Consider the following 64,097-nt stretch of genomic DNA (forward strand, 5'->3'; position numbering starts at 1 on the left):
ACAATATTCACATACAACAATTTGCATATTATACATTTGACTTAGCACAAGTGTTGTGCGACCTCATGTGGTCGTTCCGGGTAATGCGCCTGTCGGGACCATATTCGTGAGCGTGCTTAACCAGGTAGATTAGGGTAATGCATATATTTTTAACCCCTTCACTCCCAATGCGAGTTGGGGTTAATCAGTCGGCTAGAATAACTTTATTAATGGCCTGATTAACCCCTCTGTCGCCACACCCTCATCTCTCCTGTCTTGACTACTGTAACCTCCTTCTGTCTGGCCTTCCTGCCTCTCACCTGTCTCCCCTTCAATCTATCCTAAACGCTGCTGCCAGAATCACTCTACTCTTTCCTAAATCTGTCTCAGCGCCTCCCCTGCCGAAATCCCTCTCCTGGCTTCCTATCAAATCCAGCATCTCACACTCCATTCTTCTCCTCACTTTTAAAGCTTTACACTCTTCTGCCCCTCCTTACATCTCAGCCCTAATTTCTCGCTATACATCATACCAACTCTTGCGTTCTGCTAATGGATGTCTTCTCTCTATCCCCTTTGTATCTAAAGCCCTCTCCCACCTTAAACCTTTCTCACTGACTGCCCTACACCTCTGGAATGCCCTTCCCATCATCTATCCACCTTTAAGACCCACCTAAAAACACACGTGCTTAAGGAAGCTTATGAGTAGCTCTGTGGCTGATAATTTACACCTCATACATTAACCTTGGCCCCCTGCAGACATAATTACCAGAACGCCCTCCTACTGTCTCTGTACATTATTCCTACCAACAAATTAGATTGTAAGCTCCTCGGGGCAGGGACTCCTTTTCCTAAATGTTACTTTTATGTCTGAAGCACTTCTCCTCTTTATGTGTTATATATATTATTTATTATTTATATTATTGTCACGTATGTTACTGCTGTGAAGCGATATGTACATTGATGGTGCTATGTAAATAAAGACATACTGTACATACATACATACACACACACTTTTTTTACCCGTATCCTATTGATCATTTAGCAACCAATGTGGTACGTGTGCTAAGTAGTCATAATAACATCAGATGTACTAATCCAGATCAATAATGCACATATGCGCCGGTGCACTGCCCCATTAAATTCTGGTTATGGCGACAGTACCTGAGAATAAATAGTGTGGGCTATGGAGAATGTGCCCCTAGTGCATCTTCAGAGTAGTCTGGTGGAGTTGGGTACCACAGACACACGTTATGCTGATGTATATGTAGGAATGTGCTGCTATACACATCCTTGAAATGCAGGAGTGACGAGTGACCATAATTGAAAGACGAAAGAACAAAGCCCTTGTTTAACCCTATAGGAGCCAGTGTCTCTAGTTTCTAGATCCAGCCTGATTCCTTGCAGAGGAGGAAGACCTGATCCCAATTACCTCTCCTGACCCGGGAGAAACCTGATCAATGTCCATAAACCGTAGAACATCCGGATTGCCATCGTGGCAATGGGTCACATGTCGGGCCACTGGGGTGTCCGTTACTCCGCTAACACAAGATTTCTCTTTTTATATCCCATCACCACGACGGATAGATTACCACTTATGTAGAAATATCACTAGAGCAGATATTGTGCCCTCGGCGTGGACTGGTCACTCCACAATCATTTCCTCACTGGGGCATTTTAATAAGGGGAAAACATTCAGCCCATGGACGCCAAATGAATATTTATTATTATTGAACGATGATACAACGGCTGAAGTCTTAGAGGAGTTGATGCGATATTTCAACATTAACTCCACTCCTGACGTTCCCCATTCCACTGTATGGGAAGCTCATAAAGCTGTAATCAGCGGAAATTAAAGCTTTGTCCTCCTGGAAAAGAAAACAGGAAAACAAAATTAAATTGATGCCCTAACTAACAAACTAGAACACTTAGAAAAGCTTCATAAAAGCACTCCAATAAAACAGATTAATAGCCAAATTATACAAACGAGGTGAATTAAACCAATTCTTAGCCGCGAGAGCAGAGAAGGCCATTCGCTGGACAAAACAACAGTTTTATGATAAAAGTGATAAAGCAAACAAAATGTTGGCAAATAAACTAAAAGCAAAGCAATGCCTATCTAGAACGCTCAGTATTCGCACGCAGAAGGGGGCATAACCTATGGTCCTGAACGTATCTGCTCCGAGTTCAGAGATTTTTATACAGCTCTTTACAACTTACCGAGAGACGAAGGGAGATCTCGGAACTTCAATTATCAACAGACATTGATTCGTTCTTATCCAAATGCTATCTTGCAAAACTTTCAGGTGAAGATATTTTACCGCTAGAATCTCCAATTTCACCACTAGAGATATCTGATGAGATTAAATCCCTTAAAGGGGAGAAAGGCTCCTGGTCAGGATGGATTTTCTAATCTCTATTATAAAAACTTTGCAATGATCATTATCTCCCAGCTCACCAAATTATTTAACATCTTTCAAACAGGGCAAGCCCCTCCTAAAACAGTGCTGCAGATGGTAATACTGTAGTGATTATTCCCAGAGGTAAAGACCACCTAAATTGCTCCAATTACAGACTCATATCCCTACTAAATACCGATGTTAAATTAAATGCCCAAATTATTGAAAATAGACTTAATCCACTGTTGCCTAAATTGATTCATCTGGACCAAGTAGGATTTATAAAAGGGAGACAGGCTCTGGATAACACCAGACGTCTGGTCAACCTTACTCATATAGTCCCCAATCCAAATACCCGGCCTTCCTATTATCACTAGATGCCGAAAAGGCTTTAACCTCCTAAACTGGCAGTTCCTGTTCACCACCCTAAAAACCAAGGGATTCAGCGAAAAATGTATAGATAGTATCAAAATTCTATATAGCTCTCCTTCGGCCACAGTCAAAACTAATGCAGCCTACTCCTTCTCATTTCCCATAAATAACGGAACTCGTCAGGGATGTCGCCTATCCCCTCTCTTATTCGCAATATCTATTGAACCATTGGAAGCCTTTATTAGAAACATCCCCAATATCTCAGGAATTCAAGTTAAAAATCAGGAATATAAGATAACTCTATTTGCCATCAATATAATACTGTCCCTCACAAAAAATGTAATCTCACTCCCTGGCGTATTTGAAAATTTGGATTCCTTTGGTAAGCTGTCAGGCTATAAAATTAATAATACAAAATCTGCAGCACTAAACTTAAATTTACCCAGCCACACAGTCAAACTGATCCAGACCGATTTTGACTTCAAATGGGATCCTCAAAAAAATTAAATACCTATGTATTCATCTCACAAAAGATTACAACACAATGTATACATTTAGCTATGCCCCTCTTTTTAAACAAGTCTATAAAGATCTGTCGGATTGGGACCCCTACCAGATATCCTGGTTTGGTAGGATCACATTGATAAAGATGAACATCCTGCTTAAGATGATATATTTTTGAAGTGAAACTTCATTGCGCGCACCTTCCACGCGAGATCATTTCCCTGGCAGTAAATGGACTTCTTGGTGGCAGAAGTGACGTCACTGATGGCAGACGAGTTCCTCAGCGACGTCAGTGTTGCCAGCTTGGAACAGCATAAGCACCGGAGAGGAGGGCTGCATTCTGCACAGGCGTCCCGCAGATGCGCAGAGGCCCCGGTGCGCATGTTGAGCATGTGCAGAGGCCCCCAGTACGCACGGTGAGCATGCGCACAGGAGCAGCAGCATAGGGACACACACAGACACAGAGACACACACAGAGAAAGACACACACACACACACAAACACACACAGATACACACACACGCACAGAGAGACACACACACAGACACACACACAAAGACACACAGGTACACACACACGCACAGAGAGAAGCACACAGAGACACACACGCACACAAATACACACACACACGCACAGAGAGACACACACATAGACGCACACACACACAGACACGCACACAGAGACGCACACAGAGACACACACAGGTACACACACACGCACAGAGAGAAGCACACAGAGACACACACACACAAAGAGACACGCACACAGAGACAACTGTGCCAGACCTGGTGGAGCCTGCGCAGCAGGTGGCAATGGGTTGCCTGGGGGACGCCGCTGCTCGTAGGCACAATTCCCATTGGCTAATTCGTATTTTATGCTCGTCCGTCTTTCTGAGCTGGCTCGAAACCCCCCTCCTCTGACATCAGCAGCCAGACGAGACCCCATTCTGATTGGCTGGCTGATTTACGATCCGGTCTCTGATTGGTTGCCAGCCCCTTCTCCATGCTATACATAGAACACTTAGGTCTATGTAAGGGGACTGGCCGATCAGAGAACCAGACCATCTTGTGAGTCGGTGAGGCGCTTGCGGGCTTTTCAATGTTGCGAATAGCAGAGCAACCGGCTTCAGTTTTGGAGCTGGAAAAGCCCACCTAGCTGAGACTAAGTCAGACGCGAGGACCAAGTTCTGAGAATAGAACTGAGCGGTCGCGGTTATGCGGTCTCCCCGAAAAGAGAACCGCGTATCCCGGGTCGATGTCCTGGTCAGGGTAAGCCTTCCGAAGCAGGCGCCCTTCACCAATTTGAGGCTAGTTGCACCCCCAGTAAGTGTGTATTATTTTTGTATTTTGTGTATTCATTGTGTGTCCGCGGTTTTCACCTGAATAAACCTCATTTTATTCCACTACCTTGTTTTGCCGCGTGAATGATCCCAGAAGGTATATAAGCTGTAAAAAGTGCTGGTCTCCCGTGCCAGTGATCACATAGACATAGACATAGACATGCCCTGCCCCTGTCAGCCTCACCTCCCACCCTCTGCACACGTAGCTCAGCTCCTAAGGCACCTGTAGGGCTGTGTAACGGGAAATGTAGATACATCTGGAGCTGTTTTTATATTACTCTTAAAGGGGTAGTCCCACGTTGTACCCTCCCAAAAATCTAAATTTCTTTAGGACCAATTAGGCTACTAGAACTACAAGTACCTTTAGGTGCCAGATTAGTTTGTTTTTAAAGCCTCCAGAGTTTACACCTTTCCTGCACCTGTAATGAATCTTTTGTTCTTACAAGTATAGTTTATATTCCCCAACACTTACACTTGCCACTTGATACCACAAGTTTGGTTTCCTCTGACACTTTCCGCTTGATGTCCGTCCATGTCCCATCAGGATCCTGGATCCATTCAGACGCCCGGCAGGAGATCTGACCCTGGTCTGATGTCTGGAGAGCCTGGATGGACAGACGGTAGACTTTGTTCCCGAGCTTCTCCAGCCATACACCCCCCGAGGAAAAGCGCTCAGTGTAAGAAGGACCTGGGAGAAGCACAAAATCCCGGGACAGGGATATTATCTGTGTCTCACTCTCAGAGGTTAAGAGCAACGTGACAGAGAGTTGGGTGTGCTGGGAGGAAGCCGTTGATACATAGCAGAACAGGTGCAGGGGGTCCCCTTTTCTCTTCCTCAGGGCTTGAGGAGACATTCTGACCTCCAGCGTGTCTGGGATCACTGGGGGGAAGAGGAGCAGCGTCAGGTCAACACAGGACAAATCCACCTTTATATTGTCATTGTCAAATTAAGATAGAGCTTGCAGACAGAGAAGGAATCATGTTAACCAATCAGAGTCCTTACTGCCCTTCCTCTGCCCTCTGTAGATGAAGTCATCTTCATTGTTGGATCTAGGATGAGGCTGATCGCTGGTTTTCTGCTCAGCAGATTCCTTGTATTATTTGGTAAGCTGCACAGAAGGTGCTGAATGCATCGGGGTGCAGTGCATGAATTTCAGAAATTAAAGTGACAGCTTCTTGCTGTGGTGCAAACTCCCCAATACATGAAGATACTACATGAAAAGGACCTATGCCTCATGGTTACTTACCGTTCAGATTCACCCTGTCGCTGTAAGTCCCATAATACGGTGTATCGGTCCCGGGCGTGTAACACACATACTGCCCGGCGTCCATCTCCTGCAGCTGACGGATGTGTAGGAGAGTGTGGTCGCCCGCCAGGCGCTCCACGTAGATGTCACCGCTGTCCACACGATCGGAGAAGATAGCGTAGGTATAGTCAGATCTCGCTGTGCTCACAATCGGACTCTTACTCTCGGGGGAGGACCAAAGGTATACGGACCAGAGGAATTCCTGCCGGGAGGGGCCCTGGTAACCACTCACCCGGCACCAGATACTGATGTGGGTGCCCACAGTGCGGTACAGGGGTCCCGGCTGAAGCGTCACCTCCCGCTGGGTCCAGGACATGCCTGTGAGAAGGGGACACATGAGCTTATGTTATATGGCACAATATGAGGAGTTATAGAGAGGCGTTATATGGCTCAATATGAGGAGTTATAGAGAGCGTTATATGGCACAACATGAGGAGTTATAGAGAGACGTTATATGGCACAATATTGTATTGTATTGTATGTCTTTATTTATATAGCGCCATTAATGTACATAGCGCTTCACAGCAGTAATACACGTGGTAATCAAATAAATAACAGATAATATAAATAACAGGTCATGGGGAGAAGTGCTTTAGACATAAAAGTAACATTAAGGAAGAGGAGTCCCTGCCCCGAGGAGCTTACAATCTAATATGAGGCGTTATATAGAGCCGATATATGGCTCAATATGAGGAGTTATAGAGAGCCGTTATATATGCAGCAATGGGAGTATTTATGAGGTGGGGTTACAGAGAAGTTGGAAGCGTAACAGAGAATTATTATATAGAGCCAAAGTAGGAGCTAGAGGGAATGTTATATAGGGCAATAGGAGGAGTTATAGGGAGAGGTTATATGGGGTAATATGAGGAGTTATAGGGAGCGGTTTTATGGAGCAATCGGATGAGTTATAGGGTGTGGTTATATGGGGTAATAGGAGGAGTTATAGGGAGAGGTTATATGGGGTAACTTGAGGAGTTATAGGGAGAGGTTATATGGAGCAATAGCTGTAGTAATATCCCCAGTACATATACACTGGCGACACACTTTATTCGAGCTCGGCTAGTCCCACGAATTCAGGTATACTCGGGTGTATTGAGGTTTGTGACTGTTTTCTGCCCGAGTGCATTGAGGTATTTTCAAGGCAGGGATTGAAGCATTTTATTCCCGCTGGCTGCAATACTGCACAGTATATATATGTATACTGCATTACAATTCATGAATTTATGCCATCTGGTAGACACGCGAAGCATTGCAGCCTATTAAATCCTAATCATTATCATTTAACAGATCAGCCGCCCGTCAGCCAGGCATGAACCCAGGCTGGGAAGGCAAACGCAACGGGGCTTGTCAGAGGTGAGGAGCGGCGCATTCCAGGTATCTGCCAGGTACATACTGGGTATTTGCTCGAATAAAGTGTGTCGGTGCAGTAAGGGAGAGAAGAAAAAAACAAACCACAAAAAACAGTGGTAAGAAATGGATGTATGCAGACAAATCCCATATAATATTAAAAGTAGCTATAAAACAAACACACATGAGCTAAATCCCACTTCCCATTCCTCAGTGATGAAGCTTAAGGCGAAACGCATTTGATGAATTGTGGACACTACAGGCCACCGTAGTTGAAGGAGTAAGCTTTCCACCTAGACAACCCTAACCAGCAACAGAAGCCACCAGCCCCTTGCGTGCAAGCACCAAACCGAGTCCCAAGGGAAGGACAAGTTTTGGGAGGAGCAACCAGGGCTGTGCCCAAGTTAAGGGAGAACCCGCATGATGCAGAAAGGAATTAGTAATCGGGAACTGGGACAGACGTCACGCTGATACCCCACGGACAAGGGAGAGACGTGTAAAGTCCGAACTGGAAAACTAATCCACAAGCCACTGTGTTTTGGCTGTTTGTGAGCGGGCCGTTCTATTTGTACTATATCTGCTGCTAATAAATGGTAATACACTATATCCTTCTCCTTTCCACTTGAGAAACACCCGCAGGGTCAGAGTGGAGGAATATCCTTTCAGGTGGGACTTAGCTCCTGTGAGTGTTTAATTTATAGCTACTTTTAATATTATATGGGATTTGTCTGCATACATCCATTTCTTACCACTGATTTTTGTGGTTTGTTTTTTTCTTCTCTCCCTTATATGTACGGGGGGTGATCACCTAAACCACGCGCGGGAGGACTATTTCCTTTTAATTTGGAATTTGTGGAGGAACTTTTATCACCTCCTTGGACTCTGGCTGTGGGTCTCTGAGTATACTGTATACTTTACATTGCTTTTTAGAACTATTTATCCATTTTATCTACAGTATTTATCCCTTGTACGTTATTTATTTATTTATAAAATGTTTTACCAGGAAGTAACACATTGAGGGTCTTATTCAAAAAGCCTCGATAAGGCCCTTATTGACCAAAATGGCTACTCGTATTCAGATAGCCTCTATAAGTGCTCGATAACGGCCTGTATCGACGCAAAATTTTATCACCATCCGACATTCGCCAACTGAGCGGCGATCAGCTGCTTATCGACCATTTTCAGAGGGATGATAAACTTGCGTGATTCAGAGACCCGCGAGTCGGCTGTCGCGGCCTATCGCAGCCCTAAAAGGCGTTCTTCTCCCCAAATCCAATACACCACAAAATTTTGGTAAATTGGTGGGGAGTTGACCTCGATGAGCTGCGACGTGTCGGGACTTAGAAAAAATCAGGCCCCTTTCCTGCCTCGGATTGATGCCGGTGGTCTCCGGAGCTGATAGCCATTAATAGCAGCTCCTGACCCCCCGGCATGCAGCCCCCTGTAAACAGCACAGGCTATACCCATCTCCTTCCTACTGTGGTAAGTCCTGTTAAATGCAGGCACCAGTAGTGATCATGGGTTTCCCCTGCTTCAAGCCCTGGTTTGATTAATGGAGGTAGGCCCCCTGACTCTGTGTGCAGGCAGAGACACAGGGGAGGGGCCTGCTGACATCATGATGGGCGGGGCTGTCTCTATTTAGTGGGCTGCTCCTGTGAGTCTGAGTTTAGTAAGTTAGTGCTGGAGTGCGGGAATGTTGGAGTGCTGAAGTGCGGAAGCAGAGTCAGGAGAGTGCTGAAGCAGAGTCTGAGCTTGGAGCATGCCAGAGAGAGTTGAGTAGAGCTGATAGCACAATAGTTCAGGTGGACCAATGCCCCTCACCCCGATGCTGGGGTGATGGGGAGAATTCATCCCCACCCAGAGGATACCCTTGAGGTGGGCCGTGGGGTATTGACGCCCCAGCCAGTCCATCCTGACGGTGGGTACACTTGGAGGGAAGGAGAGGAGGAAAGACCTGTACAGAGTGGATAGTCGAGTAATAAGCGGGACATTGCTGTTGTTGTTGTAGCTGCTTGTCGTCACTTCTGCCGGGTGCTGCGGAGATCAATAAAGAGAGACATTACCAACTTTATCAAAGACTGTTGTGTGATTCTGGAGCATTCACCCTGGGACCAGGGTTCAATCTTCTATACAGGTCCTACCCCATACCCTGGGAAGGTATAGAGGATGGAGGCGCTGCACCACTGAAAGCATGGAGGCTATTACCCCAGAAGCCTGTTCCTGTGATCCCCCACACCACCACGGGAGACTCAGGCCCTCCTGTTTCACACAGATACGCACAACTAAGTACATGTAATCCGCCCTCACACACCCTAGACATGTCAGATGAGTCTAGGGGGGGAAGAAGGGTTACATTTGGAGGCGATGCTGAGATAAACAGGTCAGGCTTATCGCGAGGCAGAACAGAAAGAGTGATGTGCACTCTCCGGTCCAGTGCTGAGGAACGTAGGGCGCAATTGCACACTGGGGGTAGTCAGGGGAGCGTGGATCGCCGCTTCTGCATAGTGCGCCCTGGGCGCCCTAAGCGGATGGCGTAGAGGGGGTGCATAGCTATCGCTGTCCTAGTCCCTTGAGGCAGGTAGTGTGAGGCAACTGGGGGGGTCAGCCTGCTAACTAGTCCAGGGACCATGGCCCAGTGCCCGCACTTTGAGTGGCCAATAGAGGGACACCCGTACCTAGGGAGATGCCCGGTACTCAAGCTAGCACCACCGAACGCACCACAGAGCACTGGCCGGAAAGAACATCGAGCACAGTACACACACAGAAGGAGTTCTGCTAAGCCTGGGGTATGCCACCTCATATTAGTGGGTACCAGAGTCATGCAGAAAGAAGTAGAGAGTGCCGAGGAGATTAGTCAGTGTCTAGGAGTAACATACACCTTAGACATTGAGGAGAGTACACAATTACATGTGGTGGGCGCATCGAAAATGGTGGCCGTCTCTACATGTGCTCCGCGGAGCAAAGAACCCTCCAAAATGGTGACCAAGGCGCCCTCAGCGGCTTAGCAGATAGCAGCCGAGCTAAAATGGCGGTTCCCGCCAATCCTGGAGCGCGCACGTGGGTCGTGCACCAGAATTGTATGAGAAATGTGACTGGAAATATGCAGGGGTTTGGCGCCAAACCCAGATCCCCTGCAAAAGGAGCGGAGCAGCGCAAAAGCCGAAAGCCCACCCACCTGTGCTGGGACTGGTCAACAAACCAGGTCACGTCACACTGAAAGAAGGAGAGCCCCGCCTCTGGGTTCCACCAGAGGGAGGGAGCACAGGATAGCCAATCAGGAGCATCCTCAGCAAAGGGAGGGACAGGAAGAGAGAGCGAAGAGCTTCACTTCTGTCTGGCATTCGAGGAGCAAGGAGCTGAAACACTGAACTGTTCCACCACTGAGCTAACCATGTCCGAGATGAGTACTACTATATACCAACTACCAGGAGGCTTGCTGGTAGTGGAGGTAGCTGAGCACGAATACCTCTGGTGTTTGTGTGTTCACTGTGGGATACAGGGCGCGGTACCAAGCACCGTACGATGCCCTCAGTGTGGCACGTTTTACCTGTGGCCGAACGAGCCGTGGCCGTTGATCGAGACGCCGCGGGGTGCCTCTCCGGGAACATTAACGGAGGTGGCGGAAGGTAAAGACAAGACTGCCCTGGTTCCCCGTTGCAACCAAGCGGGAGGAACCAAGGCCCAGCCAGCTGCAGAACCAAGCGAGCTGTCAACGGAGAAGAGCGCGACCGCAGTGGAGGTACCGGAGCGAGACTGCTTTGTACCAATACCCACTGGTTGTATCGCAGTAGAACCTGGTGACTCCCTAGCGGAGGAACCGATCCTGATATCTTCGGAGGAAGAGGTTGGTGTGACATCGGTGGCGATGCACTTACCGGCGAACCACCCCAGCGGTACCAAGAAGGAGCAGACGAGCCCGGAAACCTTCCGACGGCGAGCGCTGGTGCGGCTGGAGGCCCATTAAAGTCCCACAGCCGTGGTGACTCCCAGTGCGGCAGAAACGGTGGCCGAGACGACTTCGAAGGACCCCGAGATCCACAAACTGCAGTGGAGCGATAAGGAGACACCACCACCCCCTTACGCCCGCCAGGCGAAAGCAGCAACCCAGGAGGACAAGAAGGAGAGGCTTGAGGCCTACTTGTCCGTCCGTGAACCAGATGCTCCGCCAACGCCCATGCCGGTCCTTGACGCACTTCCGGTGCGTGACCACGGAGCGGAGGGAGATTCTAAGGGCACAGCTGATGATGTCATTTCTGGTTCCACCGGAAAACGAGGCCCGGAATCGCTGTTCTCCTCACTGAGAATATCCATGGCCGCTGCAATGGCCAACCTGAAGAGCCAAGGTCCATCAAGAGGGGAGCGGTATCACCCGCTTTCTGGACAATGACATGAACGTTGCCCCTGCCCCAACCCATAGTTCCACCGCCCCGGCCACTGCCCCTGCCCCGTCACGAGTGTTGCCATCGGGACCTAGCGGGGATAAATTAAGCAAATACCCTAAGTACTCCAAGGACTTGCGGGATTGGGAGTTGAGCGATAAGGGGTCGGATGGGGAGATACCTTACTCTAGTGTGATACCTGTGTCTAACCCTGTACCGTTTTCTCCTAGCACTAGAGGGAGAGCCCGAGAGTCCCATGCTCCAGCGGAGGCTGGGCCGGCTCAGGAGGTGGTTCACAAGATGAACCCTACCAGGTACATCAATGCCAAGGGGAGGAGAGATTGCTCGCGCTCTACGGAGGCGGGGATGTCCGGTGTCTCAGCGCAGGCCGAATCTGAGGTAGAGCACACTAGTAAGTCCACAGAATACGAGCAACGTGACAAATGATGGGCGCCCCTGTTTACTGGGTACCATGAAGGGATGGACCGTACACGGTTCCTGCTCATTAAGAGCAACATTGTAGACCATTGGTGGGCAACAGGTGCCTTTACTCCTCAGGAGGTGGAGGATGAGATAGATCATAGGTTCCGAGAGATCGAGCAGAAACTCATTAAACCCAAGGGCCCCAGTATCCTATATGACGAAATTGCTCCGGAAGAGCCAGAGTTTTGGGTACTGCCAAGCAGGGCGGGGCACCGCAAACTCACTAAATTGAGCTGTGACGACAGAGCCATAGTGGCTAGATATAGGCAGTCCCATAGATATGAGTACCCTTATGTGCCTGAGCCCATCATGAGGGAACTAGAAGAGAATCGGGATAGATGGCTCAGGGAGGCTGTGCAGGAATATCTTCGGACCAAGTTTGGTCAGGGAGGTTATCATAACAAGGATAAAATAAGCGAGTTAGTTAGGATCTGGAGCATAGGAAGGTGCATATACATGCACAGCGTGATGTATCGACCGGAGCATGGGTCGGTGCAATCTTTCTATGTGACCATCACTGATCATAATGGCAGGAGAAAAAGGAAGCCAGATCCAAACCATTATTTGTAAGGTTCTCCACGTTGGGAGTAACTGGGTTTGTATTATTACACTACCTCATAAGCCAATGTATGATAACAATGCCGTATATGTGCTGTTTCCCAGGTTGTTCGCTGCAGGATGGTGCTGCTAGACCTAGGTCCAAGTGGGGACCATTGGATTCCACCAGAGGGAGAGTGTAGCCCCCTGTATACAGCACAGGCTATACCTATCTCCTTCCTACTGTGGTAAGTCCTGTTAAAGGCAGGCACCAGTAGTGATCATGGGTTTCCCCCAATTCAAGCCCTGGTTTGATTAATGGAGGTAGGCCCCCTGACTCTGTGTGCAGGCAGAGACACAGGGGAGGGGCCTGCTGAAATCATGATGGGCGGGGCTGTCTCTATTTAGTGGGCTGCTCCTGTGAGTCTGAGTTTAGTAAGTTAGTGCTGGAGTGCTGGTGTGCCTAAGTGCTGAAGCAGAGTCAGGAGAGTGCTGAAGCAGAGTCTGAGCTTGGAGCATGCCAGAGAGAGTTGAGTAGAGCATATAGCACAATAGTTCAGGTGGACCAATGCCCCTCACCCCGATGCTGGGGTGATGGGGAGAATTCATCCCCCACCCAGAGGATACCTTCTTAGGTGGGCCATGGGGTATTGACGCCCCAGCCAGTCCATCCTGACGGTGGGTACACTTGGAGGGAAGGAGAGGAGGAAAGACCTGTACAGAGTGGAGGGTCGATTGATAAGCGGGACATTGCTGTTGTTGTTGTAGCTGCTTGTCGTCACTTCTGCCGGCGCTCGGAGATCAATATAGAGAGACATTACCAACTTTATCAAAGACTGTTGTGTGATTCTGGAGCATCCACCTTGGGACCAGGGTTCACTCTTCTATACAGGTCCTACCCCATACCCTGGGAAGGTATAGAGGATGGAGGCTATTACCCCAGAAGCCTGTTCCTGTGATCCCCCACACCACTGCGGGAGACTCAGGCCCTCCTGTTTCACACAGGTACGCACAACTAAGTACATGTAATCCGCCCTCACACACCCTAGACATGTCAGATGAGTCTAGGGGGGGGAAGAAGGGTTACATTTGGAGGGGCTGCTGAGATAAACAGGTCAGGCTTATCGCGAGGCAGAACAGAAAGAGTGATGTGCACTGTCCGGTTCAGTGTTGAGGAACGTAGGGCACAATTGCACACTGGGGGTAGTCAGGGGAGCGTGGATTGCCGCTTCCGCATAGTCTGCCCTGGGCGCCCTAAGCGGGTGGCGTAGAGGGGGTGCATAGCTATCGCTGTCCTAGTCCCTTGAGGCAGGTAGTGTGAGGCAACTGGGGGGGGAGGTCAGCCTGCTAACTAGTCCAGGGACCATGGCCCAGGGCCCGTACTTTGAGTGGCCAATAGAGGGACGCCCGTACCTAGGGAGATGCCCGGTACTCAAGCTAGCACCACCGAACGCACCACAGAGCACTGGCCGGAAAGAACATCGAGCACAGTACACACACAGAAGGAGTTCTGCTAAGCCTGGGGTATGCCACCTCATATTAGTGGGTACCAGAGTCATGCAGAAAGAAGTAGAGAGTGCCGAGGAGATTAGTCAGTGTCTAGGAGTAACATACACCTTAGACATTGAGGAGAGTACACAATTACATGTGGTGGGCGCATCGAAAATGGCGGCCATCTCTACATGTGCTCCGCGGAGCAAAGAACCCTCCAAAATGGCGACCAAGGCGCCCTCAGCGGCTCAGCAGATAGCAGCCGAACTAAAATGGCGGTTCCCGCCAATCCTGGAGCGCGCACGTGAGTCGTGCACCAGAACTGTTCGAGAAATGTGGCGGGAAATGTGCAGGGGTTTGGCGACAAACCCAGATTCCCTGCAAAAGGAGCGGAGCAGCGCAAAAGCCGAAAGCCCACCCACCTGTGCTGGGACTGGTCAACAAACCAGGTCACGTCCCACTGAAAGAAGGAGAGCCCCGCCTCTGGGTTCCACCAGAGGGAGGGAGCACAAGGATAGCCAATCAGGAGCATCCTCAGCAAAGGGAGGGACAGGAAGCGAGAGCGAAGAGCTTCACTTCTGTCTGGCATTCGAGGAGCAAGGAGCTGAAACACTGAACTGTTCCACCCCTGTGCTAACCATGTCCGAGATGAGTACTACTATCTACCAACTACCAGGAGGCTTGCTGGTAGTGGAGGTAGCTGAGCACGAATACCTCCGGTGTTTGTGTGTTCACTGTGGGATACAGGGCGCGGTACCAAGCACCAAGGCCCGATGCCCTCAGTGTGACACGTTTTACCTGTGGCCGAACGAGCCGTGGCCGTTGTTCGAGACGCCGCGGGTGCCTCTCTGGGAACATTAACGGAGGTGGCGGAAGGTAAAGACAAGATTGCCCTGGTTTCCCGTTGCAACCAAGCGGGAGGAACCAAGGCCCAGCCAGCTGCAGAACCAAGCGAGCTGTTGACAGAGAAGAGCGCGACCGCAGTGGAGGTACCGGAGCGAGACTGCTTTGTACCTATACCCACTGGTTGTATCACAGTAGATAGAAACTTATGGTGTACCCCCGCTTCAGCTTGGATTTATTTCAAAGGAAGTGGGGCTGCAAGGGGCATGTAACTTAGTACACAAAATAGACAGACAGAGCCCCTGACGGTAGCACTCTCTTCCTAAATGATATGGTGATTTTTTTAAAATAAACTTTATTAATTGACAATAACGTTAAAATATTGTGGTCTAAAACAAAGATTAAATGTTCCAATTGTGTCCGTCTCTACTGGCTAAGTGTGTCCAGAAGAGTGTACATTAATGGGTTAATGTCCAGTGTTTGGGTAGTTCACTGGCCCTAGTGTTCCTCGTGTAGAGTGAATAGACTAGAGTATTAGTGGATTGTCAGCAGTTTGGGCCACACATGCAGTGCCCCAGTATTGATATACTAGTTGGTGCTCTTTAGTATGGGACCTATGCTGTGCTGTTACGTTGTTGCAGCTAAAGCATATTAAAGTTGTTATATAGAGCAAAACTTGGTCAAAGTGCACCTATTGTATGTTCCCGTCACCTCCCTATACAGTGGATGGTATGTTGAATAGGGTGTGTGGTGCTTAGTACAAAAACATCTCCAGCATATAGTGCCTGGGGTTTGCTGTATACTAGTATAGATGAAAATTGATACTGGTTTTTATAATGACACTGCTATAACTCTGATCTAGATAGATACCAAGTTAATAGCTGAGTGCTGTACCTTTTGGGGTGTTTATATCGGTCAATTGACAGATCTGTCCCCATTTGGCACAGTGCTCAGCATGTGTGGTTGTATTCTGGCACTCCAGAGGTTAATTGCTGGTTAGGTTTGCCGTTTTGCTAATACGTATTATACCCTATGAGCTGCTCGCTGTATCAGGGAATTAGCATTGTGGCTTCCTTACATAGTTGTAATACAATGTTATGCCAGATTGTATATGTGCCTTTACTTGTATATGACTACTGAATCCATTGGGACCCTAATAGTCCTTTACTGTGCACTGGAAGCGCCACGCTGACTCTCTCAATCACACTGAGTCAGTGTATGTGAACTCGGGCACCTCCGCGTGCACGTGGTCACGTGCTTGCCGACGCGCGCGTTTTGCGAGTGCTTTTTCAAGGCTATTCAGCCTTGTCTATTTTGTGTACTGTATCACAGTAGAACCTGGTGACTCCCTAGCGGAGGAACCGATCTTGATATCTTCGGAGGAAGAGGTTGGCGTGACATCGGTGGCGATGCGCCTACCGGCGAACCACCCCAGCGGTACCAAGAAGGAGCAGACGAGTCCGGAAACCTTCCGACGGCGAGCGCTGGTGCGGCCGGAGGCCCATTAAAGTCCCACAGCCGTGGTGACTCCCGGTGCAGCAGAAACGGCGGCCGAGACGACTTCGAAGGACCCCGAGATCCACAAACTGCAGTGGAGCGATAAGGAGACACCACCACCCCCTTACTCCCGCCAGGCGAAAGCAGCAACCGAGGAGGACAAGAAGGAGAGGCTTGAGGCCTACTTGTCCGTCCATGAACCGGATGCTCCGCCAAAGCCCATGCCGGTCCTTTACGCACTTCCGGTGCGTGACCACGGAGCGGAGGGAGATTCTAAGGGCACAGCTGATGACGTCATTTCCGGTTCCACCAGAAAACGAGGCCCGGAAGCGCTGTTCTCCTCACAGAGAGTAGCCATGGCCGCTGCAATGGCCACCCTGAAGAGCCAAGGTCCATCAAGAGAGGCGTGACACATGGCAGAGAAAGCGCCCAAGAAAGCGTCCCTTGGTCGCGGTATCACCCACTTGCTGGGCAATGACATGAACGTTGCCCCTGCCCCATTCCATAGTTCCACCGCCCCGGCCACTGCCCCTGCCCCATCACGAGTGTTGCCACCGGGACCTAGCGGGGATAAATTAAGCAAATACCCTAAGTACTCCAAGGACTTGCGGGATTGGGAGTTGAGCGATGAGGGGTCGGATGGGGACATACCTTACTCTAGTGTGATTCCTGTGTCTAACCCTGTACTGTTTTCTCCTAGCACTAGAGGGAGAGCCCGAGGGTCCCATGCTCCAACGGAGGCTGGGCTGGCTCAGGAGGTGGTTCACAAGATGAACCCTACCAGGTACATCAATGCCAAGGGGAGGAGAGATTGCTCGCGCTCTACGGATGCGGGGATGTCCGGTGTCTCAGCGCAGGCCGAATCTGAGGTAGAGCACACTAGTAAGTCCACAGAATACGAGCAACGTGACAAATGATGGGCGTCCGAGTTTACTGGGTACCATGCAGTGATGGACCGTACACGGTTCTTGCTCATTAAGAGCAACATCGTAGACCATTGGTGGGCAACAGGTGCCTTTACTCCTCAGGAAGTGGAGGATGAGATAGATTATAGGTTCCGAGAGATCGAGCAGAAACTCATTAAACCCAAGGGCCCCAGTATCCTATATGATGAAATTGCTCCGGAAGAGCCAGAGTTTTGGGTACTGCCAAGCAGGGCGGGGCACCGCAAACTCACTAAATTGAGCTGTGACGACAGAGCCATAGTGGCTAGATATAGGCAGTCCCATAGATATGAGTACCCTTATGTGCCTGAGCCCATCATGAGGGAAATAGTAGAGAATTGGGATAGATGGCTCAGGGAGGCTGTGCAGGAATATCTTCGGACCAAGTTTGGTCAGGGAGGTTATTATAACAAGGATAAAATAAGCGAGTTAGTTAGTATCTGGAGCATAGGAAGGTGCATATACATGCACAGCGTGATGTATCGACCGGAGCATGGGTCAGTGCAATCTTTCTATGTGACCATCACTGATCATAATGGCAGGAGAAAAAGGAAGCCAGATCCAAACCATTATTTGTAAGGTTCTTCACGTTGCGAGTAACTGGGTTTGTATTATTACACTACCTCATAAGCCAATGTATGATAACAATACCGTATATGTGCTGTTTCCCAGGTTGTTCGCTGAAGGATGGTGCTGCTAGACCTAGGTCCAAGTGGGGACCATTGGATTCCACCAGAGGGAGAGTGTAGCCCCCTGTAAACAGCACAGGCTATACCCATCTCCTTCCTACTGTGGTAAGTCCTGTTAAAGGCAGGCACCAGTAGTGATCATGGGTTTCCCCTGCTTCAAGCCCTGGTTTGATTGATGGATGTAGGCCCCCTGTGTGCAGGCAGAGACACAGGGGAGGGGCCTGCTGACATCATGATGGGCGGGGCTGTCTCTATTTAGTGGGCTGCTCCTGTGAGTCTGAGTTTAGTAAGTTAGTGCTGGAGTGCGGGAGTGCTGGAGTGCTGAAGTGCTGAAGCAGAGTCAGGAGAGTGCTGAAGCAGAGTCTGAGCTTGGAGCACGCCAGAGAGAGTTGAGTAGAGCTGATAGCACAATAGTTCAGGTGGACCAATGCCCCTCACCCCGATGCTGGGGTGATGGGGAGAATTCATCCCCCACCCAGAGGATACCTTTTGAGATGGGCCGTGGGGTATTGACGCCCCAGTCAGTCCATTCTAACGGCGGGTACACTTGCTGTTGTTGTTGTGGCTGCTTGTCGTCACTTCTGCCAGGCACTGCGGAGATCAATAAAGAGAGACATTACCAACTTTATCAAAGACTGTTGTGTGATTCTGGAGCATCCACTCTGGGACCAGGGTTCACTCTTCTGTACGGGTCCTACCCCATACCCTGGGAAGGTATAGAGGATGGAGGCGTTGCACCACTGAAAGCATGGAGGCTATTACCCCAGAAGCCTTTTCCTGTGATCCCCCACACCACCGCGGGAGACTCAGGCCCTCCTGTTCACATAGGTACGCACCACTAAGTACATGTAATCCGCCCTAATACCCTAGACATGTCAGATGAGTCTAGGGGGGGGGGGAGAGAAGGGTTACAACCGCTAAGGTAATAAAGGGGTTAACCCAACCGCTACCCACCCACAAGGTCTAAACACCCATCCTTAGGGCTAATACCCCCTTCACCCACCCGTGAAGCCTAAGCACCCACCCCTGACTGACTTTACCCACCCTATAATCCTTGAGTAGTATAGTGGTTCATCATATCCATATAATAATAATATGGGCATGATAAGCCTCTATAGCACTCAATGGGCACCCTAATGACAATAAATTAATACACAAGACACACAATAATAAAACGTAACTAAACTCCAAAAAATAACACGTCACTAAATACAAACAGTAGCAAGCTAATCCAATCAATACAATTAATAGCAACATCAACAACGGTTAATTGTTTAATTAATTCAATCTAAACAATTAATTCCGAAACAACTCAAAATGAATAGTAACACTAACCAATCTAAACAATGAATTACTCCAACATTACTGAATGTAAACAGTAAAATAGAAAGAAAGAAATTCTAACAATATCTGAACTACAGTAACCATAAAACACATTAGCTAACATACTGTAATGTAACATTAAATACAAACGAACACCAATCGCAAACCTTTAATTACATTAAGAATGAAAAAACAAACAATGAAATCCACATAATACATGAAATACAAAAAAGCAACACCAATACTAAGCGAGAAATGCCCCCCAAATATTGGCATAATAATGTATTAATCTGTACCCTAAAGAGGTACCAATTAATATATTATCAGTCAATGTGCCTCCCCCAAAAATAAAAATACACATCCAAAGAGACATTTACAAACATTCAATATATTACTTACCATTAGAAGCGGTGGCCCTCCAACTCCCGGGGTAACAGGAAGCTCACGTACCTTGAAGACCTCCAACAGCATCTGATGACATTCGCCATGAAGATCCAGCTCAGGTACTTCAATCTTCTTTTTTCTTTCTTTACTTACCTTCTTCTATCTTCATCTGTAACCATTTCTTCATCTTCTTTATCTTCTATCTTCATCTGTCAATCCAAAAAACCCCATGGTAAATCCCACCGATGTTGTCCCGTCGTCTTCTTGGGCTCAAATGAGGCGTCACGGCCTTAAATATGGCTTGTGACGTCACATTTAGCCTCACAATGGTTATCAGCCACCTGATTGGCTGTTCAAACCATGTTCCGAATTTAATATTTTTTTTACATGACGTCACTTAAAGGGAATGATGCCAGCCAATCAGAATGGCTGTGCTTCATTTACCTTTAACATGACGTCGGTAAATTCCAAGATGGCCACTGTGTCACAAGGTATTTCAGCCAATCAGAGTGTGGAATTGGTTCCCACGATCTGATTGGCTGAAATAGCATGTGACGCCAGCTTCGTGACGTCATCTTAAAGGCAAATGAAGCACAGCCATTTTGATTGGCTGGCATCATTCCCTTTAAGTGACGTCATGTATTATGTTAGCTAATGTGTTTTATGGTTAGTTCAGATATTTTTAGAATTTCTTTCTTTCTATTTTACTGTTTAAATTCATTAATGTTGGAGATATTCATTGTTTAGATTGGTTAGTGTTATTATTCATTTTGAGTTGGTTTCGGAAATACAGCTAAACCCCGTTATAACGCGCCTCGTTATACCGCGATTCGGTTATAACGCGGTTTTCCCGTTTTTTTTGCACACTGCACACACTGCACACACTCACTGCACACACACTGCTCATTGCTCACACTGCCACACTGCACACACACTGCACACTGCACACACACTGCTCATTGCTCACACTGCACACACTGACACACTGCACACTGCACACACACTGCTCATTGCTCACACTGCACACACTGACACCCTGCACACACACTGTACACTGCACACACACTCCTCATTGCTCACACTGCACACACTGACACACTTCACACACACTGCACACTGCACACACACTGCTCATTGCTCACACTGCACACACTGACACACTGCACACACACTGCACACTGCACACACACTGCTCATTGCTCACACTGCACACACTGACACACTGAACACACACTGCTCATTGCTCACACTGCACACACTGACACACTGCACACACACTGTACACTGCACACACACTCCTCATTGCTCACACTGCACACACTGACACACTGCACACACACTGCACACTGCACACACACTGCTCATTGCTCACACTGCACACACTGACACACTGCACACACACTGCACACTGCACACACACTGCTCATTGCTCACACTGCACACACTGACACACTGCACACACACTGCTCATTGCTCACACTGACACACTGACACACTGCACACACACTGTACACTGCACACACACTCCTCATTGCTCACACTGCACACACTGACACACTGCACACACACTGCACACACACTGCACACTGCACACAATTATTATATAGAAATAAACAGACAACTGCACTTTAACAGATGTATTTTGCCTGTACAACGTCTTGTGACTTTTGTTTGACAAAGTTAAGGGGGTGGGAAGTCATTGTGCTGTGGGGGGGTGGGGGGGTCCTGCGCTGCGGCTATGGCGGGCCCTGTACTGCGGCGGGGGGGGGGGGGGGGGTTAGCGGTCTGTGTGTGTGAGTGCGAGTGCCTGTCTGTGTGTGTGTGTGTGTGTGTGAGTGCGTGAGTGCCTGCATGTGTGTGCGCGCGTGTGTGTGTATGAGTGCGTGAGTGCCTGTGTGTGTGTGTGTGTGTGTATGTGTGTATGTGTGTATGTATGAGTGCTCCAGCCGAGTCCATGGAGGGAGGGGGGGGGAGAGAAGCGGGTCCCTCCTGCAGCCAGTGGAGGGAGTGGGGGGAGAGTAGCAGCTCCCTCCTGCAGTCCGGGGAGGGGGGGAGAGTAGCAGCTCCCTCCTGCAGTCCGGGGAGGGGGGGAGAGTAGCGGGTCCCTCCTGCAGCCCGTGGAGGGAGGGGGGGGGAGAGTAGCAGCTCCCTCCTGCAGTCCGTGGAGGGAGGGGGGGGAGAGTAGCGGGTCCCTCCGCTCAAGCCACGCCCCCCCTCCCTGTCAAACCTCCCACCTCCCGCTCACCTCCCGCTCCGGCTCTTACACTTACTTACACACACACTCAGACACTTACACACACTGACAGACACTCACACACACTTACAGACACTCACACACACTTACACACACTTACGCACATTCACGCACACTTACGCACACTCACGCACACTCACACACACTCACACACACTCACAGACACTCACAGACACTCACACACACTTACACCCACTCACACACACTCACAGACACTCACACACACTCACACACACTCACACACACTCACACACACTCACACACACTCACAGACACTCACAGACACTCACACACACTCACACACACTTACACACACTTAGACACTCACAGACACTCACACACACTTACACACACTCACACACACTCACACACACTCACACACACTCACACACACTCACACACACTTACACACACTTACACACACTTAGACACTCACAGACACTCACACACACTCACACACACACACACACACACACTCACAGACACTCACACACACTCACACACACTCACATACACTTACAGACACTCACAGACACTCACACACACTTACACACACTTACACACACTTAGACACTCACAGACACTCACACACACTTACACACACTTACACACACACTCAGACACTTACACACACTGACAGACACTTACACCAGCACCACCACCCGCTCCCCCCCCTCCTCCCGCACAGGCAGCAGGAGCACCGGGCACGTGGAGGGATCTGAGGTAAGCGGCAACCTGAGGGACATCCCCGCTCCCATCTCCTGCCCTGCGGCCTGTCCCGCGGTGACAGGGGGAAGCGGGGACAGGAGGGACATCCCCGCTCCCATCTCCTGCCCCATCTCCTGCCCCGCGGCCTGTCCCGCGGTGACAGGGGGAAGCGGGGACAGGAGGGACATCCCCGCTCCCATCTCCTGCCCCGCGGGCTGTCCCGCGGTGACAGGGGGAAGCGGGGACAGGAGGGACATCCCCGCTCCCATCTCCTGCCCCGCGGGCTGTCCCGCGGTGACAGGTGGAAGCGGGGACCGGAGGGACATCCCCGCTCCCATCTCCTGCCCCGCGGGCTGTCCCGCGGTGACAGGGGGAAGCGGGGACAGGAGGGACATCCCCGCTCCCATCTCCTGCCCCGCGGGCTGTCCCGCGGTGACAGGGGGAAGCGGGGAGCGGAGGGACATGCCCGCTCCCATCTCCTGTCCCGCGGGATGAATATGCGCTAAAGCGGCGGCCATTTTTTTTTTCTCGCGACCCCGTTAGTAACGCGGTGGTCTCGGGGTGGACCCCGAGACCCGCGTTATAACGGAGTTTAGCTGTAATTGTTTAGATTGGTTAGTGGTTTAATTAATTCATTGTTGATGTTGCTATTGATTGTATTGATTGGATTAGCTGGCTACTGTTTGTATTTAGTGAAGTGTGTTTTTTTGGAGTTTAGTTACGTTTTATTATTGTGTGTCTTGTGTATTAATGTATTGTAATTAGGGTGCCCATTTAGTGCTATAGAGGCTTATTATTATATGGGTATGATGTACCACTATACTACTCAATGGGTATAGGGTGGGTATAGTCAGTCCGGGGTGGGTGCTTAGGGCTCCCAGGTTTGTATCGGGTCAGGGTGGGTAAACCCCTTAATGACTATAGCGGTTAGTAACCGCTAAGGTGATTAAGGGGTTAGGGGCCATTATAATGTATTTATTATGTATATATGCTTTCTGGCAATGGAGGATAGAGGGACCTGGTGTTGTGGTAAGTATAACTGTATTTATTTACTTTATTTATGTATGCTAATGCAGTGTTTAATAATGGGCAAATTATCTATTATCCATATCTGGATAATAGTTATTTTGCCCATTACTGTACAGTGCGGAGGGGTGGGGGGGGGGGGGGCGTGTATTGATGTTTTTTTAAATATTTATTCATATACATTTCTTTCATAGTGTAGAGGTGCAGGGGGTCTCCGGAGCTGAACCACGTTGGTTTTATGTCCAGGGACCCCTTGCTTCCCGAGATACAGGCACCTTTATGGGGTGCCGGTATCCCTCTGCATTGAAATGTCCCGCGCCACGTGACCGTGCCATTTCCTTGCATAGGAAATACCGGCACCGCATAAAGGTGCCTGTGTCTCTGGAAGCAGGGGGTCCCTGGACCTGAAACCAACGTGGTTCAGCTCCGGAGACCCCCTGCACCTCTACACTATTAAAGAAATGTATATTTAAATAAATAATTTTCGGGTGACATTTCAACTGGGAGAGGCGGCTCTCTCAGAGCAGCTCTCTCTGCAGCAGAAATGAATCGCCGGTTCAGGCCTTTTCAGAGGCTCGATGCTGTCGCTGGCAGCAACTCGCCCGTTTTGGGCATTTTGCTATCACTGGTAATCGAGCCTTTCTGATTACCGTGATAGCAACGCCCAAAAAACGCCATTTTACATTCCCTGGCGATTTTTTTTATCAACCCTCTCTGAATAAGGCCCTGAGAGTTATCTCTCGTTTTCACATATGTCTTGGGCATAGAGTTAAGACAAATAATACATGGTTACAAATACAGTTGCATAATGAGCAGGGTATACATTATATACAATGCAGAGTAAGAGATAATATATATTATAGGCGTATGTAACAGTTACAGACCAGATTAAAATGTGAGACAGCCTTAGATTTGAAAGAACTTAAACTGGTGGTGGATGTGAGAGACTCCAGTAGACTGTTCCAGTTTTGGGGTGCACAGTAAGAGAAGTAAGAGAAGGAGGAACGGCCGGATACTTTGTTGAGCCTTGGGACCATGAACAGTCTTTTGGAGTCAGATCTCAGATGATAAGTGCTGCATGTGGTGGGGGTGAGGAGCTTGTTCAGATAGGCGGGTAGCTTGCCCATAAAGAATTTAAAGGCAAGACAGGAAAGTTTAACTTTGCGCCTAGACTCTAGTGATGACAAATCTAGTTCTTTGAGCATTTCGCAGTGATGTGTGTTGTAGTTGCATTGGAGAATAAAATGACAAAACTTGGTACTCAGATGGCACTTCTTAATTTTTCTTTTAGCCGTAGTAATAGTGAGTGGTTACTTGGGACAATAGGAGGAGTTATAGTGAGCGGTTATGTGGAGCAGTAGGAGGAGTTATGGGAAGAGGTTATATGAAGCAATAAGAGATTTAGGGTGCGGTTATAAGGAGAGGTTATATAGAGCAACTGGAGGAGCTACAGCGAGCAATTATACGGAGCGAGAGTAGGTGCTATAGGGAGAGTTTATATGGAGCCGTAAAAAGAGTTACTGTATAGGGGAAAGTAGTTTAATAGGGAGGCATTATATGGATCAATAGAAAGTTTTACAGGGAGCAGTTATATGGCGTAGTAGGAGGAGTTATAAGGAGAGGTTATTGGGACGGTGAAGTGGTACCCAGGCCAGTAAATAAAGGTAGTATGCCCGGCTGAGTGCCCCTGAGCCATATTGGGGAAATGTGATTGTCAGCTCTTTGACACAGTAGTGGCAGTAACACTTTGCTGTTAATAAAAATGTCTGTGTGTCTCCCACCAGGAATAAGGTGGCGAGAATAATGTTATTTCTATTGTAAAATGATTTCGATAGTGGTGTTTTCCTGTAACCACCAAAATGGTTTTAAAACCCAGCAGTCTGCAGCACAGCGCAAAGCGCATAGCGTTTGGCTAACTTCTGCTAGGAAGGTCCTAGCGCGCTGTGAGCGCTGGGAGAGTAAAACCAGGAAAAAGGTTATAACGTAATTTTTATCAAGTTTGATAAAAATTGATGAATGAAAGTCCCCCTATTTTAATGGTTCCAACATTATAGGTGTAAGGGGATTTTCATTCAGACGGCCGGAACAGAGAGAAACACTCAAGTTGTAATTGCGGTACTTTGGAAATGTTTGGCAGGTAATTCCTGAGAGGTGAGCAATGCATATGTAACTAGGACTTCTAAGCCCCACTGGTTGATTCCCCGATGTCTGGAAAAGTCCTTACTTGATAGCATTAGTCGACTAAAAGTGTGAAGTGGGGAGGAGTAATTCAAGTGTCCCCCATCTTAGCAAATGGCCCAGATGTCCGACCAGCTCAGACAAAATGTCGCCATGTAAGGGGGCTTCGTCTGTATGCAAAGCGGCGAAGGTGCGAGGTTCGCGCATGCCCTTAGCAAACTATGAAGCCCTCTGCCAGGTTTTGCCAAGTATGGGCAATGCTGGGATAGGCGAGGTTATTATTCCCATGAACGAGATTGGCTGCAGAGGTTACAGGATAGGGATTTTTACTGCATAAAATCCCTGCAGCCGATCAGGAGTCAGATTAATCTAAGCTGGATATGAAACTTTGCAAACTCGTAACCCAAGTGAAGAGTTCATAAGAACTAAGGAATCCAGAACTAATTCTATGGTGGTAGAACGAAGTAAGCAGCTGCGGAGGAGAAACAGGGGTTGCGAGAGGCGCCCCTATCCAAAGACTGTTTTCGGCTTTATTTGCACACAACTCCCGCTCCTGGGAAATTGTGCCTAATGACTCTGTTTCTAAAGATTTCATTTTGGAGATAGAATATTTCGTTTTGCCCCGTCCCAGTAAGTGTATTTCAAGTGGGGTTTTTTTTTGCAAATAATCGTGTGTGTGTTCATTCTGTAAATAAATTACAATTTATTTTATCTCTTGCTTTGCTCAATCAAAGGATCCGGGTATTTTGGTGTTAAAAGTGCTGGTCTCCCGTGACAGGTTTTTTTCTGGTGGCAGTGGTGGGATCTGATTGAGTCTATGGTATAGTGTCTTGCGGGATCCTATAGCATAGCAGGAGACTCGAAAGTTTCGAGCTCCCAAAGCAAGAGGTAGCATACACACGAATTGCAATTTTACGAGAAATACAGTCACCCTTTTGTTCCCCTAAATATTTGCCTGCGGGTAAAACATGGAAAGGTGAGCAGAATGATTCCGGACTTAGGATCGTGCCCGGATCGTGGTCCGGTGTGAGAGTTATGGACTTCCGACGGCTTGTCGTTCAAAGGTGCAAATGGAGGAGGAATTAGAAAGACATGAAGTAGGTATTACTTATCCTGCGTTCATGGAGCTCGTAACTGCAGCCGCAATGATTACACTTCAGCCCGGGATTTAACAGGCTGATCCAGCCCTGGTGGGAGATGGACATGGGAAGGGAGAGTGTGCTCACTGGGTTAATGGTGAAGGACTTGTTCTTGGAGATGCGGGAGGAATTTTCCCAACAGTTCCAATAGTCCCCGTTGCTACTGGACTTGCTAACTCTGGACTCACAGCACTTCTTGCCTCATGGGGGAAGGAGCTACAGCAGATGAGAGAATTTGCCTGCTGGCAGCTCTACACGGACAAGTGTCCCCTCACTCTCACTTGGTAAACGGAGAGCAAGCTGTCCCTCAAGTTAATCACCAAAGCTTCAACAAGTTTGTCTGTGGCACAGACAAAATCGACCATTTTCTATCAGACTTTGAAACTCAGTGTCTGAGATACCGGGTTCACAACGGGACTGGGTGCTGCGGATGCACCCCTTGTTGTCTGCGATTGCTAAAGTGACCCTGCAGGGCAAACCATGAGAAGATAGGGATGACTATGAACATGTCAAAGCTTTGCTGCTGTTGCAGTATGCCCTCACCCCAGAAGACTACCGAGGCAAGTTCAGGACAGGGAAGCGTTATCTCAAGGAGTCCTATGTTAAATTTGGTGCCCGAATGGCATGGCAAGGCATGGCACTCAGTGGATGGAGGGTTATGGTGCTACAAAATACCACACTTTGCTGGACTTGATTTTCCAGGAGCAGTTACTGCAGCAGTGTCACTCGGACGTGTGGGCATGGGTCTTTGACCGTACAACTAAGACCCATGAGGAAGCTGCAAGAATGGCTGATGAGTATGTATGCAGTCACTCCCTCATAGATGAGGAAGGGGCTCCCAAGAAACTGGCTGTGCCAGCCAGGGGATCCCAGCAGACTCCTCAGTGGCTACACAAGTCTGGAACAGAGAACGGCGTATCAAAAGCTGCAGAGTTTAGGCACGAGAGGAGATGCTATCTCTGCAACAAAGTGGGTCACATCAGACCTGACTGTCCGGACTGTGCCAAGTCCGGTGGACCCCATCAGGGACAACGTTCTACAGCTGCGAGGCCAGTCGCCCATGTGCGACTGGCACACACAGAGGAGTCAAGCACAGCCACGGAATCAACCCACAGAGGGACGTCCGTGGAGAGTTTTGCGCTTGCCACCCTGGGACCAGCAGCGGAGAAAGAGGGACATCAGGTTGCATCAATCAGGATGCAGCCCAGCAATGTCCGGCAGAAACATTTGCGAAGAGTGACCATAGGAGATCGCCAAGCAGCCGGCTTGCTGGACTCTGGTGCCACTGATACCCTGGTCTGACCTGATATGGTCCAACCAGAGTATTTGCTCCTGGGCACCAGGATGCAAGTGACCATGTCAGATGGGGGACTGTGGCCAATCCAGGTTGCCCGGGTCTTTTTGGATTGTGGTGCCGGATGTGGCATGAGGGAGGTGGGGGTATTGTCTGGGTTAGATGCCACAGTTTTGCTTGGCAATGACCTGGGACATATAACCTGTGTGTTCAGAGCAGAGCTGGTTCCTGTTGCAGCAATTACTAGGAGCCAGTCATCAGGGATCGCAGCAGAACCAACCCCTGTCCCCCTGCATTTGGGACCAACAGATCTAGCGGTGTCAGCGAAGACCAGACAGGTAACCCAGACTGAGTCGTTACCAGAGACTGACTTACTGTTCCTTTACCTGTTCCCCCTTGACTTAGAGACTAAGGGTGGGCGGTTAGTGTTAGGAAGAGGGTCTAGGGATGCGGTGAAAGCTGACCCCAGCTTGGAAGGTATGAGACTTCGGGTGTCCGTCTCAAGAAAGTGAGGGGTCAGACCACTTTCTGTGGCACCACGGGCTTCTGTTTAGGGAGCAAGGTTCTACCGGCTTAGAGAGAGTCTGGACATGTAGAAGATGGCTAGTGGTACAAAGCGAGAATAGGCAGCAGTTATTACAGGTAGCCCATTCCATTCCACTAGCAGGGCATCAGGGGGTCACTGTGATGAGAGCTCGGCTGTTGCAGCCTTACTCCTGGCCGGAGGCATCAGCGGCATTGGCAGATTTCTGCCACCCTGGTGATGCCTGCCATCCAGTGGGTAAGGTGGGTGATTGTGTGCCGATTTCCTTGGACTATTTACCGTAATGTGGAACCTGTTTCAGAGAGTAGCTCAGGCAGTGCTAGGTATCTTTGCTAGGATAGGTTTTCCTAGAGGGGTGCTAGTTAAGTTAGGGTGCCGGGTAAGTAGGCAGCCAGGAGCAGCAGCCACGGGTAAGTTAGAAATGCATAAGGATCTGTTCTCAGACCAGCCGGGCAGGACACATAGTACAGATCAACCTGTGCTCACAGGTGATCTGCGTCCTCTGCATAAGTATGCCTACCCGGTATCTGCAGAGGTGAAGAGCAGTATAGAGAAGGAGGTAGGAGAGATGCTGACCTTAGGGGTAAGTGAACCGTCTCAGAGCCCTTGGGCTTGTCCGGTAGTCCCCGTAACTAAAAAGGATGGACCACCCGCTTCTTTGGGGACTACTGGCAGCTCAATGCAGGGACGGTGTCAGATGCTTATCCCATTCCCCGCATGGATGAGCTAGGTAAGTACTAAGTAAGTAGTAAAGGTACTGGCAGATCCCCCTGAACCAGGAGGCTGGGGAATGTCAGCTTTCATCACTCCGAGTGGCCTCTATGAGTTCTTAGTGATGCCATTCCTCATGAGGAAAGCCACGGCTACCTTCCAACGCCTGGTCAATAGGTTGTTAGAAGGAATGCAGAGATATGTAAGGGCATATCTTGGAGGATATTGCTGTCTTTATTAATTCATGGGATTCACATCTCGTACATGTAGCAGCGGTGCTAGCCAGAATTAGGGGAGCAGGGCTTACCGTGAAACCCACTAAGGGGTTGGTAGGAATGGCTGAGGTGTTGTACCTAGGGCACAGGGTGGGCAGGGGGCATCTGAAGCCTGAACCAGCTATGGTTGAGGCAATAGTACAGTGGCCCATGCCCAAGACTAAGAAGCATATACACACATACACACATACACACATACACACACACACATACACGCACACACACACACACACACACACACACACACACACACACACACACACACACACACACACACACACACACACACACACACACACACACACACACACACACACACACACACACATACTGTACATACACACATACACATATACACACACACATACATACACATATACTCACATAGATACACACATACATACACATATACACACATTAACACACACACACACATACATGCCAGTACATTGGTGCAGCTTACCGTATTAACCCCTCCCGGTACCCGTATTATTAACCCTTCCTCTGCCACAGTCCTGCAGAGCACCATTGCAGCTGATGCATGTTAAACCCTTTCTGTGCAGCGCTTGGCTGCCAGACTTACCTGCGCATAAGAGGAGTGCGGTGGTGAGCAGACAGCTCTGGGTGCTGGGGTGGAGACCGTCACGCATGCTGCCTCTGGATCTTCTCATTGCTGAGTCTTTGGCTGGTACCCATGTGCCGCCTTATATCCCCTCCAGGGGCGAAACCTCAGCCCTGTCCCATCCCCTCCTCCCCCCCACCAAGGGTCAGATAGTACTGATGGGATTAGGGCTGGGCTGGGGACCTCTAGGACTCCACGGCTCAGCCAATGGCAATGGAAGAGACCTGCCTACCTCTAAGACAGCTCAGGGGGTGAGCGCATGGATACAGAGCCGACACCACTAGGACAAGACGGGAGAAGTAGGGAGTGGAAAAAATAACAAGTTGTGGTACTGTGGGTTTTACCATAAAAATATACCCCCCAGTATCATCCCACTTCAGAGGCTAGTTCATGGATCCAACTACTAGACATGCTAGAGAAATTCTAAAGTTGCATTTACAGTCACATGAGCAGACATATTTAAGAGACCCACCCCAAAAATCAAATCAGATCACTAAATCTGTCTATTTCTAAGTGTATATCTTTTTATATATTTCATACACATTATTTAAGTTATGGTGGGGGAAAAAGGCGACAGAAAAACTCCACCGTTTGCATATAGCCAATTAGGAATATCCCTTGTGAGCACATTCACATGTCTTAGACAGGTCTGCACCCGGCCTTTCAGCCATTATCACCCAGCATACAGCGCTTCCACTGCAGCAAGGGTTTCTGGGAATTTACATGCAAATGGACACACAATGTATCACCTTTGGCCTGAAATCCATTTTTACATGGAACTCTTATAAGCAAATGCTCTGCTGTTTACACAGCTTTTAAGCACAGCATGGGATTAGATGCAAAGCCAGTCAAACCCCTCACAGACAGCCGTTTTGACCTTTTCGGTCACATCAGTGTGAGGTTGGTTGTACTGGCTTTGCAATGTTCAAGCTGGGCAGGTTTACCGTACACATTATTTACGTTATGGTGCGTGAAAAAGGTGACAAAACCGCCCCCGTCAGCATATAATCAATAAGGAATATCCCCTGTGAGCACAGACACATGTTTGCTACCCTGCCTTTCCCCAGTATCATATATAAATGGGAAGGGGAAAAGTCTGCGTCCGCCTATAGCAAAATGTGTGAGTGAAGATACACCGCGTGCAATGTAGGGCAAGTGAGATATGGTAGAAGAAAGAAAATAAACCCTACAGTATGCACTGTGTCAGTGATCCATGGTCCCTTATACTATTTATAATGCACTCGCTGTGATTTGAAGAATTGATTGCAAATTAAAAGCCTTTTATTGACTTGTTATAAATAGTATAAGGGACCATGGATCACTGACACAGTGCATACTGTAGGGTTTCATTTCTTTCTTCTACCATATCTCCCCATTATCACCCAGCATACAGTGCTTCCCCGGCAGGAAGGGTATATTTTCATGTGTTGACATTTCCGGATAAGTGCCTCACTGTCTGTGTTAGACTATATCTGTTTACTTATTGAGGTGTGTCCGTTGTGTCTTAAAACATAATCATGTGTTTGTTTGCACGCTATTCTTTGCAACAATATAGCTGCGGGTAGTACCTTGTTTTGCTACAACTCACTTTCCTACAGGCTCATGTGCCCTATAGGTATTTATTGCCATCTCTTGGTCATTACTGTTGCCCTCTGTGTATCACTTTACACTGTGTCCTAGGTGGGTATCAGCAGTAGTGTTACACATTGGGCCTTGCAGTACTTGCATGTCCTCTGTAATTTGGGGGTCGGAGCCCCTTCCAGTTCTTTGTGTAGTTCTATGGTACATCAACACATTGTGTTTATATTTGCCTTGGAATAACCGTGTGCTCTTTCAGGGACATTTTCTTGCTGTTTTCAACTATTTTTATATATAAATATAAAAAAAGGAAAAGCAGCGTTTCTGCCTAAACAAAGTAACGACTATGAAACAAATTCCTTTTAGAATTAAAAAAACATTAGAAAAGTGATACAAAGTATGAAATTGTTCTTTTCTTGTGTACAACGTGTTAAAGGCAAGTAAAGCTAAAGTGTAACGTTATCAAATAAATGTTGTTAATTTGTAACGGCAAATATGTTACGCGCTGATTTAAAAAAGTATTATTTGTGTAGTTAAAAACCAGAGACATAACATAAATCACAGACAAAGCTCAGTGCACATCCAGAAAAACTTATATACGGTACAGTGCCTAAATATACATGTATAAATAACTAATAAATAAAATGGTCTTTTAGTTTAACATTTTGGCCAAATTGTTGTAAGCCCTTGAGCCAAACTTCACGGCAGACCACGTTTCAAGGGTCCCTACACTAATATAAATTCTTAATAACCTGTGCATTGCCAGGAAGAATGATTTATAATAAATCTGTCAATATAAGTTGCAAAAGTTCTAAGTCTGATTAAAGCTTTTATTAACCTGTACATTACCAGGAAAAGCACTCTGTAATAGATTTGTCACAATCACACTGCATGGGGGTTCAATTTGAGCTTGTAGGTGTTCTGTATGTATTATTTGTGTAGGTGGAATCTGAGAACAGAGATGTGCAGCTATCTCTATAGATACGTCCGCTGAATTACCCAGAAGCCTCCATGTTTCAGATGGATAATGTCGGCTCTTTTACTCCCAGGGTCCCCAGGAATGAGGAGGGGGCAGATTAAAATAAAGAATGGATTATTTCATTGAATTGCCCTAGTGTAGAACTGAACTGGTGCCATGGTTTGTATATAACATTTTTTGGACAGGAACAATATCTGGGGTATTTCCTGCAGCAAACTTATACAGTATCTCTCTTTTATTCTTATTATTTTAATGTGTGTGTAGGTGCAAATATTAGGTACAGGATGGGGCAGTGTGTGTATGGGCAGAGGGTTGGGTACAGGATAGGGCAGTATGTGTATGGGCAGAGGGTTGGGTACAGGATGGGGCAGTGTGTGTAGTGACAGACATTTGGGTACAGGATGGGGCAGTGTGTGTAGGGGCAGACGGTTGGGTACAGGATGGCGCAGTGTGTATATGGACAGAGTGTTGGGTACAGGATGTGTAATTGTGTGTAGGGGCAGAGGGTTGGGTACAGGATGTGTAATTGTGTGTAGGGGCAGAGGGTTGGATACAGGATGGGGCAGTGTGTAGGGGCAGAGGGTTGGGTACAGGATGGGGCAGTGTGTGTAGGGACAGATGGTTGGGTACAGGATGGGGCAGTGTGTGTAGGGGCAGAGGGTTGAGTACAGAATGGGGCAGTGTGTGTATGGGTAGAGGGTTGGGTACAGGATGGGGCAGTGTGAGTGTTGGGGCAGAGAGTTGGGATGAGGGTTTGGTACTGGATCGAGCAGTGTATGTAGGGGCAAAGGATTTGGTAAATAATTGGGCAGCATATGTAGTGGCAGGGGATAGGGTACAGGATGGGGCAGGTGTGATGGGGCAGAGAGTTGGGTAAAGGATGGAGCAGTTTGTGTAGTACAGGATGGGGCAGTGTGTGTAGGGGCAGAGGGTTGGGTACAATAGTGGCAGTGTGTGTAGGGGCAGAGTGTTGGGTAAAGGATGGGGCAGTGTGTGAATGTGCAGAGAGTAAGGTATTGGATTGGGCATGTGTGTATGGGCAGAGATTTGGGTACAGGATGGAGCAGTCTATGTAGTGGAAGAGAGTTGGGTACAACATGGGGCAGTGTTTGTAGGAGCAGAGGGTTTAGATTAAGGGGCTTTAGGGTAAGGGGCTTTAGGGTAAGGGGCTTTAGATTAAGGGGCTTTAGAGAACTGCGCTTTAGGGTAAAGAGCTTTAGGGTAAAAGTCCAATGTCTTCCTGATCGGCTATGTACTGTATATGTAGAGATCCAATAGAGGAAGCAGATGCCAATAATAGATGAATGTGTCTCCAGTGGATATACAGTGAGGGACCTTTAATAAGGCTCTCCATTTACATGGATCTATGTTAGCGTCAACTTTTATCACCATTTTTATTTTTTCACTACACATTATACTGTATGTAGATCTCCATCACACGTTCAAATTGATAACCTATTTTAAACAATTACCATTAAAATGTAAGTATTAACTCTTTCATGACTCACTTCACTGGTATTATTACTTACGGACGTTTGAGTGCTTCACTACCTGGGATCTTTTTCTCCTTTGTTGTTGTTAAATTGTAAATGTCAAGGAGGAGGAGAGTAGAATTAACTCCAATTCTCCGATAGAAAGGTTACTAAACAAACTAATTATACAGCTACTTAAATTCATTCAATAGCTTACAATTACATATATTATAAAAGTAAAATAAAGAATTAAGTTATACATTTCTCACTGAAGATTTTGAAAAGAATTAAAGAGGCGACTGTTGAAATGGACTGGGCAGGGTTCTCTGGAGAAGAATTATGAGCAGCATTCAGAATCCATTTTGTATGTCATGTCGTGTCTCAGTATCCTCTCAGTATCCATTTCTGTGTGAAAGGATGTGTTTGCTTGTAAGGATGAGTTTCGCTAACAGTAGATTTCCACGGTTGTGTCTGTGGCTCAACACCCAGAAGTATAGTGATAAGATGCACTGTACCCTGTTTTGTACAGAATTATAGTAATAAGATGTACCCTGATGTACGTTGTTGCTGTTCAGAGCTGTTTTGTATCAGTTTTACTAGCTTTTTGGGACCTTGAAAATGATAAACTTAGTTTTGGGAGAGGCCTGCATGATCACCGAATGTATGCGTCACTTCTGTCACGGGAGACCAGGCAGTTAACACTTGGTTACCAGGATCATTCATTGAGCAAAACAGGTAAGTTAAATCAATTGTAATTTATTCGCATAAATAGGCATACACAGAATGGAACACAAAATGCAGACGAAAAACACACTTACTGTGTGTCTGGGGTTTGAAAACTAGACTGTTGTAGGTGCAGGGATATTTAAAAATGAGTTTTACCCTGACAGGTACTTAGCCCAGAATCTTCCGGTTCCCAAATCGGCATGAAGTTTCACACACTACCGCTATGTTCCTTTCTGAGAACTTGGAATTTTTCTTGACCGGGTGTTAGTACCAAACTCCTGCGACTAAAATTGGCTTGCAATCCAAGCCGCGACCGCTACGTTCTATTTTGAGAAATCGGTCCCAAAAAGACCGGACTTAGGGGCCTATGCACTAAGCACAGGAAAAATATATAATGCCCGGCTGGGTGCCCCTGAGCCAGATTGGGAATGGTAGAGTGTCAGCTCTGCAACCCAGCAAGGGTGGTAATACTGCAAATGTATTCAAAATGCTGGTGTCTTTCCCCACCGGGATAAGGGGGCGAGAGTAATGCTATGTATCAGCTGTATCAGCCATGTAGCAGGGTTCCCCTGAGTCATAGTGGGTAAATGTAAAGTGTCAGCTCTGCAGCCCACTAATGGCTGCAACCCTGTAATTGGGTTAGAACGGTCTGTATGTGTCCCGCTACGTGTAAAGGGACCACATGTACAGAGGCGACCAACTTTATTCTAACTCGGATAGTTCCGCAAATTTCAGAATATCCCGGTGATGTTCGATTTTGTATCGTTTTCGGCCGGAGTGTATTGCGTTATTTTCCCGGCTGCGATTTAAGCATTTTATTCCCGCTGGCTGCAATACTGCAATGCCGTGTAAAAACACATGGGGGCGTTTGCGAGCTTTTGTCTTTGAAGCCGTCCCCTATAACCCCTAACATACAGTACTGTATACAGTATGCACATCAATGATACTATGGGCCGGCGGGGGCGAGATGTGTTTGCAGCAGAGAGAGATCCGCTGCTCTCTCTGCGCAAACAGCGGCACATTAAAACTTATTTTAAATACATTTTTATTTATAGTGTACTGTAGATGTGCAGGGGGTATCGGGAGCTGAACCGCACTGGTTTCAGGTCGGGGGACCCCCTTCCCCCCGAGATACAGACCCCTTTATGAGGTGCCGGTATCCCTCTGCGTTTAAAGGGCCCGATCACATGACCGCGACCTGTAAACCAAGCAGAGGGATACCGGCACCCCCAAAAGGGGCCTGTATCTCGGGGGGCAGGGGTCCCCGGACCTGAAACCACAGCGGTTCTGCTCCGGAGACCTTCTACACATGTACAGTATAAATAAAACACATATATAAATAAACACTCGTTCTTTACCTTAGCGGCTATGCGCTATGGTAAAGAAGCAGCATTTCTGTATTTTTAATAATATTGTACAGTGAGCAGGGGGTTCCCTGAGCCAGAAATCTAAACTCAGGGGGCCCCCTGCTCCTGCTCAATATTATTAAAAATACAGAAATGCTGCTTCATTACCATAGCGTATAGCCGCTAAGGCAATGAAGGGGTTAACCCACCGTGCCCACTTTATTGTGGGTAGCGGGGGTGGGTGAAGGGGGTATTTGGCCCTTGGTGTGAGTTTAGGACTTGCGGGGGGGGTTGCGGGTGCACTTAACCCCTTCACGACCGTAGCAGTTAATACCGCTACGGTCATGAAGGGGTTAACCACTCCCGCGACCCCCCCCCCCGCAAGCCCAAAACAACCACCGTTGGAGCTAATACCCCCTTCACCCACCCCCACTACCCACAATAAAAAAAAACTCACACACAGCAGCCGCCAAAAAATAAATAAATAAATCTAAATAAATAAATGACTATAAATAAATACATTTGAAATACATTTTTATTTATAGTGTAGATGTGCAGGGGGTCTCCGGAGCTGAGCCGCGTTGGTTTCAGGTCTGGGGACCCCCTGCTCCCCGAGATACAGCCCCCTTTATGAGGTGCCGGAATCCCTCTGCGTTTAAAGGGCCCGATCACGTGATCGCGGCCTGTAAACCAAGCAGAGCAGAGGGATACCGGCACCCCCTAAAGGGGCCTGTATCTCGGGGAGCAGGGGGTTCCCAGACCTAAAACCACAGCGGTTCAGCTCCGGAGACCCTCTGCACATCTACACTATCAATAAAAATGTATTTTAAATGTATTTATTTATATTCATTTATTTATTTATTTATTTAGATTTATTTATTAATTGTGCTGCTGCTGTGTGTGATTTTTTTTTTTGTGGGTAGTGGGGGTGGGTGAAGGGGGTATTAGCCCCATCGGTGGTTGTTTAGGGCTTGCGGGGGGGTAGTGGGTGCACTTAACCCCTTCACGACCGTAGTGGTATTAACTGCTACGGTCGTGAAGGGGTTAAGTACACCCGCAACCCCCCCGCAAGTCCTAAACTCACACCAAGGGCCAAACACCCCCTTCACCCATCCCCGCTACCCAAAATAAAATCTATGTACTGTAAAACCCCCTCCCCTATTCTCTCTATTAAACTTCCCTGCCTTCACTGTAATCTATGTAAAACCCCCTCCCCTATCCTCTCTTTTAAACTTCCCTGCCTTCACTGTAATCTACTGTATGTACAGTAAAACCCCCTCCCCTATTCTCTCTTTTAAACTTCCCTGCCTTCATTGTAATCTATGTAAAACCCCCTCCCCTATTCTCTCTTTTAAACTTCCCTGCCTTCACTGTAATCTATTTAAAACCCCCTCCCCTATTCTCTCTTTTAAACTTCCCTGCCTTCACTGTAATCTATGTAAAACCCCCTCCCGTATTCTCTCTTTTAAACTTCCCTGCCTTCACTGTAATCTACTGTATGTACAGTAAAAACCCCTCCCCTATTCTCTCTTTTAAACTTCCCTGCCTTCACTGTAATCTATGTAAAACCCCCTCCCCCTATCCCCCTATTGTGTGCGTTAAGCTTCGCTGCAATCTATGTAAAAAAACCTCCCCCTATTGTGTGTTAAATCTCCCTGGCCTGTGTTTCTGAGTGCAGTGTACTGTATGTAAATGTGGGGAGGGGGATCCCGTGTAAATAGCCACACCCACCCCCGCTACCCACAATAAAAAAAAATCACACACAGCATCCCCGCAATACATAAATAAATAAATCTAAATACATTAATAAATAAATCTAAATAAATAAATACAAATAAATACATTTGAAATACATTTTTATTCCTAGTGTAGATGTGCAGGGGGTCTCGGGAGCTGAACCGCGTTGGTTTCAGGTCCGGGGACCCCCTGCCCCCCGAGATACAGACCCCTTTAAACGCAGAGGGATACCGGCACCTCATAAAGGGGGATGTATCTCGGGGAGCAGGGGGTCCCCAGACCTGAAACCAACGCGGTTCAGCTCCAGAGACCCCCTGCACATGTACACTATGAATAAAAATGTATTTCAAATGTATTTATTTATATTCATTTATTTATTTAGATTTATTTATTTTTTGGGCGGCTGCTGTGTGTGAGTTTTTTTTATTGTGGGTAGCGGGGGTGGGTGAAGGGGGTATTAGCCCCAATGGTGGTTGTTTAGGACTTGCGGGGGGGTAGCGGGAGGGGTTAAACCCTTCATGACCGTAGCGGTATTAACTGCTATGGTCGTGAAGGGGTTAAGTGCACCCGCAACCCCCCGCAAGTCCTAAACTCACACCAAGGGCCAAATACCCCCTTCACCCACCCCCGCTACCCACAATAAAGCGGGCACGGTGGGTTAACCCCTTCATTGCATTAGCGGCTTTTCGCTATGGTAATGAAGCAGCATTTCTGTATTTTTAATAATATTGTGCAGGAACAGGGGGTTCCCTGAGCATTAATTTCTGGCTCAGGGAACCCCCTGCTCACTGTACAATATTATTAAAATACAGAAATGCTGCTTCGTTACCGTAGCACATAGCCGCTAAGGAAAGGAATGAGTTTTTATTTATATTTGTGTTTTATTCATACTGTAGTTTTACTGTTTTGGTTTTAGGACCGGGGCCCCCCTGCTCCCCGAGATACAGGCACCTTTAGGGGGTGCCGGTATCCCTCTGCTTGGTTTACAGGCCGCGGTCACGTGATCGGGACCTTTAAATGCAGAGGGATACCGGCACCTCATAAAGGGGGCTGTATCTCGGGGAGCAGGGGGTCCCCGGACCTGAAATCAATGCGGTTCAGCTCCAGAAAACCCCTGCACATGTACACTATGAATAAAAATGTATTTTAAATAATTTTTAATGTGCTGATGTTTGCGCAGATAGAGCAGCGGATCTCTCTCTGCTGCAAACACATCTCGCCCCCGCCGGCCCATAGTATCATTGATGTGCATATACAGTACTGTATGTGTACAGTAATGTATGTTAGGGGTTATAGGGGTTGTTGTTATACAGAATATATATATAAATATATATATATATATATATATATATATATATATATATATATATATATATACTGCATTACAATTCATGATTTTATGCCATCTGGCGGACACGCGAAGCATTGCAGCCTATTAAATCCTGAACCATTATAAATTAACACATCAGCCGTGCGGCAGCCGGGCATCACCCCTGGCTAAGAACGCAGCATGCTCCAGGTGAACAGTGTCACATTCCAGGAACCAGCCAGGGACAAACCGGTGATTTGTTAGAATAAAGTCTGCCGCAGCAGTATAAGTCATGTAACAGAGTTCCCCTCAGTCATATGGGGTAAAAGTGAAGTGTCAGCTCTGCAGCCTACTAATGGCTGCAAGCCTGTAAATGTATTTTAATTGTCTGTGTGTGTCCCGCTAAACATAAGAGAACCACATCATTATGCTGAGTAACATTGTATCAGTTAATTATCCTGTGCGCGCATTGTAAGAGTGTTTCACTGCCAACCGCAAGAAAGGAAAAAGGTTTTTAAAACCAGCAGTCTTGCGCGTAGCATAGTATAAGCAGCAAGCTAACTTTGGATAGGAATGTCCCAGCGCTCTGATTTTTGCTATGCATACTGCTAGGGGGCAATCATTAAACCGGTTATGTTTTCTGTATTAGAAACTTTCATATGAAGTAATGAATGAAAGTCCCCCTCTTTTTGGTGTATTAATATTATAACGGTAAGGGGATTTTCCTTCCGGCATCCAGAACCGGAGGGTACTATGCTTTATAAGGCATGGCAGGAAATCCAGGGAGTAAGCATTGCATAATTTAGACTCAGGCATCTAAGGCACCCTGCTGATTCGGTTCCCCTGTGTCTGGAGACAGGCCATAGTTCAAAGAAACTGACACTGTCAAGTGTTGAGTGGGTAGGGGGAGAGGTAAATAGATTTCCCTGACATATGTCCAGATGTCAGGGGAAAGGCAGACAAAATGTCACCAGGGAAGTGGGCTTGGCTAGGTATGCTAAGCAGGTTAAGGGCGAAGTTTGCACATGCTCGCAACATACCTTAAGCCTCTGCCGGGCTCCATGAAGTATGGGCAAACCTTGCGAATAGGTGGGATTTTTGTTCCCACGCCGCGATTGGTTGCACAGTGTAAAGATAGGACTTGTGAGGTTTCAAAAGGCCGAGCAGCCAGTCAGGAGGTAGATTCAACATGTTGTAAAAAGATTAATCTGAGATTCCATCTAAGATATTTCCTGTAACCAGATTTAACATCGTAACTAAGTGTATTTTCGTATTATTTTGTAAATTAAACTGTGTATGTTCATTGTGTGAATAAATTACAATTTATTTTATCTCACGTTTTGCTGAAAGGATCTGGGTATTTTTGTGTTAAAAGCATTGGTCTCCCGTTACACCTAGGGACCCCTTAAATTTACTGGGACACTTTGCATCCCAATGTCCCATTTACATTTCTGGGAAGTGCTGAAGCAGGGAACCCTAGCGGTGAGTCGTGCAAACTTTTTTAAGGGGAGATATTGCCGGGACAATGTGCCTATATGTATCCGGGAATCAAGCATGATTCCCGGGTACCTTTTTGGGGTATCCTTCAACTCTGGACCCCGACTACTTAGACACATTCTGACCACACTATCTCCACAAACCCTCCCCCCCCCCCCCCTTGAAACCCATACCCTAGCAATCCCTGCTTGCTTTCATCCCTGTAGAGGCAAAAACATTTTAAAAAATGTATTGTCGCTGTAACACGGTGAATAAACGTCACCAGTCCTATGGCTGGCAGACCTATGTTTAGGTCTGCAGTGCAGCAGTGACCGGGTTAACATTCAGCTGGGAGGGTCTTGTTAATTAATGTAAGGGAATTGTGCGCGCTGTCCCTCCAATTGCTCTCCCTCGACTTCCAAGTCTTCCCTGCTGCTCGTATTCTCCTGTGATCAGCGGGGCACACTCAGCACATCAAACACAAAAATAGGAGCGCATGGAAAGAAACAAAAAGACTGAATTAAGTACATAAATCTTATATAATAAAATATCAAAATGAAGGCCAAAAGACATTACATTTGGACTAAGATCACATAGATCAATAGGCCCGTGACACACACTGAGTATAGGGTACTGACACCCAAAAAAACTCACGATAGAAGTGATTCCCTAGTTGGTAAACAAGAGAGAGAGTCCAAGACTACAAAGATGGTAAAACACAGACCTGCAGGTGACGTCATACGCAGCGACGTTACGTCTGTGACGACGGACTTCCATCCTGCAGCCTAGAGACACCATGAGGACGCCGTTAGGAGGGTAGTGAGTCTCAAGCTCTTTTAATTTCTTTCCATGCGCTCCTATTTTTCATGGTCTTATTAATTAGTCTGATTCCAGCTGCCTCATCAAGGAGCTTTAAAAACCCCAGGCTGCACACACATGCAGCCTGTCTGACCCAGTGAGATATACTGAAATGCTGAGGGAGAACTACTGCTATAAGGTCTGTCTCCACTATACTGTTTTTTCTATACTGATACTCTGGACTCTGAACAGGACTTGTTGGGAAAAGGGCAAAGCCCTGCTCAGTACTTATTTTCTGTTTGTTGCATATGCTGAAAAGGAGCTGTTTTATTTTTATATGCCATATTTTTGGGGCTCAATAAATAAGCCATTTCAGAAACCCACGTGTGGTTGCATGTACCCTACAACATATGGTGGTTGAAGTGGGATACTGAGAGGACCCTGCATTTGAAGGGCCACAAATTACATTAAAAAAACAAAAAAAAATGGCATTTAATAAAAAAGAGTTTCTGTGTGTTACTCTGATGCTCGCCACAAACCGGGACCAGACCGCGGGGCTGAGGTGGGGTTATATAATCACCGACCTTAGACCACGCAGACTGTTCGGAGTGCGCAGTTCGTAGTCGTACATCGCAGGGTCAGGATTGGAGAAGGCAGCATCATCGTTACTGAAGCCAAAGTCGGGGTAGGAGAAGACAGGACAATCGATGGCCGAAGCAGGGTCGGGATAGAAGACATCCGGGTGGTCGTAGTTGTAGCTAGGATTCGGCAACAGGCAGACTAGAGTTCCCCGCTTCAGCTTATGAGCGTGGGAGTGGCCTCTGCGTGAGGAGCAGGCTCGGCCCATGACGCCGGTCTCAGCAGGGGGAGACAGCAGGCTGGCCGAAGTACACCACGGGGCAGCGTTGGGGAAACCAATGCTTCAGCACAGAAGTCCAGGGCAGGCTACTGCAAGGAGATTAGCAGCAGGCCTCAGGATAGGAAGGGTATCCACTGCTAGGAGAGAATGCAGCAGGAACCAGGAAATTAAGAGTAACCACTGCTGGGAGAGAATGCAGCAGGTACCAGTGCTGGCTAACCACGCTTCAGCACAGGAGACAGGAACAGGCCTCTGGATACTCAGGAACTAGGAAGGTTAGAACACTAGGAGAGTGGCCTGTGCGGTTTGTGGCAGAGACAGTAACATCCAAGGTAGGAGATAATGCTCGGCACTGGTTCAGTGCCAAAACCCAGGATATAAAGGGCGGAGATCCAATCACAGGAGGAGGGTGTGTGAGTATTCCTCCAATGATGGAGCACAGGGCAGAAGCTGCAATGTGAGGCAGCACATGTGCCATTAATTGCCAGAGGAAGCTTTTGCAACGGCAGAAGTCTGCAAAAGCTATAATCAAAGCCAGGAGTGGATTCCTTACACTGTGCGAGCAGGCCAAACAGCAGGGACTGTTAATGCAGGAGCAGGCCAAACAACAGGCAGAGCGAGATGAAAGACAAGCAATACAAAACCAGCTACTATTGCAGCAGCAAACCCAGCTCCTAATCCAGCAACAGGCAGCAAAAGATGAGCAGATGGCCAGGCTGCTGGCCCAATCTCATGGGTCTGCCAGTCCAGAACTTTCGATCAAACCCCCGGTCCTCCTGAGGAAAATGACTCCGAACGAGGATCCAGAGGTTTTTCTACTGACGTTTGAAAGGGTTGCCGAAGCCCAGGGCTGGTCTCCAGATCGCTGGGCAACCGCTTTGGCCCCACTCCTTATAGGAGAAGCCCAGGCCGCATATCAGGGTCTCCCAGCAGACCAGGCAATGGACTACAAACAAGTAAAAGCCGCCATACTGGATCGCTTAAGTCTGACCCCAGAGACCTACCGGCAGCAGTTCCGGAACTTGAAGTACACCTCTAAGATGAGACCCCGAGCAGAATCTGGGGAGAATCTGGGGAGAATAGAGTTTTGCAGAGCAGCTGCAGTGAGGTACAACCTTCTCCAACTCCTTCTCCAACTCCTTCTCCAACTCCTTCTCCAACTCCTTCTCCAACTCCTTCTCCAACTCCAACTCCTGATCTGCCAACTCCTTCTCCCACTCCTTCTCCCACTCCTTCTCAAACTCCTTCTCCAACTCCTTCTCCAACTCCTTCTCCAACTCCTTCTCCAACTCCTTCTCCAACTCCTTCTCCCACTCCTTCTCCCACTCCTTCTCCCACTCCTTCTCCAACTCCTTCTCCAACTCCTTCTCCAACTCCTTCTCCAACTCCTTCTCCCACTCCTTCTCCCACTCCTTCTCCCACTCCTTCTCCCACTCCTTCTCCCACTCCTTCTCCCACTCCTCCCACTCTCACTCCCACTCTCACTCTCGATCAGCCAACTGATCCCGCCTTAAATAGCATCAGACACCTGGTTCATTAGGACCAAACCAAGTTAAGCCAAACACGGGGGAAACATTTCCAAAACATACACAAATAGAAAACATAATAAACTTGGTGTCACATATACAATTTGCTACAGCAAAAACAAAAGTAAATATCAATCCCACGGTTATTACTCTTGCACAATAAGAAGTTACTGACACTGAATATCACTTAATTTAAACCCCATACAATGGTATAATCCACCATGTAAGGTATTGCAGGAAGGAAACACCCTTTTCTTTTCACAGTCTGCACAAGTAACATCACACATCCACACCACCGTGATATAGTTCAGGTAAGGATTTGTCTATATTTATTATACCTGGCCATTAAGAATTAACTCCCTTCATTCCTGCTAGAACTGCCTGCATGTGTACAATACGTTAAAACTGTGCAGCAAATTAACCACTCCTGCCTTCATGTGACTGCCTTCAGGGCACCACATGAAAGGTTAGTAAAGTTTAGGGTATAAGAGAGAACAGATAGCTGGGTCCAGCAAAAAGAAACCAGTGAAGACAGGAACGTGGTGCACTGCTTGCAAGAAAACTAATATGCATTTACTTTACACATGTAGCCCTGTTTCCTAGCGAACACAGACCACTACCATATGCTGTATAACCTGTAGGCTCACAGAACCTGAGCCTCTGCCGCAGAGAGCCTGGGGTACACACGATACTTATAACTTGGTGCAGCGCCTCCACCTGCAACAGCTTCCACCCGAGGGGAAGTGGGTCTTCGCAGGAACGGATGTACATTAACACACACACACACACAGTAATATACCTTAACTGATTAACTTTACTTGCAGCAACCATAAGCATATATATACCCCTTATGAAGTCATCATAGATGATGAAACGCGTAGGGCGTGGCTTAGACAGAGGAGTCACTTTCCCACGGAGACTATCACTGCGGTTTGAGACCTATTGCAGGCTGTGAGAGGCAAAGCAGAAGTTTGGATCCTTTCTTCCCCCAGTGGTGCAGCGACCAGAAGCAGGGAGCTGAAGGTGCTGGTTCCCGGAGGGATTTCCTGTGCAGGGCACCCAACCGGGTGGACGTCACTTCCGGTTGCAGGAAACCACACGGAGAGCACACAGGAGACTGACACCATTGTTGAGTCGGACGGCAGTATTGGCTTATGAGAGCCTATCTCATACCTGCTTATTTACCGTGTACTTTTGTGAGTGGGCATTTGACTGTTTTTATTGTTCTATAAACTACATTGTTATACTTTAATGCACTAGGGGGCCTATGCAGAGAGCAGCGAATTTTAAAATTGGCGAATTTATTAAAAAGTAGCTTTTTTGGAGAGTTTTAATCTCCATATGCAGAAAAGTGCGAATTCTGCTATGTTTAACATGGATGCGTGTGGCGAGTTTAAATTGGCGAGATGCGCGCTTCAGAAATGTGTTAAAACAAATTCGCGCCTTTTTTTTTCCCTTTACAATGGCCGCGAGCGGCAGTTTTTTCTGGCGAGTCAAAACGGAGACAATCGCGCCATTTTATTGGCGCGAACAGCCGCTAGATGCCGTTCACGCCTCTCTGCATACGGATATTTTTAAAACTGGCGAGATTGAGGTTCTCGCCAGCCGCGAGGCGAGTTTTACAAATAGAAAAGAAGAATTGGCGCGTTTTTCGGAACTCGCCATTTTCTGCTGCTTTCTGCGCGATTTTCTCCAAAAAATGGCGAATTTCGAAATAGCGCTGCTCTCTGCATAGGCCCCTAGGTGTGCGCCTGTTTTTTTCTTTTCTTTTTCATAGGTATCAACAGGGAGTAGTGACCCTTTGAAACGGGCTGCCTTTTACCTGGATGCGTCATTTTGGAACAGGACTCTGTGTTTTTTAAGGTTTTTTAACGGATTTAATCCATTGGTTTTTAATTCATTTATTTTTTATTTTTTATAATATATTTGGTTATATTTTTAGTACATTTTTTATTATTAAAGTATTAATACATTGCTATTGATTTTATAAAAGTAATATCCTTAGAATACATAGGTTTTTTAATATACAATTACTTATCTTTGCCACCCCATTGGATGTATTTCACAGTTAGGTTTACTTAATCACAGTTTGTTAGGTTACAATAGAGGCGCTACTTCGTTTTTTTGTTCTGTTTTGATATATATATATATATATATATATATATATATAACAAGCAGAAAAAAAGAAAAAGCAGCGCCTCTATCATGGTTAATCAGTGAAGTGAAAAAACTAACTAGAATAAAATACAATTATAGTCTATATATACGGTGTAAACTATTGATGGTGATAAAAAAATAATTAGTAACACAAATCAATATTAAAACTGTAAACCATAAACATAAAAATAAATTGTTGGAAATACAATATCATTATATCAAAAAAAGAAGAAAAAAGAGAGTAAAAACCAGTCCTCAAAAATAAGTCCAATATTGATGTGGGTTCTGGTATGGAGGGTCTCCGGCAGCTCTCAGTGTGGACAAACCACGTCCACAGTGAATCTAAGGGAAAAAAGGGAAGAGAGAGCGCACGCCCATAGCGTAAAATTGTAATTTTAATGAGGGGAGGGGGAAAGGGGGATAAAAAATGCACTCACAAGGGTACAATAAAATCTAGCATAGCGTGATATAATCACCACCATCCGGTTAGTGTCTGCAGCGTCTTGGGGCAGTCCCAGTCTTGCAGTATCAGGATCGTAGTCCCAACAGATGTCCAGGGCAGATGGTATTCAATACAACTGTATTAGAGTCCTGGAAGATGGCTCCGTGTAGTACAGGCTTCTGCAGCAATTGCGCATGGATCAGTCCGTTCCAGCGCTCGGTGATGACGTCAGTGTCAATGCGTCTGACGTGATGACGCTCCCTGACGCGTTTCGTCACTCTCGGGTAACTTTTTCAAAGGGAAGTGTGGAGAAGGGGAAGGTCCGGTATTTAAATACACAACCTGATCATATTAATTACTTGGAACGTCCCCCCTCTCAGCTGAAGGTACTTGGTGCTAATAAATGTGTGCAAATGCCAAAATTACATGTTAAAACTTGCTGGAAATGGAGGTAGAGTGTACAAAGTATATAACATCAATCAGATGATTCGCTATAAATGAATACAAGGGGAACTAACTCTCATGTTTTATAATGATAAAGCCAATACCAAATAAGTCCATCATAGAAACAATGGTACAATTGAAGACTACCAACTCATAATCACTTAATATATTATCTAGAGGTCTACGGGTCAAAAATGAACCACATAGAGATCCCCCCTATATTCATTTAGTATTAAACAATAATGCCAATACAACATCCAATTATCACAGAGCCATGACGATAAGTGACACATACATAAGTAATTTATATAATCACAAACACAATAAACGTGATTTGACAAATAGTTAACCCATTGAATGGAAAATATCCTTATGACCCATGTTCTAAAGATATATGCTCCTTTGACCTGACCCTGCTGGTAATTGAACAGTCCACGAAGGAAATAACAAAAATTAAACAGGACATTGCTGACATCAAGGACAAACACGGACACATTCTGGAATCAGACTCTTCAACTAATTGGATTGACAAACTCCAGACCGCAGTTGACCTACACAGGGCCAACCTTATCAAATACAAACGGGATAAGTTGAAGCAGGTCAAATCTGACTATAAAGAACGCAAAGTGTATAAATGGCTTTTGGGGCTTAGTGACAGCACTCAGGGTAGACCAGGGCAAAGGAGATACTATTCCAAATCCAGAAAGGCAGCTTTTGGAGGGTCAAGATACAATACCAGTGACACGGACCTATCTGACACCCAGGACAACACCACTACTGAACCTTTTTTAGCAAAACCACAGAATCTCGGCAAGAAACCACCGTTACCAGATTCAGACGCCGGGGACCAATCCGGAGGGGCGGTTGGAAATCAAAGGTCTCTATCACGAGAGTCGAAGACGAAAGGGGCGAGGGGAAGAACACAGAATCGGTAATCTTTAATTTATCGGACTATACCCTCACCCCGGCAGAGGTGGCGGTACTCCATAAAGGGCTCTCTTTTGTTCCCACTAACGCACAACAGCCCTTTGACTGGGAAGTAGACCTATACAGGATGCACCGTCAGCTGAAATTGAATGACTTTTTCTGCAAGAGAGATGAGTCTGCTACCACTGGCAGAGGATTGAGCGTCTATTCGGATACTAAGAAATTCAGACCCAGAAGTGTTTTTGATCCGCAGATTACTAATCATAGCATTTCCACCTTCATGGGACTGGTTGAATCAAATACTAAACCACGAGTTATGAACCGTCAGATTAGCTATCACAATCTCACCAAGAGTGAGCGTCTGGCATTAAGATCCCTTAACAACAGAAGGGAAATTATCATCAAGCCTGCGGACAAAGGGGGAGGCATTGTAATAATGCCATACTCCTATTACCGCAATGAGATTCTGGGTCAACTCGCCCACCAGGACCATTATAAAAAGCTAACCGCAGATCCTACAGCGGTATATAAGCGTGAGGTGGATTCAATTATCACAATGGGACTAAATAATGGCTGGATCTCAGAGGATTTGGCTAAATTCTTGACCACTGACTTTCCGATTATGCCTGTACTCTACACCTTGCCTAAGGTACATAAATCTCTCATAGCACCGCCGGGTAGACCAATAATCTCGGCGCGGTCATCACTATGCCACCCACTGTCACAGTTTGTTGATTTTCACCTACAGCCTATGGTCCTACAGATGTCATCATATATTAAAGATACTACGGACTTCATAACTAAACTGTCAGCACTAACATTGGATTTAACAGATGTCCTGCTTGTGACACTTGACGTGTCAAGCTTGTACACTAACATCCCCCACCAGGAGGGGATGGAAGCTGTCAGGAGCCATCTACACAGTACCGGCCGAGGAGATGGTCCTCCATCAGAGTTCCTTATGACTCTCATAGATCTTATATTACATAAGAATTACTTCAGATTCGAACGGACGTACTATCTCCAACTCATGGGAACTGCTATGGGGTCTAATATGGCCCCATCTTATGCGAATATCTATATGGACACATATGAGCAGACACACCTTCTACATGATTCTCCACACGCTGAGTCTATTTTATATTATGCTAGATTCATCGATGATGTGTTCCTCCTGTGGGGTGGGGGCGAACATGATCTGTTGGAATTTATTCATTATGTGAATCTCATACCATCAAACATACGCTTCACGTACCAGTAGAGTGCCACTAATATAGTGTTCCTGGATACCATGGTATATAAGGAAAATAATGTATTGTGTACTAGAATACATACAAAGGACACAGATAAGAATACTCTCTTAGACGCTCAGAGTCATCACCCTCCCCCTCTAAAGAGGGGACTCCCCTTTTCACAAATGCTCCGGGTACGGAGAATTACAAGCGATCCTACGCATGTTGAAGCAGCTTTACAGAAAATGGCAGATCGCTTCAGAGAGAGGGGCTACGATCGGACAGAAATTGATCAAGCATTAGCCAAAGCACGTTTACCAACAAGGGGTGATCTACTGAAACCTACGGTGACAACCATTGAAAATGATCGGTTTCACATAGTAACAACATATAGTACTGCCTCAAGCCAGATACAACGCAGTATAAAGCAAAACTGGCACATTTTGGCGAATGATAAACGTATCGGAAAACATTTTGAGTCCCCACCCCTCTTTTGCTATCGGCGGGGTCGGAATGTGGGGGATTACCTCATAAAGGCGGACCCAGTGGATAAATATGCAGCGAAAACGACCTGGCTAACAAAAGCTCCGGGGGTGCACAAGTGTAGAGGTTGTGTAAATTGCCAGTATTTAATGCTGGGCAACACTTTTATGCATCCGCATAAAGGTTATCCAATTAAAATTGTGGATTTTCTCAATTGTGACTCAAAATTTGTAGTCTACATTATCAAATGCCCCTGTGGGCTTCTTTACGTGGGCAAGACATCACGTATGCTTAAGGAACGAATAGCAATGCATCGTTCCACAATACGCAAGGCCCTTGCTGACCCCACCAATTCTGATGATCTTAAGCTGTTACCAGTGGCAAGGCACTTTAAGCTTAAACAGCACAGCTTAGCCACCTTTCGTTGTATGCCTGTTGTACAAGCCCATACTCCAACCAGGGGAGGAAATAGACACAGGCTTTTGCTCCAGCTTGAGGTGAGGATGATTCACAGACTGGATTCTATGGCCCCCAAAGGCCTGAATGAGGACATGAACTTGGGTTGTTTTTTGTAATTTTTTTGTAATTTTTTGTAATTATTACTGTTCAACATCAACTGTATGTATACATGGATCAGCGTAGTTCAAAATGATTATGTAAAAGGCATTTATTATACAGTATATTTTACTACAGCTTGTATATTCTTGTCGTTCAGCTTCTTCCATTGATTTTATTTTCCCCTCCCGGTTCTCTTCACTTTACCCTCACTGTGTATTGGGTGTTCTTTATTCCACATTTTTGCAGGTCCGTATATTGTATATTTATGTAATTCTACAGACAGTATGTTCCTTTATTTGATCGCACTTTGTGTCTTTAGCAGTACTGGTATACTAGGGGTTAACTAGCAACCTATGTATATCCATGCAGCATGTGACGCTGACAGGTTTATTATGGGTTACCCGACTGGGATTACAGCGGGTTCCATCTGTCATAGGATTCTACTGATATACGCATGCCAGTATCTGTTATTCTTAGGTGCTGTTTAGAAGTAAATTCATCACTGCTACAGCACATACACATTTGCAGTGGTGTATCTATACACGTGCAGTACACATGACAACCACCGGTGTCTGCTGCCTTTAAAGAGTTGAGCACACATGTTGTTGCCTTGAAAACCGGGCCTGCTGATGCAGCATCAGTTTGTTTACATGCAATGACACTGACAGCTTGGGTTTGATCATGTGACTTGGATTCCCCAATAGGAGTACAGACATGGAGTTGGAGCATGATCTAATTAGATTGTATTATGCACAGCTGTTTGTCGCCCGATGATGATGCTTTCTGATGATGTGGAGATGTTTATGTCACTTGGGTGTTGGGGTATATAAGTCACTCACTGTCCTGTGTCTGTTGCACCACCCTGAGGAAGATCCCCCTGTTGGATCCAAACGTTGGAGTTATGTGCTGTATTTAATACATTTATTTTCATTCACCTGAGTGCTGTCTCCCTTTTTGCTGCTATGCGGTAATGTATACTTTTATATATATATATATATATATCAACTGGTGTCCCTCCCCAGAGGGGACACTATACTATGCGTCCTGTCGAACGCTCACTCTCCCCGTCCCTCCACCGGGTGATCCCACCCCGTGTCCAGTTCCCTCGTGGAATAAGTCCCCCACCCTCAAGTGAGACAGTGAATGTATATGTTTCCACATGCCGACTCCATTCAGTCGTTTCCACCCCCGTTAACGTGCCTAACATGTCCAGTAACGTGCGGTTGAATCGTTCCGGCAGTGCATCACCTTCTGGGTGGTATGGGGTAGTTCGGGATTTAGCGATATGCAAGATTTTCAGCAGTTCTTTTATTAAGTTGCTCTCAAAGTCTCTTCCTTGATCGGAATGGAGTCGTTGAGGAAGCCCATAATGCATGAAGTACTTTTCCCAGAGCACCTTGGCAACCGTAATGGCTTTTTGATCTTTTGTCAGGAAGGCCTGGGCGTATCGGGTGTAATGATCCGTGATGACCAGCACATTGCCTATGCCGCGGCTATCGGGTTCAATGCATATGAAGTCCATACACACTAAGTCCATAGGCCCGGTGCTTTTTAAGTGGCCCATTGGGGAGGCCCTGGTGGGCAATGTCTTCCGCTGAATACACCGCACACACTGTCGACAGTGATGCTCAACTGCTTCTCTCATTTTCGGCCAGAAAAAATGATCTCTCACTAGTCCGAAAGTCTTGTCGACCCCCAAATGACCATGTTCATCGTGTAGAGCCCTTAGTACCAAGTACTGTAATCTTTTTGGCAGCACTAATTGTCTCCTATTTGGGTGGTTATGGTACTCTACAACTCCATATAGCAAATTGTCTCGTATCTCGAATTTGTCGGCCTCCCGCATCAGTATACCGCCTACATCACCCGGAGCTTGTCTGAGGAGGGCCGGGCGATTTTGCCGGATAGCATAGCGGAAGGCCCCTGCGACCGGGTCTTGTTCTTGGTAGCGTACCATATCTTTCCAGTCTATGATATTGTCTGGAGTAACGTGCATACCACTGGGGTCTCGATAGGCTTCCGGAATAGCGTTGGATGCGCATCCGAGAGTCAGCCACCCTTAATTCGGAGAATGCCACTTGATCATTGACTACGGCAGTGGTACAACATAGAGCTCTTATTCCGGGCCCTGGAATTTCTTCCCATTTGTCTTCGTAGTGGGTAGTGGCCAGCCCTGGCCGCCTAGACAGGGCGTCAGCTCCAATGTTCAATGGACCTGGCTTATACTTCAGGGTGAAATTGTAATTGAACAAGGTGACCAGCATCGAGTTTGGCTGAGGTACTGATATACTGTAGGTAAGTGGATTGTTGTCTGTCCGCACCTCGAACGACACACCGTACAAGTAATCATGAAGTTTGTCGACAATGGCCCATTTGAGGGCAAAGAACTCGAGTTTGTGCACAGGGTAATTCTGTTCACTGACGGTAAAACTGCGGCTGATATAAGCTACGGGTCGTAGTCCCTCTGGGTATTTTTGATGTAACACCGCCCCTAATCCGCTCTAGCTAGCATCCACATGTAATATATACGGTTGCTCGGGGTTTGCATAGGCCAACACGGGGGCCGCGGTCAAACTCTGTTTCAGGTCCATGAAGGCTTGTTCACACTCTGTCGTCCATTTGTCCCTGAAAGGTTGTCGTGCAGGCATGGCCTTCCGGCCGGTGTCTTCCGGATATATTTTGAGGAGGCCGTTGAGGGCTTTGGCCCGTCGGGAATATCCCTCCACAAACCTGCGATAGTATCCGCAGAACCCCAGGAACAACCGCAACTCCCCCACGTTGTCAGGTTGGGGCCAATTGACGACGGCTTCTATTTTGGCGGGGTCCGTGGAAACTCCCTCGGTGGACACTATGTGTCCCACGTAAGTCACCGATGTCCTGCAGAAATGGCATTTATCTAAGGAGAGCTTGAGTCCTTCTTGAGCTAATGGAGACAATGTTTTCTCAGTTCCTTGAGCAACAGCTCCAGCTAGCAGAGAAGCAAGCTGAGCGACAAGCCCAGCAAGATGAGCAACAGGCCCGGCGAGAGGAAAAGCTACTCCAATTGCTGGCCGAAGGCCCAGCCCCAGGCAGACCAGGGATTCCAAATAATCCACCAGTGATGCTGCATAAAATGAAGCCAAACAAAGACCCAGAGGCATTTCACCTCACTTTTGCAAGGGTAGCCACGGCCCACGGCTGGACAGTTGATCGCTGGGTAACGACTCTTAGGGGAAGCTCAGGCAGCCTACCAGGCTCTTCTAGCAGACGAGGCCATGGACTATCAGCAACTAAAGGCTGCTATTCTGGATCGCCTAGGCCTCACTCCAGAGACCTTCCGACAGCGGTTCCGGACAGTCAAATATACAAACAGAGACAGACCCCGGGTCGTAGCCCACCGCTTAGTAGACTTATGTTCCAGGTTGATACAACCGGAAAAACATGACAAGGCAGAGATCCTTGAACAGTTTGTGCTCGAGCAGTTCATACAGATACTGCCCTCCTCCTCCTGCTCCTGGGTAAAAAGACACGCTGCATTTTCCCTGGATTCAGCGGTCCGCTTAGTGGAAAACTTCCTGGGCGACGACACCCAACAGGATAGCTGGGAACGGCCGGTGCAAACACCAGTTGCTTCCGGTGATGCTAGAGGCAGGAGAGCAGACAATTGAGAGTGCTACAACCCGCCAGCTCGGGAGATCCAGTCAACCCGATCGGAAGACCCTTTCCCATCTCGGAGGGTTCCTGGTACAAACTCCCGCAGAGACGCCCATCCTTGGTCCGAGGCCACTGGATCACTCAAGGGAGGCCGCCACCCACAGTATTCCCCGAGAACCTGGACTCCTGTCACCCACCCGGTGGAGAGGATAACCCCACCAATCAGAAGGGAGGACCCCATTCAACAGCGGAGAGGTCCAAACACTGAGCCCCATCGAGAGCTTCCACTGACGACCGAGGTTGCGGATTCAGGAGATGATGAGATGGACTGTTCATATGGCAGAACCACTGCCACAGCTTGTCTCCGAGGGGGCCACAATCCGTGGTTAGTCCCAGCATCTCTGGAGGGGACAAAAGTAAACGCATGCTGGACTCGGGCTCGGGAAAAACACTGATCCTAGAGGGTCTAATTCCAAGCAATAGACTATCTTATGACTCTCCTTGGAATATCGAGTGTATACATGGGGATACAAAGAGATACCCGACGGCGAACGTTCTACTGCGTATCCAGGATCAAGAGGCTAGCCTACTAGTGGGAGTTGCTCCCTGGCTACCTGCTCCTGTTTTACTTGGCCGAGACTGGCCCTACCTCGAAACATTGTTGGCCCCTACTCCTACGGAGCCTACTTCTCTGGTACCGGAGAAGCCCGGAGACTTGTTCCCTTTTTCCCCAGAGATTTTCCCCGTAGACACCATGTCCCAAAGACACGTAAACAGAATCGTGCGGAAAAAGAGGACTGGTTAAGAAAGGCTGGGACTCTTGGTAACATTAGTCAGCCCAAAGGACTGCAGGTCATGGCCGGGGATGACCAGGGTGGGGAACAGATAGACACTGGAATTTTGCCAGACCTGGATCTTCCTGACTACTGTCAGAGGCAGAGGGAGGACCCAGCTCTGGCTAGACAATATGAGAAGGTGGTACAGGTCAACAACAAGATAATGGATGAACAGGGTGTAAAAGTGTTTCCACATTTTGAACTGTTGAATGACATTCTATATCGTGTGAATAAGGTTACACAAACAGGGGAGGTCATTTGACAGATGCTAGTCCCTAAAGGGTTGATTAAAACGGTGTTCACCCTAGCCCATACTCTCCCATGGGGTGGTCATTTGGGCAGAGATAAAACCACGGACCGCATCTCGTCCCGGTTTTATTGGCCAGGCATACATGGTGACATCATGAAACTATGTGAGACATGTCCTGAATGCCAGTTAACTAGCCAAAAAGGACAGAAGCCGGCTCCCTTGGTCCCTCTGCCCTTGGTAGCTGTCCCATTCGAGAGAATTGGGGTAGATCTGGTCGGACATTTAGAACCCTCTGCGAAGGGACATAAATTTATACTCGTTGTGGTAGATTATGCCACCAGATATCCTGAGGCCTTCCCTCTGAGATCAGCCACTGCTAAACAGGTTGCTCACAGGCTGTTAGAACTGTTCTCTAGGGTAGGACTTCCCCAAGTAATGTTAACTGACCAGGGAACAAATTTCATGGCAAAGTTAATGCAGGATGTCCTGAAGTTATTGGAGGTAAAATCCGTCTGGACCTCAGTCTACCATCCTCAGACAGATGGATTGGTAGAGAGGTTTAACCGTACTTTAAAAACCATGCTTAGGAAGTTTGTGGACAATGAAAAGCGAGCTTGGGATGAACTTCTCCCTTTCCTGTTGTTTGCGGTACGAGAAGTTCCCCAATCATCCACAGACTTCTCCCCGTTTGAGCTCCTATATGGACGCCAACCTCGGGGTATTCTCGTGCTAATGAAGGAATCCTGGGAGGAGGAGCCCTCCCCCTCCACGAATACCCTTCAGTATGTCATAGACCTTAGAAATCGCCTAGACATGATAGGTCGGTTTGCTAAGGAAAACCTCAAATCTGCTCAATAACGTCAAGAAAGGCAGTATAACCAAAATGCTCGCTTGAGGGTCTTCCAACCTGGGGACCAAGTGATGCTACTACTACCGACATCAGAGAGTAAACTCCTTGCGAAGTGGCAGGGTCCTTTCCAAGTTCTCCGCCGCACCGGGGAGGTGTACTATGAGATCTCTCAACCAGGGTCCAGGAAGGGTAAACAAATCTACCACGTGAACCTCCTGAAACCCTGGAAAACGATGAGATCGCTGTTCATCCACCCTCGGGAAGGAGAGATGGATTTGGGGCCGCAGCTTCCAAAGGGTAGTACGTACAATGACCATCAGGTTCCCATGGCGGGGCAGTTAACAACGGAACAAAGGTCAGACCTACTAGAATTATGTGACCAGTTCCCAGATGTTTTTTCGGAGCTGCCAGGGCAGACTAATTTAGTGTCCCATACGATTGAGACAGAACCTGGCGTAAAAGTACGGTCCCGTCCCTATAGATTGCCAGAGGGCCGAAAAGACCTGGTAGAGAGGGAGATAATAGACATGTTGGAATTGGGCGTGATCGAGGAGTCCCACAGTGAATGGTGTAGCCCTATCGTGTTGGTCCCTAAACCAGATGGGAAGGTGAGGTTTTGCGTGGATCTGCGAAAGGTAAATGCTGTATCCAGATTTGATGCATATCCAATGCCTAGGGTGGATGAATTGCTTGACTCGCTTGGTAAAGCAGAGTATATCTCTACCCTAGATCTCACGAAAGGATATTGGCAGATACCTCTAGCGGAAGAATCCAAATGCAAAACTGCCTTCGCCACCCCTCTCGGGTTATACCAATTCGTCACTATGCCATTTGGGTTACATGGGGCTCCAGCCACGTTACAAAGGTTAATGGACAAGGTACTACGACCCAATAGGGCGTATGCCGCGGCCTACTTGGATGACATTGTCATCTATAGCAGACACTGGCAGTCTCATATAAAAAGGTTAAGGGCAGTCCTAACGTCCTTAAGAGAAGCAGGGCTCACTGCTAATCCAAAAAAATGTGCCCTGGGTAAATCCACAACAAAGTACTTGGGCTATGCCGTTGGGGGAGGGATAGTAAGGCCACTAGCTAGCAAGGTGGCCGCCATAAAGGAAGTCCCCACCCCACAGACAAAGACACAGGTCCGCTCCCTTTTGGGGTTAGCAGGATATTACCGGCGGTTTATCCCCAATTTTTCAGAAATATCTGCACCCCTAACAGATCTGACAAAAAAGAGTGCCCGACCCAAGTTAAATGGTCTTGGGAGTGCCAAGACTCCTTTGACATGCTAAAAAAGTGCCTGTCAGAGGGCCCCTATCTTCAGAGCCCAGATTTTAAAGAGCCCTTCATCATCCAGACGGATGCCTCAGAGGTAGGACTGGGAGCAGTGCTGTCTCAGCAATTTGATTGTGTTGAACACCCCATACTGTTCATCAGCGGGAAGCTGTTCCCAAGGGAAGTGAGGTATTCCGTTATTGAGAAGGAGTGCCTCGCTGTAAAATGGGCAATTGAGGCCTTGAGACATTATGTCGCCGGAGTACACTTCACCCTGGTCACTGACCATGTGCCCTTGAAGTGGTTAAACACCATGAAGGACACAAATCCAAGGTTGACCAGGTGGTATATGGCCCTCCAACCCTTCTCTTTTGATATTCAGCATAGACCTGGAAAGGACCATGGAAATGCTGATTTTTTATCAAGAGAAGGAGTGGAGGGTCGGGCTTCAGCCGTGTGGGACACTAGCCACACACAAACAGGGGAGGTATGTGACAGGGTGAAGTCAACCCCTATCAATTATGCATGGGAAACATATGTCTGAGTGCTTTATCCAGCACTCATAAGGGTTAACTCAGGTGGAAGTTAGGTAATCAGGAAGTAAGCTGACACCTGAGAGCCAGGAAGGTAGATAAGGATCTTGTTACCAGCAGTAGCTGCCTGTCTCAGATGAGAGCACATGGATAGATGTGCTGCTAGCCAGAAGGATACAGCACACTACTTACTGCAGCCAAAGTAAGATTTGTTTAATTTGTTTGCATGACTGCTTAAAAGACTCTTAAGGTTTGGTTATGGTTTACGTGAAAAGAAAATATATCAAAAGTGGCGCTCACACATTATATCTATATATAAACAAGTGTACAAATTAATAATAAAATGATACTAATACAAACGTATATGGATGCTGCTTAACCCAGTGGGGGGTCGTTCTCTTGATCCCGTGGACATATAGGGGTGAAGATCATCAGGAAGCGCAAAACCATGTAAAACAGAAGAAATTTTCTGATGGTGCAATATTGTGGTAATATTGTGAATAAATATTCAAGGTGCAGTGTGCTAGGTACTCACAAGTGTATGGTGAGTGATGTTCCCATAAAGGTATGTTTTCAGGGACAGCCCATCTGACCAGATTGTGGGTAGGTCTGAATGAATTTATAAGTGCTGAAGACAATGTGTTAAAACAAAACAAGCGTTTAGATCACACAGATCGGATCTTGTGCGCAATGAAGCTGTCTCAGTCCCCCCTCCGCCTCGGCATGCGTGTCACCGGTGCGTCTCACCCAAACCGGAAACCGGAAGTGACGTCATCTGCTCTGGGGGACTCCGATCCTGTAGTGATCCTCACTCATCAGCATCACTCTACGCGTTTCTCCGTATTGCGGTTTCATCAGGAGTGTAATCTGACAAGTGCTGAGAGACTATTTATACGCTACGCTAGAGTTCCATTGGCTATACATTAAGTATGCTAATTTCATGGTAATCTGATTGCGTGGTGATAAAAGACTTAATTGGTTCACATAAGTTAAAGACTCACATCAAACATATGTGAGTCTTCCAAAATGACACATAATTTTAATTCAAACATGTATATATTTAAAATATCAAATAGTATAAACATAGTATAAAAATAGATAAAAATAGATAAACTAGCTATTTACAGCAAGATGTGCAATTAACCCCTAAATGAACTAGGCTAATGCAGCTAACTTAGTATTGGTATAATAGCAGCAAATCTATTAAGAAAGAAGAAAAGCAGGTTAGGGTCACAGAAAGGGTTTGATATCGAACTCTATGTTTAAACCCTGAGGGTGAATGGTTTTGAGCTCGAACATCCAAAAAGATTCCCTTTTTATTAAATTTAAATCTCTATTGCCCCCCCCCCCTCCAATGGGGCAAAACTTGTTCGATAGCTTTAAATGAAAAGCTTGCAGGATACAAGCTGTGTTGCAATAAAAAATGGGTTGACACGCTGTGTGTTGTTATTTTACGTTTTATGTTTCCCAGGTGTTCTAGTATGCGCGTTCTAAGCGGACGTGTGGTCTTACCAATATACTGTAAGCCGCACTCGCATTCTGCAAGGTAGATGACAAAGCTAGATCTACAGTTCAAATGTTGCTTAATATTATAAGATTTTTGTGTCGTATTAGATTTAAAACTGTGTGGTGTTTTTGAACTGTGCTGGCAGGCAGTGCACATTTTACATCCATAAAATCCTTTGGGTGGATCCAGCCACGTGTGCTTTTTTGTAGGAGTATTTATTAGGGCACTTGGAGATAAATAATTTTTAATATTTGGAGCTCTCCTATATACCATTTTGACTTTATCAGCCAAATGCTCTCCCAAAACTGGGTCATTTTTAAGTATCGGCCAATGATTATTGAGGATTTTATTAATTCTGCTTGCATCCTTATTGTACTGCGTGATGAATGGCACTTTTATAGTGCCATCATCAATGGATGTTTTAGGGGCAGGTATAAGCATGGATTCTCTAGGGGTACTTTTTGTTCTAGCCAATGCTTGGTCTACTATATTTTTATTATAGTGTCTCTCCCTAAACCTTTTTGATAAAACTGCGGACTGTTCCTCAAATACATGGTTATCGGTGCAGTTGCCCTTAAGTCTGCGGTACTGCCCGTATGGGATGTTATTAATCCACTTATTGTGGTGGCAACTGGACTGTAGGATATAATTATTTGCGTCCACCTCCTTAAAATAATTTTTGGTTTTAATAGTGCCATCTTCCACATAAATACAAAGGTCTAGGAAGTTGATAGTAGTATGACTGACTGTAGATGTGAACTTTAGATTAAATTCGTTTGCATCTAAATATAGAAGAAACAAATCCAAATCAGCCACAGTGCCCTTCCACACAAAGAGATGTCATCTATGAACCTCCGCCATGTGACCAAATTTGCGTCCAGCCCCGTCCAAGACCATATGTGCTGATTTTCCCACATGGCCATCAATAGATTGGCGTAGCTGGGCGCAAATTTGGTCCCCATGGCGGTCCCACAGAGTTGCAAGTAAAAGACATCATCGAACCAAAAGAAGTTCTTACTAAGAATAAACATAATGCAGTCAACCAGGAAATCAATTTGTACATTTGGAAAAATCCCTTCCTTTTCCAGAAAATATCTAATGGCTCTGCACCCATCGTTATGTTTGATGGATGTATACAGAGCCGTTACATCTGTTGTTACTAGAATGAAGTTATCCTGCCATTCAATGTCCCTTAACATTAGAATAACATCATTTATATCCTTCAGATAGGATTTCTGTTTTTTAACCATTCCTTGCAGGTAACTGTCTACAAACTCTGACAGGTTGGCCGTCAGAGACCCGATGCCAGATATTATAGGCCGTCCTGGAGGATGTGTGAGATTCTTATGAATCTTTGGTAGAAAGTAGAAAACGGGGAACACTGGATCCTCCATATTTAGGAACTGTAATTCATGTTCCTCCAGTATTCCCCGTTCTCTACCATCCTCCAGTAGAGTCTGTAGTTCCCTTTTATAAACAGAAGTGGGGTTGGACACAAGTTTTTGATAAGTGTTTGTGTCGCCCAGTATGTTATTAGCTTCCAACATGTAATAGTCGTGACTCATTATTACGACTCCCCCCCCCCCCCCTTGTCTGCTGGCTTTATTACGATAGTATTATCTGCTGAGAGTTCCTCTAATGCCAGTTTTTCATGTTTCGTTAAATTGGAATGGTGCTTTTTATGGTTATTAACAGAAAGGGCTTCCAAATCCTTAATGACTAATTGGAAAAAAAACCTCCAAATGGTTGCCTTTGGCAAATTTGGGAAAGAAATGTGATTTTGGTTTGAATTTAGAGTGTACAAAATCCATTGTATCTGTGTTCATAATAGAAACATCTTCAACATTAGGATTTTTTGTTTTATTCCAATTCCTGGTGTCAACATCCTTATTTATAAAAAACCTCTTAAGAGTCAGTGATCTTAAAAATCTATGAGCATCCAAATATAAACCGAATTTACTAGGGCCAATAGTTGGAGCAAAAGTTAGGCCCTTAATGATTACTCCTTTTTGAGACTCAGTAAGAGTCTTACACTGGCGACACACTTTATTCGAGCTCGGCTAGTCCCACGAATTCGGGTATACCCGGGTGTATTGAGGTTTGTGACTGTTTTCTGCCCGAGTGCATTGAGGTATTTTCCAGGCAGGGATTGAAGCATTTTATTCCCGCTGGCTGCAATACTGCACAGTATATATATATACTGCATTACAATTCATGAATTTATGCCATCTGGTAGACACGCGAAGCATTGCAGCCTATTAAATCCTAATCATTATCATTTAACAGATCAGCCGCCCGTCAGCCAGGCATGAACCCAGGCTGGGAAGGCAAACGCAACGGGGCTTGTCAGAGGTGAGGAGCGGCGCATTCCAGGTATCGGCCAGGTACATACTGGGTATTTGCTCGAATAAAGTGTGTCGGTGCAGTACAACTGAGATTAAAAATATTTTTAGGTTCTAATTTAATTTTCTTGTTTTTCCGTGCTCTGCCCCCTCGTCGCCCTCTGACATGCGTCTTTTGTTTTTGGGTTTGCCAGAGGTAGGACTGGGAGCAGTGTTGTCTCAGCAATTTGATGGTGTTGAACACCCCATACTGTTCATCAGCCGGAAGCTGTTCCCAAGGGAAGTGAGGTATTCCGTTATTGAGAAGGAGTGCCTCGCTGTAAAATGGGCAATTGAGGCCTTGAGACATTATGTCGCCGGAGTACACTTCACCCTGGTCACTGACCATGTGCCCTTGAAGTGGTTAAACACCATGAAGGACACAAATCCAAGGTTGACCAGGTGGTATATGGCCCTCCAACCCTTCTCTTTTGATATTCAGCATAGACCTGGAAAGGACCATGGAAATGCTGATTTTTTGTCAAGAGAAGGAGTGGAGGGTCGGGCTTCAGCCGTGTGGGACACTAGCCACACACAAACAGGGGAGGTATGTGACAGGGTGAAGTCAACCCCTATCAATTATGCATGGGAAACATATGTCTGAGTGCTTTATCCAGCACTCATAAGGGTTAACTCAGGTGGAAGTTAGGTAATCAGGAAGTAAGCTGACACCTGAGAGCCAGGAAGGTAGATAAGGATCTTGTTACCAGCAGTAGCTGCCTGTCTCAGATGAGAGCACATGGATAGATGTGCTGCTAGCCAGAAGGATACAGCACACTACTTACTGCAGCCAAAGTAAGATTTGTTTCATTTGTTTGCATGACAGCTTAAAAGACTCTTAAGGTTTGGTTATGGTTTACGTGAAAAGAAAATATATCAAAAGTGGCGCTCACACATTATATCTATATATAAACAAGTGTACAAATTAATAATAAAATGATACTAATACAAACGTATATGGATGCTGCTTAACCCAGTGGGGGGTCGTTCTCTCGATCCCGTGGACATATAGGGGTGAAGATCATCAGGAAGCGCAAAACCATGTAAAACAGAAGGCATTTTCTGATGGTGCAATATTGTGGTAATATTGTGAATAAATATTCAAGGTGCAGTGTGCTAGGTACTCACAAGTGTATGGTGAGTGATGTTCCCATAAAGGTATGTTTTCAGGGACAGCCCATCTGACCAGATTGTGGGTAGGTCTGAATGAATTTATAAGTGCTGAAGACAATGTGTTAAAACAAAACAAGCGTTTAGATCACACAGATCGGATCTTGTGTGCGCAATGAAGCTGTCTCAGTCCCCCCTCCGCCTCGGCATGCGTGTCACCGGTGCGTCTCACCCAAACCGGAAACCGGAAGTGACGTCATCTGCTCTGGGGGACTCCGATCCTGTAGTGATCCTCACTCATCAGCATCACTCTACGCGTTTCTCCGTATTGCGGTTTCATCAGGAGTGTAATCTGACAAGTGCTGAGAGACTATTTATACGCTACGCTAGAGTTCCATTGGCTATACATTAAGTATGCTAATTTCATGGTAATCTGATTGCGTGGTGATAAAAGACTTAATTGGTTCACATAAGTTAAAGACTCACATCAAACATATGTGAGTCTTCCAAAATGACACATAATTTTAATTCAAACATGTATATATTTAAAATATCAAATAGTATAAACATAGTATAAAAATAGATAAAAATAGATAAACTAGCTATTTACAGCAAGATGTGCAATTAACCCCTAAATGAACTAGGCTAATGCAGCTAACTTAGTATTGGTATAATAGCAGCAAATCTATTAAGAAAGAAGAAAAGCAGGTTAGGGTCACAGAAAGGGTTTGATATCGAACTCTATGTTTAAACCCTGAGGGTGAATGGTTTTGAGCTCGAACATCCAAAAAGATTCCCTTTTTATTAAATTTAAATCTCTATTGCCCCCCCCCCTCCAATGGGGCAAAACTTGTTCGATAGCTTTAAATGAAAAGCGTGCAGGATACAAGCTGTGTTGCAATAAAAAATGGGTTGACACGCTGTGTGTTGTTATTTTACGTTTTATGTTTCCCAGGTGTTCTAGTATGCGCGTTCTAAGCGGACGTGTGGTCTTACCAATATACTGTAAGCCGCACTCGCATTCTGCAAGGTAGATGACAAAGCTAGATCTACAGTTCAAATGTTGCTTAATATTATAAGATTTTTGTGTCGTATTAGATTTAAA

The 64,097-nt window shown here is 46.7% G+C and overlaps 1 protein-coding gene across 3 annotated transcripts; it reads right to left on the reverse strand.

Annotated features, from left to right (window-relative positions):
* Positions 1 to 1,499: 1,499 nt before the first annotated feature.
* On the reverse strand, positions 1,500 to 30,684 carry LOC142490542 (immunoglobulin superfamily member 3-like). 3 transcript variants are annotated; one of them, XM_075592952.1, is made up of 5 exons: positions 30,527 to 30,684; positions 18,594 to 18,698; positions 5,838 to 6,215; positions 5,063 to 5,470; positions 1,500 to 1,844 (listed from the first exon to the last, which is right to left on the reverse strand). In XM_075592952.1, coding segments are annotated over exons 1-5 (981 nt in total). In that variant the 5' UTR covers positions 30,615 to 30,684; the 3' UTR covers positions 1,500 to 1,842. The 3 variants fall into 3 exon arrangements, with proteins under 3 accessions (XP_075449067.1, XP_075449066.1, XP_075449068.1); XM_075592951.1 differs by lacking the exon at positions 1,500 to 1,844 and adding an exon at positions 2,325 to 2,347; XM_075592953.1 differs by lacking the exons at positions 1,500 to 1,844; positions 18,594 to 18,698 and adding an exon at positions 2,325 to 2,347.
* Between the last annotated feature and the right edge of the window lie 33,413 nt (positions 30,685 to 64,097).

This window comes from Ascaphus truei, chromosome 3 (genome assembly GCF_040206685.1).
Source record: "Ascaphus truei isolate aAscTru1 chromosome 3, aAscTru1.hap1, whole genome shotgun sequence".
In the NCBI taxonomy this organism is placed as follows: Eukaryota; Metazoa; Chordata; class Amphibia; order Anura; family Ascaphidae; genus Ascaphus; species Ascaphus truei.

Excerpts from the sequence above, each read along its gene's own strand:
- LOC142490542 (XM_075592951.1), bottom strand. The coding sequence starts at position 30,614 with ATGAGAAGATCCAGAGGCAGCATGCGTGACGGTCTCCACCCCAGCACC. Across the intron at positions 18,699-30,526 it reads CGCACTCCTCTTATGCGCAG|TGCCTGGCAGAAGTGACGAC; the intron begins GTAAGTCTGGCA and ends TGATCTCCGCAG. Across the intron at positions 5,471-5,837 it reads CGACAGGGTGAATCTGAACG|TGATCCCAGACACGCTGGAG; the intron begins GTAAGTAACCAT and ends TCTTCCCCCCAG.